Source organism: Manacus candei, unplaced genomic scaffold, assembly GCF_025592945.1.
Source record: "Manacus candei isolate 608988 ecotype Guabito, Panama unplaced genomic scaffold, ASM2559294v1 h1tg000042l, whole genome shotgun sequence".
Lineage (NCBI taxonomy): Eukaryota > Metazoa > Chordata > Aves > Passeriformes > Pipridae > Manacus > Manacus candei.
The window spans coordinates 1,438,457-1,493,344 of record NW_026138090.1 but is presented as its reverse complement, the minus strand read 5'-3'; the positions used below and the strand labels follow the sequence as shown (position 1 = coordinate 1,493,344).

General features: G+C 43.1%; 3 protein-coding genes across 6 annotated transcripts; 1 reads left to right on the top strand and 2 right to left on the bottom strand.

Annotated features, from left to right (window-relative positions):
- Window positions 1–1,658: 1,658 nt before the first annotated feature.
- ATP5F1C (ATP synthase F1 subunit gamma) lies at window positions 1,659–9,412 on the bottom strand. Of its 3 annotated transcripts, XM_051795242.1 has the most exons (10): window positions 9,278–9,412; window positions 8,016–8,050; window positions 6,944–7,075; window positions 6,087–6,291; window positions 5,507–5,650; window positions 5,064–5,128; window positions 4,285–4,440; window positions 3,195–3,291; window positions 2,343–2,380; window positions 1,659–1,796 (listed from the first exon to the last, which is right to left on the bottom strand). In XM_051795242.1, exons 1-9 carry the CDS (start codon window positions 9,319–9,321, stop codon window positions 2,374–2,376), a joined length of 885 nt encoding a protein of 294 aa, XP_051651202.1. In that variant the 5' UTR covers window positions 9,322–9,412; the 3' UTR covers window positions 1,659–1,796; window positions 2,343–2,373. The 3 variants fall into 3 exon arrangements, with proteins under 3 accessions (XP_051651202.1, XP_051651204.1, XP_051651203.1); XM_051795244.1 differs by lacking the exon at window positions 2,343–2,380; XM_051795243.1 differs by lacking the exon at window positions 1,659–1,796 and having other exon boundaries at window positions 2,338–2,380.
- A 25-nt stretch (window positions 9,413–9,437) lies between these two features.
- On the top strand, window positions 9,438–23,439 carry KIN (Kin17 DNA and RNA binding protein). 2 transcript variants are annotated; one of them, XM_051795241.1, is made up of 13 exons: window positions 9,438–9,596; window positions 10,908–11,002; window positions 11,861–11,904; window positions 12,019–12,141; window positions 13,009–13,190; window positions 14,128–14,176; window positions 14,489–14,546; window positions 17,922–18,042; window positions 18,530–18,580; window positions 19,009–19,077; window positions 20,061–20,160; window positions 21,106–21,206; window positions 22,479–23,439. In XM_051795241.1, exons 1-13 carry the CDS (start codon window positions 9,483–9,485, stop codon window positions 22,539–22,541), a joined length of 1,170 nt encoding a protein of 389 aa, XP_051651201.1. In that variant the 5' UTR covers window positions 9,438–9,482; the 3' UTR covers window positions 22,542–23,439. The 2 variants fall into 2 exon arrangements, with proteins under 2 accessions (XP_051651201.1, XP_051651200.1); XM_051795240.1 differs by having other exon boundaries at window positions 17,919–18,042.
- Window positions 23,440–25,090: 1,651 nt separating this feature from the next.
- On the bottom strand, window positions 25,091–52,358 carry ITIH2 (inter-alpha-trypsin inhibitor heavy chain 2). Its single transcript, XM_051795215.1, has 21 exons — window positions 52,152–52,358; window positions 50,511–50,585; window positions 45,451–45,486; window positions 44,573–44,745; window positions 43,787–43,891; window positions 43,302–43,464; window positions 41,560–41,667; window positions 40,659–40,787; window positions 39,865–39,981; window positions 38,483–38,651; window positions 37,136–37,261; window positions 36,661–36,842; window positions 35,382–35,567; window positions 34,236–34,375; window positions 33,725–33,897; window positions 31,173–31,307; window positions 29,399–29,512; window positions 28,118–28,316; window positions 27,516–27,688; window positions 26,377–26,488; window positions 25,091–25,457 (listed from the first exon to the last, which is right to left on the bottom strand). Exons 1-21 carry the CDS (start codon window positions 52,233–52,235, stop codon window positions 25,310–25,312), a joined length of 2,847 nt encoding a protein of 948 aa, XP_051651175.1. The 5' UTR covers window positions 52,236–52,358; the 3' UTR covers window positions 25,091–25,309.
- Between the last annotated feature and the right edge of the window lie 2,530 nt (window positions 52,359–54,888).

The following is a 54,888-nucleotide window of genomic DNA, read 5'->3' as shown; positions in this document are numbered from 1 at the left end:
TGGATGTGTCACCTGCTCCAGGTGACCCTGCTTTGACAGGGGCAGTTGGACTCGATGATCTCCAGATCATCTCCACCCTAAGGATTCTGGTGAAAACCTTTAATTAAATAACCGGACAGCAGGTCGAGGGAGGTGATTCTCCTCCTCTGCTTTGCCCTCTGACCCCACCTGCAGTCCTGCATCCAGTTCTGGGATCCTCAGCACTGGAAGGACATGGACCTGTTGGACTCAGTCCAGAGGAGGCCACAAAGATGCCTCGAGGGCTGGAGCACCTCTGCTATGGAAACAGGCTAGGAGAGCTAGGATTGTTGAGCCTGGAGAAGGAAGGGCTCCAGAGACACTTGAAAGGTGTTTGCAAGGTCACCCGTATGCAGACAGGTATGTAAGAACTACATTTAAGGCCAAGATTGCCTGGGCAGTAGAAACATCAGGTTTGGGAATAGATGTGGCCAAATTGGCAGCAATGAGGAAAAGGTGTTTCTGGGTGAGTTATTTAATTGGGGGGAAGATAAAACAAACTAACAAGATGGGAAAGGATGAATCTATAGTGGCAAAAAGGATCCAGAAACAAAAGTAACAGTAACTGAGTGGTGTGGGAGGTGCAAGGAGGAGCAGCAGAGCTGCTTCTTAATGGCGATTGTGTAGATACAAATAGCACAAGTGCTCAACTGTAACTCAGTAATTGTGTGTAACTAATCAGTGTGCAGGACAAAATTGTAAATAATAGCAGTGTAGTATTAGAAGTAGATTTGTTCACAAATTAACTCTCATTTATTAGACCAGTAGTAGCGTGTTGATCAGTCAGTGAAGAGCCCAGTCTGTTGTGTCAGTCACATCTCACATCTGCAGCCAGAAGAGCAGGAGCTGGACCAGGAACAAACTCCTGAAGCTCATGGTTTGATCAACAGTTCCATGTTCTGAAGGGCATCAGTCGACTGGTGTCCCTTAAGGATCCATCCTGGGACCAGTACCAGCCTCTCTGGGCAACCTGTGCCAGTGCATCATCACTCTCACAGTCAAGAATTTCTTCCCAGTATAAAATCTAACCCTGCCCTCTGTCAATTTAAAGCCATTTCCCCTTGTCCTGTCCCTCCAGGCCCTTGTCCAAAGTCCCTCTCCAGCTTTCTTGGAGCCCCCTTAGGCACTGCAAGAGGCTCTGAGGTCCCCTCAGAGCCTTTTTTTTTCTCCAGGTTGAACAACCCCAAGTCTCTCAGTCTGTCTCCAGAGCAGAGGTGCTCCAATCTTCTGAGATATATATTTCTATACACACACTGACCATGAATATACAGTGTGTATTCCAATTAACCCCTGAAATGATTCACCTAATCAGATCAGTTCATTTTAGAAAATTACCATCTAGAAATAGTAGGAACACAGTATCCAATGAGAGAGACCTGTTCCAACTGTGCAATGCAGAGGTTATTCCAGTCTCCTCCTTCAGCCCACACTACAATGACAAACCAGCACATTCAAACACACGGTGGAGACAGGAAATCTCTTCCACTCTTCCAAAGGAACAGCCAGTTATATGTTCTGCATGCCAGACACATTACAAGATGTAGAGCACAACCTTCTAAAACTGAAGTCTCAGAGCACACCGAAGTCCAACCCAGATATTTAGACACCAAGAGCATTTGCTCCACAGACAACCAAGAGGATCTGTTTCATGGAGTTCGTTTATTGTAAGAATTTACAGGTTTCTGGAGCTTTACCACTTCTTCACAAGTTAACAAAGCAGTCTTGTTAACACAGACACAGGCAGGTTAAGCCACAGGCTCAGAAGAGCTCCTCCTCACCTGTAAGGAAAATTGAAGCAAATTAAAACCCTTTCATTTATTTATTCATGTATTTAAAACTGTTAATCTCCTCCAATTTGAATACTTCAACTCATTAATATGCCTTAACTCTCCCCCAAACTATTTAACAAATATATTTTTCCTTCCATTTTAAATTTTGAATATAATATGTTCATTTTGCTACATAAACCTCTTTAGGAACATCTTACATATGGATATTTTTAAGTCATTGCATAAGGTCAGGGCACTACACAAAAATTCAAACAGTAATTGCTAATGAGTCAAATAATCCAGAAAAAAAACCCCACAGAAAATTATATCAAATGTGGGTTCATGCTACTATGGACATATTTTCCTTAAAATTAGTGAAAATTAAGAACTCTTTATCCAGACAGATTCAAACTAGAAATGTGCAGTTTCTCAGCTCTTCAAGAAGAAAAGTTTCTGACCAAAACCACTGAACTTCGACTTCCTCACTTGACTTCAGATTTTCTGTGTTAATTCTTAATTTTAAGACACAACGAAGTTTCCATGTCATAACTTTACCTCTTGGGTTTGGCTGAACCGCTTTTTCCGATTAATCCCTGGTTATGGTGTTACGAGAAAAAACAGAACAGGCAGGTTAGGAAGCAACTCATGCAAATTCAGGCAAAACTATGCACGGCTTTATGACCACAAATGTATTGTGAGGAGCACAATACAGCATGTAACTGCTACATGATACATATTCCAGACATTCTGCAAACACACAGGATATTGACACACGTATTTCCATACAGAGCACCAACTTTTAACTGTTGCAGTAACACACATGAGCTACATGCAGCTACAAACCCTGGTTTAAACCCACCGGTTTGTAACCCACAGCACACACCTCTACAAAACTTCAGTTTCAGGGAAATAAGCAAAACATTGAACTTAAGTAAAATACACATTTGGAAGCAAAAGACTCCAGAAATTCCCTCCTCCTTCCAAACCCACCCTCCAAACTCTCAGCTTCTGAACACTTGATTTATCCAAAAGCATTTCAGTTGCTCTCCCCCACCCAACACTACTGGGCTGTTTGAGCAGGCAAAGCAGGAAACATTCAGGTAGAACTGAGGAGGGGGGAAATCCACTGAAAGTCAAAAAGGAGGAAAACCCCACCCTGTCCAGACAAGGATGTGTGTTGAGGCTGAAGATCTATTTCACCAGCTTTTTAACTCTTTCTGTTCAGAAAAAACTGCCAAACTTCGCTCTTGTTAGTAGCACTGCGCAAGCTGAAAAGCTTGGGAGCCATGCCATGGAATGCCTTCCCTTTGGTTTCAGGACCTACGTGCCCTAATCCTCCCTATTTTCTGGCACACAAGCACCACATGACTGCAACAGGTCCAATTTCCCATCCACACAGGTACTCACAGAGCAGCAGCACCAGAGATGATCTCAATAAGCTCCTTGGTGATGACGGCTTGACGGGTGCGGTTGAACGTCAAGGTCAGTTTGTCAATCATCTCGGCTAGAAAAAATCAGGAATGGAATTTAAACACATAATAAGTATTCAAACACAGATAAAGAGAAGCTGTATGAACAGAATATCAAATAGTCTTGTAAACCCTTGCAAATGATCAAGGGGCTTAGTGCACTTGACATTTTTCCCCTACAGGTAACACTACCTGTAGACAGCCTAGTAACCTGAGAAGTTGGCTTGAGGCACCAGAGTCAAACATCTGCAGAACAGCTGGCAGACTTGAAAATACCAGGGTATGAGATAGCTCATTGTAACGTAACATAAACATGCATCATTTGCTTTGAAATTAGATTTCACAGTCAATTAACTCCATTGGTATTTCTTTCAAGTTACTGTTGTTCTGCAAAAGGAGACAGATTTTTCTCAATTATTTTTTTTTCCAATTATTTTTAAGCACAGAAGTAACCACCCCTTTCTCTCAAGCTAAGGCAGTCAGCAGAGAGCCATACCTACAGTTCCAGGTAGCCCAATGGCACATCACATCAGCTTCACTCAGCCACCAGTACCCTGCCAAGGAATACTTGTATATTCTCAAGTTGCTGCATGACAGGTGGTAAAGTATTTAACCATTGTTTCCATTTCCTCACCCTTAAATCGGTGCAGTACGAATTACATTGGCTCACAAGCAGCTACAGGTTTATAAAAATTCAGGAAATCCTCAGAGCAGCCACATGAGAGGAGCACAAAGAATATCTGGCCATTACAAGATTAGTTTAGTATTTTATATTCCTATTAAATAATCTGTTATTTCACTTCCAGTTACCCAGGCTTGTTTCTCATGTAACTGACAGCAATCCCTCTTTCCAGGGACTAAATACAGTTCATGCATTCAGAAAAGAATCCAAGTCGAACTGGCTCAAAAAACCAAGACTCAAAATAGAATTAAGAATTATCATTTTGAAAGCAAGGAATTACACAAAAGGAGGGCAGTACTTTCCTGCTGCACTACTGAAGTCCTGGGAAAGCCAGGGAGTGACTTACAGGCATTCTTGCTGGCGTTGTCCATCGCGGTCATCCTGGCGCTCTGCTCACTGGTGGTGGATTCCTTCAGGGAGTAGTAGAGGATGTTTGCTAGTGTGAATTCCTGGTAGTTCCTCAGCACATCAGCATCAATGTCATCGTAGATACTTAGGCTTTCTGCAAATGATGAAAGAGCAGACTCAGAGAAATCCAAGCTACTTCCAGCAAAATAACACACTATCATGGGGAAGACTACGAGGCTGGGCTGTTTCAATACTTAGGGCAGCACAGTGGGATTTTCTCCACATATTACGTGTATTTTCACAATCTCTCTGCTATTTATAATTTTGCTAAGTATTTTATGTGTTTTAATTCTATTTAACATTAGGAAGGTCAGATTCTGGCCAGGATAAAATACATTATTGCCGTATTATTTTTAATCTTCCCATACAACGCTGCAGAAACATTCTGGGGTATTTTTATGGAGTGATGCAAAGTCACTCCAAACTTAGGTTGTTCAGTGCTGAAAATATTGGAACTGACAGAGTTTACATATGCACAATTCTTGCTTGAGACAGAATTTCAAAGCAGAATTCATATGACCTTTCTTTTTAACCTCCCTGTCCTGCAGCACCTTGGTAAGTCAGACTTGGACTGATCTTGGCCAAGATAAAACCATCTGTTAAAAATATGATACGTGCACCAAATTAAGGTGTTTTAATACCATATTCCCATGTTCAGAGCACTTTTTCTGTGATTAATCACTGCACATAACTGGTGGTTTCTAGCTCCCTACTTACCAGAACCAGCAACAGTTTCAAAGGAAAAGATTGGTTTTTCATCGGTCTTGTAGGAGATGACAGACCTGCCCAAAAACAGCATAGTTGGCTTCAATTCAACTAACTCTAAATTGAGTGCTTAAAATCAAACTGGAAGAGACAACTTCTGGTCTTCCAATGCCACAAAATTCTGTGATAGTCCTCATGAAGAGATCTTGGATGCCACATGGATATAATGACACGCTGACTGTAAATATAACAGCACCCACCACACAAGTCAAAAGGGAATTCCAACTACAGCTATTAGAAAAAAAAAAAGGAAACCAACAGTTCATCACACACAACAAAACCAAGAAGTGAAGATGACAAGTCACAGTCAGTTTTCATATCACTTCACTGGGCCAACGTGCTGTTTAAAGCTTTCGACCCAATATTTTTCCAGTGCAGTTTCAGGACAATCTCACCTGAAGCGATTGTAGATGACAGAGCCTTCATCGAACTCATACCCAGAGTTCAACAGCTCTAAAGCAATGGCTGAGGCATCTCCAAAGCTTGGAGGTCTCCGTCCCACTTCTTTGAATGTCAGCAGGAAATAGTTGGCATGTGTCCTGCAACAACAACAGACCTGTGTTGGAACAGGTGTGGATGCTCTAAAGTACAACAAGGCAGCAAGTCTGACTTACTACTGTAAATTAGGAATGTTCAGAACTAAATATTTTCTTGAATTAGGGTCTGAGAGACATTTTGCCATTTTTCAGTTAAATTATGATAGCTTATTAAAACACACACTTGTAACAGTGCCAGTTGCCAGACATTTATTTCAAAAATATAATAGTGCTGTGCAGCAGTTTCACAAATATCCAGATGATCTAAACCCCTTTTAGGATATTTGCAGATTTCTTTTAAAAGAACTTGAATTTAGTACAGTTCCCATAAAGCAATTTCCTGCCAATGCCAACACAGTTTTCTAAGCAGTCTTGAAACTTCTACCACAGAAAAAAATCAAAACCCCAGAATAAACCCTTCTATGGTTTCAGTTTTTACCTCTGAAGCAGACCTCTGATCTTGTCACCTACTCCAACCACCATAACTTCTTTCCCAGCATTTGAGAGGTTGGTAATCTCATTTTTCAAGGTTTTAGCAATGGATGTATGGATAGCACCACACAGGCCTCGGTCAGAGGACACACCAATAAGGAGATGCTTCTTCTTGTCCTCAGGTGCCTTTATTTCTGCTTTCTCATAAAGAGCTAGAAAAAACAAAAAGGATGGTCAAGTTTTTCAAGGGTGCCAAGAAGCAAATAAATCTTAAAAAACACCTCTGCATTATTCTAACTAAAACCAGCTCTAAAGGGGCTGCAAATCTTAGATAGATAAATTTTACCTCCCTCACAATTATTCAAATTTGCACATGATCAGACCAGAGGTGAGCAAGAAACAACTCAAAGCCAGCCCCTTCTCTGACCACATGTCACACAATCAATGTCATCACACAGTGAAGTTCACGGTGCCAGTCCAGTGCCCCAGAACCAAGTGCAGCACAAGAGTTCACAAGAGGGTGTGGCAGTAGCTGTAGGTGCTACGGAGATTTGACACAATTCCATTAACAGACAGATTCAGCCTGGAAGTTCTGAGCTGTGGTGCTTTTATGACTAATAAAAACAACCACGCCACCACACAAAGTTAAAAAAGCAATCGGAAATCATGATGAATTGCAGATTAGAACTCTTAAAATTGAACCACTTTCCATAAACTACTTTATGGAATACTAAAGGTGGCCTAGAGATGAAAATTCTTTTGGAAATAAATTACTGGAAGGTTAAAAAGTCTCAGCATTTTATCACCACCGTGAAAACCTCCTTTTCTGCTCCCACATCCCACAGTGCAAGAGCTTTCTCTCACCCAGAGCTCCTGTTCCATAGATCCTTGCAGGCTTCAGCTCCCTCTCAGCTCGTGCATATTTGGCTGCAGAAACCATCTTCATGGACTTGGTGATTTTCTGGATGTTCTTGATGGACTTCAAACGCCTGGTGACTACAAAGTTAAGAGTGGAAGGTCACGGGCTGTTCTGGGCATAACGACTCAAAAATAAACAATAAAATGCCAGCAACAGCCATCCAAAAATATTTCACCATGTTCCTCAAAGAAGAAAAAAATAAATAAACAAACAGTGCACAAACAAACCTCACCAAAGCCCTCAGTATTTGCAGTGAGAAAGCAGTAAGAGGAGGAATGTGGCTAACACAAATTCATCTTTATAATAGAGATGTTTTTTCCTCTAGATAGAGCATTTATTTAACATTTAGCCCAGCATAAAGTCTATTTACTATCTCTTTGCTTCCACATCTACCTGTTTCACAAACACATCATTTGAGGTATATTGTCATCTTTCCCAGACGACAAGGGGAAGGAACAAACAAAAAGCAGACCCCGTAGTATGAAGACACAGAGTTAATTTCCTTCCCCCTTTAGGCTGTGGCAAAATAAGATTCATAAAAACACTGATGTAAAAAGAAAACAAAACAAGTTATCCTACAGACAAGCACAATTCCAAGGCAATATCCCTGCATAAAAATCTGTGAGCAATGGCTTACGGAAGCCATTATCAAACTAAACCATTCAGCCAACATTTTTTCCCCAAATGCTGCATAAAAGCACAAGGAAATAAGCATAAAAGAAACTAAATTAATTCTCAAAGGTGAGAAAAAATCTGATTTAGCACATGTGATAAAATTATTTTTAAAATATGTTCGAGTAAAACTATGAAATGACATCTAAATTAGTGCCAAAACCACCTTAAGCAATGCCTTTTCTGAAGGACACTTCTTCAGCAGAAGAAGGGCTGGAGGCCACATACCAATGTTATGGTGTATCAGTCAATTTACCCAAGAGAAGCTAATCAAAATTGTATTTTAACACATGATTTTCCTGCAACACTTTCCCTCTCTGAAAAGCAAACAAAACCTGTACTTACTGTCTTTTAGCGTTGCCATATTCCTGACTTGGCCCCTAAAAAGGAATGCAGGAGAAATTAGGGTAATTCACTAGTTCTCCTGCAAACCAACACCTGTCAAGGGCAGGTCCCTTTCACAGAGCTGTAAAGTCAAGATATTCTGTCTCTTAAAAAGCATCTCTGGCTGGGACAAGCCATTCTGACCTGTGGTTTGTATGCACACCTTCCTCCTTCCCCCATCTATACAATTTCATAGAATCACAGAATCAATTAGGTTGGAAAAGACCTCCAAGATCATCAAGCCCAACCTATGACTGAACAACATCAGGTCAAATAGATCACGGCACTGAGTGCCCCGTCCAGTCTTTCCTTAAACACCTCCAGGGATGGAGAGTCCACCACCTCCCCGGGCAGTCCATTCCAAAGTTTAATCACCCTTTCTGTGAAGCAATTCCTCCCAGTGTCCAAACTGAGCCTCCCCTGGTGCAGGTTAAGACTATGTCCTCTCATCCTGTCACTTGTTCCCTGGGAGAAGAGACCAACCCCCACCTGGCTGCACCCTCCTGTCAGGGAGTTGTAAAGAGTGATAAGGTCGCCCCTGAGACTCCTTTATCCAGGTTAAACACCCCCAGTTCCCTCGGCTGCTCCTCATCCGACGGGTGCTCCAGACCCTTCCCCAGCTCCACTGCCCTTCTCTGGACACGCTCCAGCACCTCAATGTCCTTCCCGAACTGGACACAGCCCTCGAGGTGTGGCCTCACTTGTGCCCAGCACAGGAGGAGATTTAATTCATTAATTATCCATCGCCTTGGGTAATGACAGGAGGCAAACGGGGGCATCGGAAGGGCAAATTAAAAAAAAAAAAAAAAAGAAGCAGCTTCCAATAGCGAAACTAGTTTTTCAAAACGACTAAAACGAAGCGGAGGAGGCTGCACCATTTCTTGAGCAGAGCTGGGTCTCCTGCCGTGCACAGACCCGTCCTTTAACTCTTGCCTGTCCCAAATACCCACCCCCGCCGAGCTCCCCCTCGCCCCCCACCCACGCCGGACGGACCCTCCATTCCTGAATCTCATCCTCCATCCCTGCACTCATCTCCCGGTCCCAGCTCTGCCACCCCCACCCAGAGCCCACAGCCCCTCACGGGCTGCCCAGGGCCGCGACCCCGCCGTCCCGGGGCGCCCCACAGCCGAGAGGGCCGTCACCCCCTCGCCCCTCAGAGCCTCCCCGACCAGCGGGACAAGCTCCCCCCTGCCCACCGCGCCCGAACCAGCCCGTCCCGGTACCATTGTGGCTGGAACAGCACGACCGCGGCGCCCCGGGCGAACATGGCGGCGCCTCCACCACAGCCCCGCTGAAGGTCAGCGCGCCCGCACCGCGCCTGCGCCGCCCCGCCGCGATCCGCTTCCAGGGCACCGCCGCCATTTCCGGGGCGGTGGGATCGGGAGAGGGAAAGGCCGAGGGGCCGGGATCGGGGTCGGCGTCAGCGTCATGGGGAAGTCGGATTTCCTCAGCCCCAAGGCGATCGCCAACCGCATCAAGTCCAAGGGGCTGCAGAAGCTGCGCTGGTACTGCCAGATGTGCCAGAAGCAGTGCCGCGATGAGGTAACTGCGGGTGCGCCGCTCCTTCGTGAGTGGCACGGGCGGCTCCGGCTCCTTAATAGGGACCCGCAGTCCCCTTGCGGGGGGCGGTTCTCCTGGGAATACAACAGGGATACCCCTCGGTTGGGGTCCTCCAGCCCTCCTGGCGGCTCTGATCTCATGGAATCACAGGATGGTTTAGGCTGTGAGGGACTTTAAAGATCATCTCGTTCCACTCCTTGCCATGGGCAGGGACACCTTCCACTAGACCAGGTTGCTCCAAGTCCCGTCCAACCTGGCCTTGAACACTTCCAAGGATGGGGCATCCACGGCTCCTCTGGGCAACCTGTACCAGGGCCTCACCACCCTCACAGAGAGGAATTTCTTCCTAATATCCGACCTAACCCCGCCTTCTCTCAGTTTAAAGCCGTTCCCCCTTGTCCTGTCAGTCTCCCTTGTAAATGTCCCTAATGCTGTTGAGGACACTGGGAGAGCTGCAATTGCCGTTGTAGGAGTTCCTGATCCCCTTCAAGGGGGCTGCAATTCCCTCAGGAATTGTGGGGCCTCATGCCCTTCGTGTGGGTTCCCTTGTTTCCCAGTGGAGTGAGGGGGGTACAGGGCTGGCTCAGGTTCCCTTTGGAAATGTCCCCAGTTTCCTTGTGGGTGCTCTGATCCCATCTGTGGAGTGTGATCCTTCTAGGGAGCATCCTGGCTTCCCTTTCTGGGGGCACGGGGAGCCCTGATGCGCTCTGGGGGAGCACTGGAGAGGACCCTTATTCTCCTTTGGGGGACCTCAGTGCCTCTTGTATGGATCACAGTCTCTTGGGGGCAGATTGGTGGGACCTGGTGGGTTCCCAGTTGCTGGTCGTGGGACGATCCTATTGGGATCCCCAGTGGGAGAAGACCTCATCCACTTTGGAGAAAGCCTGTTGGCCCTGACCCATCTTTGAGGATTGCATTTTAGTTTTCCATTCTCCATAAATAGCCTCTGTAATGTGCCATAGGGAAGTAGAGCATCCTGAGGATGTTTAATTCTATCATTCTTCACCTATTTCTGTGCCTCTCTCCCTTTTACTCAGAAATCTCAAATCTTGTTCTCTTCCCATTGACTACAAGCCAAAAAAAAAAGCTTCACTACTTCACAAGCTGATATTTTTGTAAGGGCTTGTCTGGTCAGGAGGAACAACCACCCCACACTAGGCTGAGGCTGAGTTGAGGTGTTTTCTGTGGACCCTTCAAGAAATTTCACTCATAAAAACATTATTTTTAATATTTTCTTCAGCTGTGTTGCAAACTGAGACAAAGACATGCAAAGGATTTATTTTTGCTTTATAGAATGGCTTCAAATGTCATTGCATGTCTGAGTCCCACCAGAGGCAATTGCTGCTGGCTTCTGAAAATCCTCAGCAGTTCATGGATTACTTCTCTGAGTAAGTTTTCTGTATATTCTTACCCAGGTCTTTGTACCTGTGTCAAATCTGCACAGCTACACCTCTAAGGCCAGAAAATGTCCCATTGGAGACACTCTATTGTGATACATTTTAGTGTCAGCTCTTTTTTTAATGGCAATTTGAAAATTTAGAGTATGCCACTTTTGAACTTAGGTAAGAGATTTCCGGGAGCCATGGTATTTAGTCAAATTTGATAGTTTTATCTCGTGTCTGAATCCTGTTTAAAGTTGCTCTGTGTTACAAATATGTCACCTTTGTGCTCCATCTGAGTGACTGCCACACTAAACATGAGCTAAAGGAGCCATAACAGAGAGACAACAAGTCAGGGGTGTGACTGACGTCCCACAGCTTCTCCCAGTCCTTTGTCCAGCTGACCTACATGACAACTGGGATGACTGGAGTTGTCTTCAGCACGAGCCTGAAGTGAGGCTTTGTGCTCCAGCCCTGGAATTAGCAGGGAGATGAGTGATCCATCTGCCCCATCTGCCCTTTGTCCTGCCCTGTGTTCCGTGTCAGTCAGCCTGGGAAGATGCCTGGTAACGAAATACCGGCAATTAGTAGGAAGTGTAGAGATTCCTTTGCTCCATTTTATCCCTTTGGGAAGCTGTTATTCTCTTGGAGATTTCAGGTGTGTGCATGTACCATTTTGTGTTTTTCTGTGCACACATCCTGCATTTAATGCTGCCTTACTGAGGGGAAATGTGGCTAAATTTCATCATGCTCAGATCGAAAGAATAGTCAGGTTTATAATGCAGATGTTTATTTGTTAATGACAGCAGAAAATTGCTTCATATTTGTTAAAGTTTTGCTAAAATCCTTTCTTTTTATCCCCCCAAGGGAGTTCCGAAATGATTTCCTAGAACTGCTCAGGAGGCGATTTGGTAAATATTTTGCTCTTTGTTTTTAATGTCTTTTGTTGGTTCAGTTCAAGGCATTTTGGTTGGTTTGTCCTGGGTTCCACACTTGTATTTAATAACGATAATTCCGTATTTCAGGAACAAAGAGAGTCCACAATAATATTGTGTACAATGAATACATCAGCCATCGAGAACACATCCACATGAATGCCACACAGTGGGAGACACTGACTGACTTCACAAAATGGCTAGGGAGAGAAGGTGAGTGGGGCTGGGAAGTCTTAAAATTATTGGGTAATTGAATTGCTGGTAATTGATCAGTAAATATTTATGTTAGTTCTGTTTCCTTTTTCTTTCTTCCTCTCTGTTCCTGTATATACATTAACAGATTTCCAAATGTTTTTCTTTGCTAACCATGTCGATAAGTACGTCAGTCGTGCGTCTTTCCTTGTTTCATCTGCTGGTCAGCATTTGCTGGAGGTACTGCTAAATTCTGAATCAACTTCCAACATTTGCCATTTAGAAAGAAAACCTAGAACACTCCTTACGACTGCAGAATCCTTCCATATTTGAGGTGACAAGAAGCAAGCAGTCGTTTTCATTGCTGGCCTCATGGAAGGGTTAAAGCTTAAGCTCTGCAGTTCTGTGCTCAGTGGAAGGAAGGGAGATTAAATGGCACTGTGGGGTGACAGAAAGTTTACTTTGGCTCTGGTTGCCCCTGTGCTACAGGATACATCCACGGGTCATGGAGTGTTTGGAAAGTCAGTCTAGCCAGAGTCAGTTACAATAACGCAGCACTGGAACATTTCCTTTAGTATGATGCTATTAGTATGTGTTGTTTATACATGAGAGATTTGTGTTTTCAGTGGGCAGGAAATATTTTCTTCAATAAGGAAAGTATTGTAAAACACTTCATCCCCTTTATGACAACTCTGGCTTATTTCCAAATAGATCTGGGTAGCTGGAGGGCAGAAACACATAGTACAGATAATTCAAAGTCAATTTTTGCAGTCCAGTGAGGGGTATATTGTCTCTGGTAAAGTATCTGCATTGTTATGGTGAACATGGACTGAAATGATCTTGATATTGTAGGAATTAATCTTATTTTATCTTGTGTTGACTTTCTAGGTCTTTGCAAGGTTGATGAGACTCCCAAAGGCTGGTACATTCAGTACATCGACAGGGACCCTGAGACTATTCGTAGGCAACAAGAGCAAGAGAGGAAGAAGAAACAGGACCTTGATGATGAAGAGAAAACTGCTAAGTTCATTGAACAACAAGTTAGAAGAGGTTTGGAGGGGAAAGAACTGGTAAGGAAAATTGCACTGTGTGTGAACCTTCTGCTCAAAACTCCTCATGGTTAAGTTAATGGGGAATTCGGTGCTGCTGGGATCCTTCCTCTGGTATTTCCTTTGCTTCCTAACTTGGAGTTACTTTAGTACTTGTTTTAGTACTAAAGGAGTAATAATTACTGTTCTTCACATGACTAGTGGTTCAGAAGCCACTCTTGAATTTAGGAAGGGAGAGTAAACACTCTGGTAACCAGCATGACGTGTTTTCATTTATGGTATTTCACAAGTTCGAGGGCTGCAGATAACAAGTACCTTGTACACTGGGGAGGTTGAGATAAACAACCAGGGGAATCTGGCATGATCAAATTCACACAGTGAAAAGTTCTATTTTGATAGTGCTGGTGAGGTTATTTGGGAGATGTTTATTTGGCATCATTCCATGACCTCCATACATGTTGTTGCCCAGGGCTGGAACCTCAAATTTGATCCTAGGTATTGATAGGTACATTTAAATCACATTTAATTGTATACAATTATGTGCTTCTTAATTTAAAACTAATTGAAATTTAAATGGTCTGAGCCTCCAGTGCTAAAAATTTGGAAAGATATCAGAATTTCCTGATAACAGATAGTTATCAGTCTATCCAGAAACCAGGCAGATCATGCTGGTTCAGATAGAGGAAACTGCTACAGCAAGGCCACTTTCCTTTCATCCTGGAGGTGAGCAAGTTTAGGCAGCATCTCTGTAGGGGTGTTAATTAGTGAATTTTGCACAGGAGCCTGTAATGGTTTCAATTTATAATCTTTTATGAATCAAGCCAGATTGAATATTACAGTTATTTGTGATAACCTTGCAGTAATCTTTAACACTGAGCTAATCAATGATCACCAGAAATTATATCTGGGCTCAGTTTTCTGTTTGAATCTTGAAATGTATTTTGTATTTTTTTGGTAGGAAATGCCTGTCTATACTGAACTGAACAGAGAAAATGAAGAAGAAAAAGGTAATCACATTTTGATAGATGTAATTTTCTAGAACCTACTGAAGGTGATTTTGTGATTCAAGCGAGATGAGCACTTGAGGCCTGTTTAGTGCCTAATAAAGTGCTTTGAGATCAGTTATAAAGAGGAACTTGGAAATGCAGAGTATTCTTTTGTATAAGTTTTAATTTATTTTAAAAGCTGAACCAAAATACAGATTAGTAAACATTTTCAAATTTATGATCTTTTCTGTTTGCAGATATTAAAAATTGTAACATCCTTCAATGCAGTTATTTTTAAAGATAGAAATAGAGTAATGTCTTTTTATTTTTTAGTTACATTTAATTTAAACAAAGGAGCAAGTACTTCAATCGCAGCATCTTCTAAAACAAGGTGAGAAAAGAATTTAAGGGAACTCTTATTGTTGCAAAGCACTTCCATGACATTGATATTTGTGTGGGCAGGAAGATGTGTCTCATCCTGAAATATTTGGATTCTTATCTCATCCTGCCTTGTTATTCAGAATTGGATAGTAAATGACTTCATGGTTCCTTCTGTATTTAAAATGGGTGAATTGGTGTATCTTAAATGTGTGCTGTGAGGAGCCTTCTTGAATTCATGTGGTTCATGGCAGATGCCTGTAAAGTAAAAGGCAGGTACAGGTTCTTCCAAGGGAGGATGGAAAAGGGATCCAGCCAAAGCACTTGAAGTGATGCTATCTAGTCCCAGCTGCCTTTTATGAATGGGTATTCCTGACTTGTTAATTTTGATTCATAAAAGGTTTAATTGCCTTGTCTAATTGGAGAAAATTCTTCCTCTGGTCATCGTTTAAGCAGCTGAATCTACCTGAAATAAATCTTTCTAAAGCTGTTGAATTTAATTGTCATCATATAACCACAAGCAATGCAGGACAAAAGGGATCAATAATGCAAATAATACTGACTTACAGCAGTGTGTGGAACTGTTGGATGATCATACATCTTTTCGTGTGAGGCAATATTGTAATTAAATGTGTTGCAGGTAAAAGGAAAGCTTTCCTCTCATCACACTCAGCTCTTAGATAAGGTATCTGATGGGATATGTGCCAGGCAGAAAATGAGACAGTAAAGCAGTTCTTTGCAATAATAGATCCAGATTTCAGGCTTTGAGGAAAACTTGTAAATTATCCCTAAGCACTAAATTGTGATTAAGGTGAGTCTGAAACTTAATGCAGACACTCCCTTGAATAGTTTCAGTGAGCTAAAATTTGGCTAAATGTGAAATCACGTATCAAGTAGTCTAATTTACTCATAGCATATGAGAGATACTTGTCTGTAAATTTTGTAATGGTAGTGTGGAAGCAAAATTAGGATAAGCATTTAATGGCAAAGTGGTGATTCAGGCATCACTTCAGAGTCATGTATGGAAGCTGCTTCCCTGTGTCAGTGTACAGGTGTGTTCTGCAGCTGTTGGCTGTTCCTGAGGAGCAGTGGAGGTCAGCTTGATATCCAGTTCCCCTGCATAGTATGCAGGAGGACTTCCCTGCTTCCCACCTTCTGTGCTCACAGCTCAAGCTGTGGAAACCTGGCACTTGTATTTCCTGAGTGTGGTGCAGAAATGGAACCAGAAGATCATAGTTGGTGGGTGGTGGAGTTTGGAGAGCATGAGGATACAGGTAGTTGGGTGGGGTTGGAGCCTTTCTGAGGAGGGAAGTAAGAGGGGAGGCATTTCTTCCCTTGTCCCTGTGGCTGACAAGAAGCTGGGAGTTTCCACTGCCACTGTGGGTACAGCTCCTGATGCCCACTGCCCTTCAGCAGACTGGGAGCCCTGGGCTTTCTTTGTTCCCTCAGTAACTTACCTCGTCAAATCCCTGCTTAACTCATCTGTTGGACAAGTGAGATTAGAAATAATTCTAATTTAAGAACGAGCAGAAGCCACTGTCAAGGTCACTGACTCCTGTCTGCAGTGCTGCAAGTGTACCAGTGTCAGCACACTGAACAGCCTCCACTGTGCACAGTTGGGGTTTCTCCAGCCCTGCAATCCCAGGGGAGGATCTTTCAGAAGCTGTTTGCTCTGATAGTTTGCACCTTGTTTGTAAGTTCCCAGGTAAATGTTCATGATCAGTTCATACCAGGTGCTGTCATGTTGATATGTGCCTTTAAAATTAATACTTCTTTTTCTCTCTGGTGTTTGCTTTCTCAGTGTATTTGCAGAGAAAAGTTTTGGCCTGTCAGCCTTCACTGTGCTGTACAACCAGGCCTGCACACTGCTCATTCCCCTTACCCCCTGAATACCCCTTCCTTGTCCTTGTTCCAGTTTCAGTGGATCTTGAACAGGAGATCTGACTGAATTTGTGCATACAGCCAATGGGACATCACCATGGCTTATTCTAGGCACTGATGCTTGGCAGTCTTGATGCTTTCATTGCATTTGACTCTTTCATGGCTGCTCCACACTAGTAACTGTCACCTGTGCTTGTAGCCAGACCCCTTTCTGCTTTTGTTGTTCTTAGCAGCTCTCAATAGAAAGAAGGCAATCAGAGTGAACTTTTCCAAAGTACCTGAGCTTACATAATGTGCTGTTGAATGCTGTGGTTTTCAAAACATGGTTTTCAAGATAAACCAATCCCATTTGGTGTCAAACTCTTCCTTGAGTCCTCCATATTGTTGACACACCCAAACACCAAAATGTTGTTGGTCTCTTGACTCTTTGTCCCAGGATCCTTAATAAATATGTTAAATAAGATTTGTTTTACTATTTACACCCAGGAATCTCTTAGTTACCTCATAGCTAGATATGTTTGTCTTCTTAAATATAGGCACTGCAGCTGTTAAGTTTTAATTGTATGTTACCCTTTATGAGATGTTATTTTAAGTACTTGCTATTTGGTTTGTAATTTAATGTGCTGTTTCTTCTCAAACTCTGCTATGTTTATCCAGACTTGCTCTGAAATGCAATTTTTCTCTCAAAGTTGCTTCTACTGTGATTTCTGTATCTTCATTCCCACTGGGTATCCTCCCTTGGTAGTGCCTCCAACATTCTCACCACAGGCAGAACATGCAATTTTGTCCTGAGGCCATATTAATATTGCATTACTGTCACCTCACAACAGCCACCTTCTTCTTTCAGCATGAGATAACACCTAATTTTTTTTACTGCATTCAAATGTTTTTTATAAAAATGGCTGAACTCAAGCTGCATGTAGGCAGTTCTCACTTTACCTGGATGTTCCCCGATATGTAACTTTTTGTGCTGGTTGTTCTTTTCTTTCCCAACTTTTAGGCTGTTTGCCTATTTTGAATATGATGGTGAAGGTAACATTTGTTTCTACAGATTCCCGTGTGTTTTCTCCCATTGCCAGATGGGTTCAGTATCTCTGTCTGAAGGGAGTTCTAGACATCTGCCATGTCTCAGAGTTCCTCTGTCCAGGTGGCTTCTCTAAAGCCTCATACTTGTCCTTTCAAATTTGAAAACCTTATTTACAGACTGGCTTTTGTCTTCTCCATTGAACTCAACTTCTCAATCAACTCTTAGCTTGTGCAGTGGTGAACTGATCATTAAGTTGTGTCCATTCTGCTGGACTGCCAGCAGTAACCCTGACTGGACATGGAGTTTGCACCCCAAGGAGATCAGTTCTAGAGGAACTGATCATGCAGGGTCTGGAAGGTGACTGGCACAAATGAAATTAGGCAGATTAGGCCTTTTTGCACAACCAGTTCTTCAAATGTGTCTTGGTAGAGGAAAGATTGTAAGATCTGCTGTGAAAACACCATCTTACTCTTCCAGCAGTGTCCTTGGACAGAATGCACTGCAGATGGTGGAGGGGGCAGTTAAAAGAAAAGAATCAGCTCATAGCTCTAGTCAGCCCAAAGAGAAGAAGAAGAAATCTGCACTGGATGAGATCATGGAGGTAATAACCATGTAGAATCCATGTCTGTGTGTCCCCATGCCTATGGCAGTGTCCACTCTACCAGGGTGTCCCTTTGAAGTGACCTCAGCCCTTCAGTGCATGTGGAATTCAGACTTTCACATCTTACCAGGCAAAATAATTTCATTTCCCCATGAGAATTGGTTTCTGCTGCTCAGCTGTGCCTGTTCCCCAGATGACTGCGGTATTGGAAGTAAAAAAATACAGATTTTGCAAGAGAAGAAAATATCTAGAAACACTTGACCAAAAAAAAATATGGATCACCATCATTTTATCACGGGTTCCTGGCTGTCACGAGATTGATTTTTATGCAGCAAGTACACACTAACTTACCCTAATTTAGGGTTTGGGGATTTTTTTTATAACCCACCTGATGTGGGGCTGGAGAATTGGTTCAGCTTTTGAAATGCGTGGGAAAGCTGCAGTGGAATGAGGAAGTAAATGGTGATTATTTGTTGTTGTTCTGTAGCTTGAAGAGGAGAAGAAGAGAACAGCTCGAAGAGACTACTGGTTGCAGCCTGTAAGGGTCTTAAAAATTATTATGAGAGCAAATACAGTCAATTCTGCATCTCTAAAGCCACTATTGATTTGTGTAGAGATCCAAAAGCAGATTCCAAACTAAAATCACTCTTCTTTTCCCTTTCCTGCTCTTGACCCATTGTGGTCTGTCACTTTATATCCTGAATTCAAGTGTAATTGTAATTGTAAAAAAAAACCCAAAAAAGTCTTGAGAGATGCTACTTTGAGACAATAATTTGAGAATAAAGACAGATTCCTGAAAGCCACATTGTTACTAACCCTGCTTCCTACACTGAGTTAGTCTGGGTTAGGCTGAGTTAGTCTGGGCTTGGACTCAGGCAACTGGAACTTACAATTAGTTTAGACTGTGGAGTTGTTTGTATATTTTGGCATTTAATTTTATTTTTTCTCTCCTTTCAAATGTCTCAGGAAATCATTGTAAAAATTGTAACGAAAAAGCTTGGAGAGAAGTATCACAAGAAGAAGGCAGTTGTTAAGGTGAGATAGTTTGGCTTTTCTGCTGTGACTTTGGAAATTTTGTTTCATTGTGCAGGTTGTTCAGCCTGAAGTCAACACTGTTAGGGGCTGAAATGTCACCTTACCTGTATTAGGACTTATTCTGGGCAGGGAGGGAACCTCTGAATTGGTTTAATGTCATTTTCTCAGAGATTCTTTTTTAAGTGTTGTTTTATCCTGTGTGGTTTGTCCCTATTGACACATCCAACCAAGAGCAGTGCAGTTGGATTTTAGGCTGAAACTAGTCACTTTTGCACTGATATTTAAGCTTTGCAGGATCTCATTTGCATGCAAAATCTCCAGGCTGGTAATCTTACCTTTCTTTTAGCCACTGCCAGTGAAATGATGTGTATTAGGTAGTCCAAGGCTCAACAGTCTCTGGCAAGAGCCCCAAAAGTTACACCTAGATGTGTTTTGAATGATTGACTAGAGGGCACAGAGCTGAAAATTACAGCTTCTTGGGTGGATATCTGGGAGGACTTGTGTGTCCCAATGGCTTGGCTTCCACTGAGCTCTGGATAGGAGAAGTGGAACATGGTTTATGCCAGGCATGGGGATGATCAGTAACATTTTGCCTTATTAAGAGATAGGATCCCAGTGTAGTTTCAAGCCAGCTTAGCCTCCCATGGGGAAAAGAAGCCTCTATTTTACTCTGTATCTTTAAGAGACTAGCTAAAGTAGCTGACCCAAAGTTTGATAATACCTTCAGACAGGGCTTACAGAATTAGTGACCAATTAGACCAGGCATTGATGCTCAAGAGGAGCCCTTTTAATCTGACCTTGACTTCAGGGTGGGGCCAATCAGCAGTTTGTGGAAGCTGGAGACTTTTGGCACAGCCCAGAAGGCCCTGCTGCTGTTGACAATGTAGAATTGCAGACTTGTGATGCCAAGTTTGTTAACTTTGAAATGTAAATTTAGAGAAAAATGTTTTATTTCTCTGACTGGCCTCTGGCTTTCACAACAGGAAGTGATTGACAAATACACGGCGGTCGTGAAGGTGATTGACTCTGGAGACAAACTGAAGCTTGATCAGACACATCTAGAAACTGTAATACCTGCACCAGGTATGGCTGTTTGCTTGTGTTCTCAGCCTAATTATAATTCCCCCACCTGAAAGTACCATAACCTCTCCTGAGAAGACAGGCTGAGAGAGCTGGGGTTGTTCAACCTGGAAAAGAGAAGGCTCTGGGAAGACCTTAGAGGCCCTTCCCGTACTTAAAGGGAGATTATAAGAAAGATGGGAACAAACTTTTTAGCAGGGCCTGTAGCAACAGGACAGTGGCCAAATGGTAATGGCTTTAAACTAAAAGAGAGTAGATTTAGGCTAGGTATAAGGATGAATTTTTTTAAGATGAGGGTGGTGAAACCCTCATCTTAAACCCAGGGAAGCTATGGATGCCCCATCCCTGGAGACATTCAAGGCCAGGTTGGAGGGGGCTCTGAGCAACCTGGTCTCGTTGAAGATGTCTCAGATCATTGCAGAGGGGTTGGAGTAGACAACCTTTAAAGATCACTTCCAGTCTTCGCAGTCCTTTTCTGTCAGAATTGGAGTCTTTTCTGAGAAGACCAGCAGTTCAGTTGAAGAGATGAAAGCATCTCTCTTCAGCTGCCAGGAGGAACATCTGGGAACCCTGCAGAGCCCTTGGTCATGTTTATCCTGTAACTTCCCTCCAAAGTCATGCCTGGAATAACAGGGGATACTTAGCAAAGCTGACCTCGCCTCCTGTCTGGGTCACTGGTGTTTCTTCGGTGGGTACACACTACTGCTTGTGTGGAGCATCTGAGGGCAGCAGTAAGCAGAGCACTGTCAGCATACAGGAAAACAGGGTGTAGGATTTTGGGATTCACACTGAGGTGCCCTTTGGAAATGGGGAGGCTGTGAGACAAAGCTGTGAGACAAAGCTGAAGCTTCCTGAAGCTGCTGGGAGAAACCTCTCTCTCAGCTGTCAGTGGAGTTGGACACAACACATAGAAGAAGTTGTGTAACTCTTTTCCTATTTTTATTTCAGGCAAGAAAGTGATGGTATTAAATGGTGGGTACAGGGGAAATGAAGGCATCTTGGAATCCATCAATGAAAAGAGGTTCTCAGTGACAATAACCATTGACTCTGTAAGTATCAAACACTGCAAGCTCTCATTTGTGTAGATCTTTCCATCTGTACATGGAGAGCTTTTACAAAGAACCATGTTATCCTTAATCCTGTCTTACAGGTGGGATTAATGGTGTGCAAAGTGCTGTGGTCACCCCCCAAATATTCCCAACCAGTAGGAAAACAGCCACATATCCCCCGTCACAGACTAATTCTCTGCTGTTTGCCTTTAAAAAGATGCCAGGATGCTGATTTTAGCAAATTTTGAACTTGAAAGAGACTTGGAAAATATTTTGTATGTTTATTTTGAACATGGCTGTTGTACTATTTTGTGGGAAGGTAAAAAATGTGAAATAAGCAAGGAGGAGGTGAATCTTGTCCTGCCTTTTCCAACCTGAACACGGGGCTTTATGTGCTGAGTTGTTGTCTTGTTCATGGTTAGCAATTATGTTTGGGTTTTTTGTTTCAGGCTTATTTGTTTGTTTGGGGTTTTTTATGTATCACTTTTCTCTGAGCTAAAATCAGGCCATGTGATCATGTCTGTGTGGCTCCTTCTTTGTTCCCCTCTGCAAAACAAATGTTTAAACTCATTGATAAAGCAGAGAGGCTCAAAAAGTCAAACTTCTTAGACATGCCTTTGCAAGAGGGAGACCCTGTTAGATCCCATTCAAAGAAGGGCTGCAGAAACTCAGCCCAGATTGGATTCTGGAGAATTTGCTTGGGAAAAGACTGTGCAGATGCCTCAATGATAGAAGGAGCTTTGACTGGACCTAAGGATCGTGTTAATGTTGGTCTCAGAAAGCAAAGGTTATTTTTCTGTAGCTCTGACACTTGTAGGTGTTGATGTTTCCTCTTCCTTCATGAACTCTGAAATGTAGATTAAAAATGGGTGAAACTACTCCTGGAAACCAGTGAAGTCTGTGAAGATTTTCTCACTGATTGTAGGGAGAACAGTTTTTTAGGTTTCTTTATATATGAGTTTGTATTCAAAATTAAATCTTTTACTACTTATAAATTCATAGCAGTGAATTAACTCAAAACAGCTGATAATGTTTGCCCCAAAATTGCAAGGACTTTAACTGACACAAAAACTGTCCTGAAAGTGAAAGGATTTCTGGGACAGTGTCAAGGCCCTGTCACATCCTCTGGTCAGGTTGAAAATAATGGAACAGGGAATATTGTGTCATGAACAGACCCCCTTTAGCTCTCTTACTATAAATTCTCCATTGAGAATTCAAGAATCAAATACTTTTATATTGTGACCTTATTTCTTCTACTCTGTCATTCTCCAGGGACCTTTAAAAGGACGCCGGGTCGAAGATATCCAGTATGAAGATGTTTCCAAGCTCGCCTGAGGTGCTAATCATGGATCAGAGAAGATTTTGGTTCCCAAAACCATCTTTCTGACAACTTTCAGGCAGACACAAGACTCTACCATGTCAGGGTTTTAATTGTGTGTGTATTTATATTGTATATAGAAATTAACAGAAGCAAACTTGATCTATTTAAAGATAGCTATGGATTTGTTACATAAAATGTTTGTGGAAATACTATCAGTGGAGATTTTTCATCTGATTCTATATCAAAGTTATAATATTTACTTCAATTTCCTGTTGTAAAATATAGGAGAGAGCTGCAAGCTGGAGTATTTTATTTACTGAAGTCTGTGAGCAGGTCCAGAAGAGAGAATTAGCTACAGGTAGGCAGAGTGTGTTGGAGCCAGTGGACTTTAAACAACACCCTTCTCAATCCACAGCCAAAACGGAGCTCTGGCTGTAGGAACAAGGGAAGGGATTGGGAGAATAGCAGGAAGGTACCAGTGCTGCAAGAGATTATTCCCTGGATGCTGCGAGAATGGTCTGGTTTATTAAATGCTGTCACCAGTTTATTTTTGATTAGCACACAGGTGGTAGTGGAATGCAAGTCATTGCTCCAACATGTTTGTCAGGGTTCCTGATAATATTAATATGCAGTTTATCTCCATATGGACTCTGTATGGAGTTACTCCATGGATGTTACCTGTGGGGTTTCTAGGATGCCAGGTAAAGCATGTGCATGTAGGAGCTGATGGTTGCTCTCCTGGTTTTCCAGAGCCTTTTCCTTTGTTCATGCTTCTATTGTTGCTCTGCTACATGAGTAACATTATTTGTGCTAAATGATACAACATTACTTGTTTTATTTTTTTAAAAAGTCACATTTTATACAGTGTTTAATTTCTAAGGCACTTCAGGAATAAACATAAACCTTTTCTTAGGCCAGTGTCTTTCTTATCAGCCTTTCAAATGTGTGAGGCAGCTCTTGGTTTAAATCCACCAAGGAGCACAGCAAAGTGCATGGTCGGTGCACCACATTATTTGGGTGAAAAAAGATGCAGGTTGTCCTGAACAAAATAAAACCCATCACCTGAAGGTCCAGTCTGAAGGTTGTGTGACTCTGGAACCTCTTCCCTTTCCTTGCCTCGGAAGGTCACTGTCTTGTTGATTTGTGGTTTCCAGGGGACCCTACAGGAAGCTGGAAGTCTCTAGAGGTTTAATGAAACAGCTGCTGTCTGAAGTAGCCCAAACCAACCTCACACAGGACATCAGGTGGCTTTTCAGGGTTCCTGGGCATGAAGAATGGAGAGTTATGAGAACTGGAGGCAGAAAATACACTTGTTTGTAAATTCAGGCTCTTTGTACAACCTGTGTGAACAGCTCTGCCCTTTCTCAAAAGACAGGTACTGAGGGAGAGGAGATGTGTAGGAGAATGATGAACAGAAGAGCTTCTGTATCACTGAAAATAATTACACTTGACATTCTGGAACCTGACAAATTAGAGTGAATATAGTAGACAAGTCATAAATTGTGTGGAGAAGATCAGAGAATGGTTACTCACTGTGTTCACATACAGGCTAGGAAACGGTGGAGTTACTGATTTGGGGATTTAAAAACACACTCAGGGGTTTTTCCTCTCCTCACCTAGAGCCTTGTTAAACTGGGGCACTGGCTGCTAGGGGATGTTGGAGAGGCCAAAGATGATGGATGAGTTCAAAGAAGTGATAAATGGTTTGCAAGAAGTTGCTGACAGTTCTGAGAGTAACTTTGAAGAGACTTTAAAACCATATTGATCCTCTCACTCCTGACACAGCTGCAACAAAGATCCCATGCCAGCTTAGAGAGCCTAAGTGAAGGAAACCAAAGTTCAGAAGGGCAAGGAGGCTGCTTGAGTCCCTTTCCTGGATTAGGGCTGCTGAAAAGGATATGGCCAATGTTTTTTTTCTAAGGTTACCAGAAAAGAAGAGTTTTAAATCCAGCTCTCAGTACACAGACAGGCATATTTGTTCCACTACTGATCTCATTCATTGCTAAATGCTCCTGAAGAACAAGCAATCCTCTGGCAGTGAAGCCCACCAGAAGGAAAACTTTTAGTATTGATGATTATTTTTATAGTCTGAACATTTTTTGCTTTCATGGATTTGTATCTGTGCATTTCTGGTCTTGAAATTCTCACAAAAAACAGGCTGGAGGCTGTCTAACTGGTCTAAATAATTTTTCTGCAATATAGCAGCATCAGTTTTTTCAAGGGCATCCTTCACCACTGGTTAACTCATCCTTAAATCCAGGAGCCTCCTCATGATACCCATTCCAGAACCCATGTTCCTTTTCTTTCAAATTTCCTTTACTTCATGCACCTCCTTTTTGCCCAGTCTAGCATGGTATGAACTTATATTTTCCCAGCAGTCTGAAAACACAAAGGTATATTAAACCTGCTTAAATTAAAGTATTAAATAACTATTAAACCTGGTTGAGTGTTACCTACACTCCAGGAGCCACAACACTGTTACAGCTCCACTATGAAATGGATTTTACGGAACACTTGAAATTTTTAGTGGAGTTTACAACCCATTAAGTCATACAACACCTCCTACAACCCAGCATGTCACTTTATTACAGATTTCATTTCTTAGCAGAAAAGGGAGTTACAGGGCTTTGAAACACTGAGCAGTTACAAAGCAAACAGTGGTGGAGTCGCCTCCAGTCGATGTGGCATGACAGGCTGACAGCTGCTGTTCAGAGGAGTTGTTTGGGCATGAAGGAGCAGATAAGACTTTTTTTTGTGCTAAACTGGCTTTGTGGTGGAGCATTCAGGGTCTCTTCATGAAGCTGTAGAGGTGGGGGACGAGGTAATCTCTGTAGTGGCCGTCTATGAACCCTTTCCCGCTGTTGTGCACAAACCAGCACGGCACGTCGGTCCCAAGCACACGGTCTGTCCTGTAGTCCTTCTGCACACCCCTGGGAGGGAGAGGACACCCAAAATGAGAGTCACAGCATGGCAAGGAGACAAGAAGACATTGATAATCCTGCTCAGTCATGGCACTGTTCAGCCTAAGTGGTGAACTGTGTGTCTTCCACCAGCAAAAAGTGGAAACAACCACAGAAGGCAATTAATTTTACAGTTCTATGACCTCGTGGGCCTTGTGGGGATTCCAGGCACTTACACACAGACAGACTGTCCAAAGTCAGGTGCTGGGCAGCTCTAAGGACAGAATAGTTCATGCTCAAATCTTGTGTTCAGTTTTGGACCCCTCACTCCAAGAAAGACATTTTGTTGCTGGAGCATGTCCAGAGAAGGGCAATGGAGCTGGGGAAGGGTCTGGAGCACAGATCCTGTGAGGAGCAGCTGAGAGAGGTGGGGGGGGGCTCAACCAGGAGAACAGGAGGCTCGAGGGGACCCTCCTGATCTCTACAACTCCCTGACAGGAGGGCGGAGCCAGGTGGGGATCAGGCTCTTCTCCCAGGTAATAAGCAATAGGACAAGAGGAAATGGTCTCAAACTGCACCAGGGGAGGTTTAGACCAGCTATTAGGAAAAATTTCTTCACTGAAAGCGTTGTCAATCATTGGAACAGGCTGCACAGGGAAGTGTTCAAAAAAAACATGTAGCTGTGGTGCTTAGAGACATGATTTTAGTGGCAGACCTGTGTTGGGTTAACAGTTGGACTTGATGATCTTAGAGGGCTTTTCCAATCTTAATGATTCTGTGAAATACGAAAGAACCAACTTGTTTCAAGTGTTTTAACAACTGCTAAACCCAGATTATTAGCAGAGAGAAAACAGGGATTTTCCCCCCAAGATCCTTGAGACTCAATAAGCCTGCAGACTGGCATCCTTAAAAAGCAGATTTAGAGAGCAATAAAGCACGTGATTCCTACCTGGTGACAGTGAACTTGTTGCCCTTCACTTCCATAATGGCTTGTGGTTTCTCTGGAGGTTGCCCAGGTGTTTGGTGGTGGATGGACACTTCTGGTTCAGAGGCAAACTGACCTGATCAGAGAGAGGTTTAAAACTCTTTGTGCATCCTGATCTTTTAAGGCTTTAGGACCTTTTTAATTTGAGATCTTTGAGGCTCCATGTCAGCTACTGCTGGGCCTTTTTGGAAAATCAGACTAGTTCCAGCAGGAAAACCCCTCATGGATCACAGAGCACTGTGTCTCCAGTGCTATGGGATCACCCACACCAGGAGAATAAAGAGCTCTGCTGCTAAGCCAACTGCTTTCTTGTTCTAAGAAAGCAGACTGGAGCTGCAAAAACTATTTGGGAAAACAATCTCCTCTGTTCCTCAGGATTCCCACACTTTAAAAGGAGCCTTGAGTGGGTCCATGGCTTATAGGGCTGATTTTCCCAATGAACTGAGCCTATGCTTTTGTTTTATGCCACTGCCAGAAAGGGCTGTCATTCAGGGGAGAGCTGAATTACAGGTGTTTGCACAGAAATCTTCTCAGAAGGAAGGTTTGAGGGGTTTGTTTAGGTCTTTTTATTTTCAGCTCACAGCAGTTTAGCCAGATGGGGAAAGCCCTGTCACAGTGTCACCAAGTCTAGTTAAGTCTGTTCTGAAAACATCCTCTCCACTTGGGACAAAGAATAATCTCCTGGTCCCTGATGTTCTACAGTGTCCTTGGGCATTTCAGGACATTGAAATTTTCCCCATTCTCTTCTTGAATAATTTTCACATCTTCCCCATTGGGATACAGACACCAACAAATTAACGGCATGAAGATGTACCAGGAGAGGTTTTTGTGCTAAGGTTTTTGGATATTAGGAAAAGGTTCTTCGTGCAGAGGGTGGCTGGGCACCAGAATAAGCTTCTCAAGGAAGGGGTATGGCACCAAGCCTGCATTTGGACAATGCTGTCAGGCACATGGTGTGATTCTTGGGTTTGTCCTGTGCAAGAGTTGGACTCAGTTATCCTTGTGGGTCCCTTCCAACCCAGGATTTTGAAATCCACTCAAAGACCTAGAAAAACCCCTTCCTAGTGCACTGCTGCTCCCATTAGCTGACCCCCAGCCCTTACCTATCAGCCCATGGGCTGAAGAAGAGAACTGGTTTTCAGGGGGAATGTAGATTCCCAGGAAATCAACATTCACTGGGTGTTTCTTCCACACACGGTGCAGCAGAACCATGAAGGACATCTCCTGCCCCACAGTGATGGTAACGTTGCTTTCCTTCTTCACAGAAACGAGAAGCCTGGTAGAGAGGAACCAAAGGACAGGCTCAGTTCAGCTGCTCAAACAAAGGCTCTCAGACCCCTTGAGATGCTCTCAGGTATCCAGAACACCCACAGAGGTGGCAGATATGCCAGAGAATCCATCAGAGCCTTTAGACTGGTACCCAGAGGTCTGGCAGGACAGTGCCTAATAAGACAGACACTTCATGCCAGTGTTTAAGCAACCAAATCTTGCCCTACAAATTTAAGCTCCTACTACAATGAATGGAGATTTTGGAGGTGATCCCATCACCTAAACAGTGTTGTAGGGTGTCTAACATGTCCAACACTGTTAATCTGCAGGTGAAGGTCTCCTGGTGTTGTGAGTCATGTCATGGCAGGAACCCTGAAGGTATCTCAAATAGCATTATGTGCTTGTGTGAGCAGGTAAAAACTGCTGCTCAACTTACTGTTTCCTAAGGATGTGCCCCGTGTCAGACCAGGTCAGTGTGATGGCATGAGATCCATCTTTCAGCGTTATAGTTTCTGTGGTGATCTCCACTTTCAGTCCTTTGTTTTTGAAATAAAAACCAATTTTGCCAAAGTATGTGTTGAGTTTCTTATTCTCCATTTTCTTGGCCCCGACGAGCTGCCCATTGACCACAACTCCTGTCAACAGAAGAGAAGGAATCTTGAATCTTGGAGCACTGCCTAGAGACCTGGAGTTCTGATCTCAAGAGGAAGCACCACGGGATCAACAGAAACAGGAACTCCTCTGACTCCGTGTTTTTCTCATTTTGCCAGCTAAGAGAAGAGAATTATTTATTAAACCGCCTCCTGATGCTACTGTTCACGCCTTAGCAAAATAATCTGCTGGGAATTGCTGTTAGGTCTTGCTGGGAGTATGAGCTGATTCATAAACCCTTCAGTCCCTCACTCTATGAAAAGCATGGAGCAGAAAGGGCAGTGGAGGAATGGTACCAAAATCTAGCCTAGCTTCACCGGCCCCCAAATACTCATTGCTTTTCATATAGGACAAGAGCAAACAGGTTAAAGTTGTGCCAGGAAAGGTTTAAATTGGATATTAGAAAAAATTTCTTCACTGAAAGGGTGGTCAGGTATTGGAATAGGTTTCCTAGGGAAATGTTGGAGTCACCATCCCTGGAAATGTTCAAAAAAACATGTGCATGTGGCACTTGGGAACATGGTTCAGCGATGAACATGACAGTGCTGGGTTAATGGTTAGACTCAATGATCTTTATGGTCTTTTCCAAACTAAATGATTCTATGATCTTGGCTCCTTTCCCAGTGTTTGGCCATCCTCACTCCTACTCTGAATTTCACCTGTTGCAGCTCATTTCTGTAGCCTCTTATCCTTTAGCTGTGCATCTTGGAGATGTGCCATGCTCCACCTTCTCCTTAGGTGGTTGAGAACAGCAACAAGACTCCCCGTGGCTCTTCTTTTCACAAGCTTTATCAAATTCAGCTGTCTCAGCCTCTCCCTCTGTGCCCTCCACTCCAGCCACGTAATCACCTTGGTTGGCACCACTTAATTTGATCCAGTTTGTTAACATCTTTCTTGTACTGCAAAGCTCAAACTCCAGATATGGAAGAAAATAACCAGAGCCTCTGACCACAGTCCTGTCAGCACAGCCCCCCCCTGTAGACAATTCCCCTGCTCCCTCAGAATATCTTTCAGACCCCAGACAAGAAATCTGTGCGGTAAAATAAAACATGTTTTACTCCCTTACCGGTACCAGGATCAGAAACCAAGCTTAGGATCTTCCCAGGCTCTGAGTCGATATTGAAGCAGATGTTCCTTTGGCTCTTGGGCAGGTGGATGATAAAATGTGGGTCGTTGTCAACTGAAACACAGAAAGCAGACAAGTGTGAGAAGCAGGTCAGCACCTGGCCAGGGCAGGGACACAGAGGCTGAGACACTTTGCTCAGGGGATTTTGAAGCACTTTTTGGGATTCCTCACAGGAGGACAAAGGACCTTTCCACTCCTAAAGTAGCTAAGGAAGGTCTCAGATGCTCCTCACAAAAGCCCCTCAGACATTTCCTCCTCATATATTTTCCCTATTTAAGGGAAGGCTCAACCTGGAGTTTTAGAAGCAGAATTTTATTTCTCCATGATGGAAACCAGCCTCCAGGTGGGACCAAGGACCCAGTTAGACACCAGACAGGCACATATCTTTGAGGTCTAGGTCCAGGATAGGTCCTAGGGCACAAAAAGCAGGTTTTGGGTGACAGCTCTGCTCAAAACTAATATCCAGCCTCCCCTTGACCAGCCTGTTTCCAGAAATGACATACTCCCAGGACATCCATTTCTCAAATTAAGAAGCTCTTAGACATGTTACAAGTCCACATCATCATTTTGATGCTGGGTAAAGATACACCCTGCCTACCTACATCTCCCTGTCACCACTCAGACGCACAGTGAAACAGGCCAGTTTCCTTTGATTTGCTGGTTTTCCTCGTCTTTTGGAAGTATTTAACTCTTCCTAGTGGACTAAACAGATCCCAGACCCTTGACCAGGAATGTCTTCACAGGAAGCCGTGGAGTAGGTACCCTCTAAGGAGCTTTTGAATGTCTTGAATATCTTGAATATATAGAGTCTCTTGAATAAAGCCCTTAAACATTTTTCCTTATTCTCACCAACTGCTTGATCTTCCTCAACTTGATGCCAAGGCCTGTTCTGATCAACATTTCAAGGAACAAAAAGAACTCCCAGTGCAAAATGCTCGTATAAGTTGGACAGGTAATGTTGCCTTACTCATCTTCTTTTCCAAGCACTTTCTTCACTATCTAAACTCTCAGTTTAACCCTTGAGCTGTGCTGAGAAGGAGTTTGAGAGCTCTTTGTTTGATCACCACGTAAATACACATGTTTCACACAGAGTTATTGCAGTTACACCGTGTTTATAGGCAGTGGTTCTCACAGCTGGCTTGTTTAAGTAGGCACTAAACTGTGGCAAAGGCCCAAGAATTAACAGGATCCATCAGTCATCAGTGCACTCGGAGATTTTTATCTAACACAGAACATTCATCTGTCATTTACAGCAGCAGTAACTTTACAATAGCTTTCATCTGTCATTTTACAATGGCAGTAACTGTGCACTGGCTTTGCTACTGCAGAGAAGCTGAAGTTAAGCTGAGGGAGCAGCCCCAGCCTCAGGGAAGCACACAGCAGCACATGGGGTCACTGAGATGCTTTAGACACTATTAGGATCCAAAATAGTTTCATCCTTGCAACTTACAGTGTATTTTTTACAGGTTCATCAATTCAAAGCCAAAATTGCTGCATATTTTATAGAGAAAGAGCTTGATTTTATAAAGAAAAAGCTTGGTTTGGAAGAGACCTGAAAGACCTGCCTGCCAGGGGCAGAAATGCCTTCCACTAGACCAGGTTGCTCAAATCACTGTCCAATCTGGCCTGGAACACTTTCAGTGATGGTGATGAGTTGTTAGGTGATGGGTGTTGCTGTCTGGTGTTTCTTTGAGGAGAAATATTGTATATTTACCTTGGTTGATGCTCAGAGAGGACACAGGAGGACTCCTTTGCTCAGGCATGTAGCTGACTGGCACAGCTGTGACATTGGCCCAGGCTGGGATACCTTTGTTGTTATTAGGTGCATTTGGAGTTAATCCTAGAGTACCTGTCAGATGACAGCCATAATTAGGGTTCTGTAAGTGCTGACATATTAATAGTGTAATTTTTAGAACATTGCAGTAGATCAGAGCCTGATGTCTTTATATCAATGTAAAGCAGGTTTCCACACCATTTACAACAGACAGATTTGTGTAATGAAGCCAAGATGGACTTACTCCAGTATCTCCACCAGTGGATTATGACTTACCAGGGCAGCTGAACAAACCATAAGCTATCGGTGAAAAATGGAGCCTGACTTTTTAATCCTTATTTATGTGAGCAGCCCTCCCTTTATCAAAGCCCTCAGTGCAAGGGCCTAAGTGTTTTGCCAAATAAAAAGCTGACTTTTAAAAATTTAGCATGTGGTAAAAGCTTTGCTGGCTTGGGGCCTGAGTTTGACAAAAAGTAGGACTCTTCCTGCATGCCCTGGGATGTCCCACATACATAAAGGTTGCAAAGAAGTGTAAGGATTTAATATAACATCCTTTCTACTTCCCTTCTACTTGAACTCTATCTCCCTTTGCCATGATGGAAGCAGGAGAAAGTGTCCCGTCTCTCCCACTTAGTTCATAAAGCAACATGATCTTAAATGATCAATTTGTTTTGACACCTTGGCTGATATTGACTGCTGTGAAGAGGAATAAGGGGAAACAAGAGCCGAGGGACAACAGAAGGACAAAAAAGTGCACAGCTGAATCTTCTATATCTCTGTCAGCATCTTCTTCCTTGTATCCCTAATCCTCTGATCCCTCAGACCAGAGGCTGCTTTTACACAGGCAGTTACGTGTGAAGTCAATCCAGATGGGACAGGAACGAAAAACTGGACAAAAAACTTCTGAGTTCCCAGGTCATATTAATTTCACAGACTCTTATGTGTGGAGAAGCTGTCCCATTGACAGTCCAGTTTTGCAACAAGTCTGTCTTGTCAATCCTTTGAAAAGTGAGAGATTTCACTGTAAAACACAGTCTCTGTCCGTGAAGGTACACAGTGCTGCTCTGGTTGGAGTTGTATAACGACAGACAGTAAATTCTATTTCAGATTACCCATTCCATGCCTTACACACGTCAGCTTTTTGGTACAACCCATGTGTTGCACAATCCTTAGCACAGATTTACTTTGATATTATTTTTACAAGCTCTACCCTCTGCTAAGGTTCAAGAGTCTTGTCCCACTGCCCCTGAAATCCATGGATACCTCGACCCTGCTTTCAGTGCTGTGAAGTTTTGACTGTTCCATTAAACACAGAGACATGAGATCTCCTATCAAAATCACTTAAATCCTCTGTATCATCTAAATCAAGAAAATTATGCTCTGAATTAGTCAGCTGGTGCCGTGTATAATGAGTTGATTACATGTGAATGCAATACATGCTATTTCTGGGCTGGACTGTTTGGTGGCTGTCAGCTGGAGTAGGCAGTATAAGTAACACTTAATTTCTCTTTTGGTCTCAGCTGTAGACAAGAACAGTAAATGAATCTAAATATAACAATTGACAGACATAAGAACCCCATGTAATTGAGCCAGAACATTTTTATAGTTATCCAGAAGCACGGGAGCTGAGCATGCAGGACATGTGCTCGGAATTTCAGTGACAATCCCGTCCAGTGTGAAATGCCAGATGGATGATGCTGTCTGTTGGTGTAATGTGGGTTATTTCCTTCCTTCAAACCAACTATGAATTCTCACATTTATGAATAGGTTTTCAATCAACAGAATCAGTTGTTCAAGGGGTTAATCTCCTACTCTCAGTGGTTCTGTAACACTGGTGGTGTTTTCCTGACAACCACAGCTGTGCTTTTCCAAATCACTGACTGATGAAGGTGCAAAACAGCTGCTGTTGAATTTCATTGGAAGCACATGGCTGTGCAGGGATGACTCTGGATGCACTGGACATCCAGGGATGTCAAGAGCCACTGCTGTGAGATTGACTCTGGTGTATAATACTAGAACAAGCCAGCTCCACATCATTTGGCTGGATGTAAGGTTGCTGTAAATAACAAGGTCTTTGGAACATGTATTGAAATAATGGATTTAAATCCAGAAGTTTAATTAATGAGGGACTCAGTTGTTACAGCAACTCAGTTTAAAAGTGGTGATAAAATATGGTTAAGTCAATTCTACAGCTTCAGGGCAGGGAACTAGAGGTGTGTGTCCCAGTGAGAAGATGTTCAATCTGTGAAATTGTGCACTTATTGGAAAAATCATCACTGCACAGTCAGTCCTCACTGAAGCCAATGGCTCTGAGGAGCACCTGTGTAGCAAGATGCTCTCAAAGTGGCTGAAGATTTGGTCAGCTTTCACTGAAAATACAGATTATCCTTTAAGTGGAAACACCTGGTGTGAACAATGAACACAGCTGTTCTTCCAATGCCAGAACAAAGCCAAAATGAGTAACACAGTAATGTGCAGAGTGAGACACTGACCTGAGCAGCAGCCCTTCCTGGGGTCCTTGGGTTGGTCTGCCAGCATTATCTCATCCTTTTCGGCGTTCTCTATCAGCATGGCTGTGAAGGGGGTGACGATATGATGGTCCAGAGACATCTGTAGGATGGATTTGGTGATGTTCCTCTTCAAAGCTGCAGTGGGGGCTGCGTTTCTGGGTGGGAAAAGAAGCAGAAGGCTTGGTTAGCAGCTCCAGAGGGCAGCTGCTATGGCAATTCCACCATGGAGTGGTCATAGAGCCAAACTGGGAGGTGTTGTGAGAGGGAAAGGCTGAGGGCCTGTGTGAATGCACTCTCCATAAGGAGACTGGTTTTGGCTTCTGTGGGCTTTGGCTTGGGCTCAAAGAAGCCCAGTCCATCTGCTGGTCTCAGTAGGAGACTTGTTTTTGCTTCAGAGGGGATTGATACTAAACTGCTTCGTGGCTTTCACTCAGGCTCTGTAATCAATTCCTCAGCCCCACAGCCAGGTCTGTCTGACCACACCTCTCCTCACCTCTCTGCCATCATCTGGTTGACAGTCAGATAGGCCCACAGCTTCCTGGTGAACTCAGGATCGGCGTATCTGTCTTTCTTCATGAACCCATCCAGTTCCTCAACATCTTTCAGTGTTTCCATGACCAGCTCTGCGTTTGCCTATGCAGCCAATGAGAGATAAAGGTAAGGGCAGGTGAGCCAGGAGAATGAGGTGCTTTTGAACTCCCCTCTTAGCATGGTTGGGGTTAAGGACCCATTCTGGTTCTGCCCATGGACGCTTCTAGGTGAGAAAGTCCCAGAGCCAGTTTGCTTGGCTACCATGGGGAGGGAAGATGTAACAGTCTTCTGTTAAAGACACTTTTGTGACAGTGGATTAAGTAGTTTAGGAAGCTGTTAACAGTATCCAAAGAGGGTACTACCACATGCCAAAAGTAGGGGCTCTTAACAGAGCTTTGTAATCCTCCCCTCAGGCTTTTTCACATCTAATTCCACTGAAGAACAGGAACCAAACTCTACTTTCTCCCACAGACCCTTGGACTGCACTGTGTTTTGGCAGGAAAGAATGTTGAAGATGCTTGATTTTTTTTTCCCTGCAACTAACAAATGACAACTCCTAAGCTCTATATGAGTGCAGATATTTCAGCTCCTCTTCAAAAAGAAGAATCTGGATATAGTAGAATACCCACTCCATCCCAGTCCACCGGGAAGAGCAGCCCTGAAAACATGGGGAAAGTCTCATCCAGGCAGAACACCAAAGGGCAGTGCTAAGACTTCAGACATTTGTAGATCCATCAGCTTGAACTCCCCAATAGTGGGAGGTTCAGGCATGAAAGGAGCTGCCTTAGGGGATCTTCCCTACATCTTTACAAAGCATGAAGGAAAATCCATAGTCTTAGTCTGGTTTGAATCTTGATGGTACAAAAATCAGAAGGAAGTTCCTCTGGCAGGCTACAGGGTGCAGGTCCTGACTATTCCTGGCTGTACCTGAAGCTTTTGTGAAACACTGTTGGACAAACCCCCCATGAGTTTTCTCACACTCCCACTCAAAACCTAAGTGGAAAAACCCACTCCACTGGCAATAACCTTCAGCAGGGAGCCTGTACACATGAGTGAGTGAACCACCCCAAATTCTCCGAGCAGGTATCCCAGGGACACCTTCACTCACTGCAGTTGCTGTGACGACGCTCTCCAAGTGCTGCAGGTTTTCTGAGTCCACCTTCCCAGCTACTACAATCTCTGAGCCACCAAAGTAGTTGTGGAAGCTGCTCTGGGTGACATCTGACACTGACTCCTGGGGGTAGTTGAACTGAATCTTCTTCAGGAGTGGGGTGGAGACCTGGTTGTAGAAATTCTGAGATGGAAGGAGACAGAGGAGTGAGTTTGTTGTACCTAAAGTGACCCTCCCACACGTGCCACTCTTACTGAAAGGACAGCAGGTGACAAAACCTGTAGCCCTAATGAGCAAGAGGGACTCTCCTTGTCTCAGAGTTTGCAGACTTCTTCATACTTACACCTTAGTACACTTGTAAGGGGGTACAGCAAGAATATCTGGTCCAAGTCTTGTGAAAGTCTAAGGATGATCAGAAGCTCATGGGCTGTGCTTTTCCTAGACCTAAACGGCTTGAGCACAGGTGTGCATGGGCCTGAATCCACTCTCAGGTTGGTCAGCTCTCAGGTAAGACACACAGCTGCTTCCCATCTAATTCTTGTCAAAATATAGACTTATATCTCCTTTTTACTCACTTCTGTGCTGTGGACTGTGTACCCCTTTCTGACCCTGTTGTACCTGGCTGATGTGAACTGGGATGTGTGCACATTTGGGCTTAGCACATGGGACCAGAGAGAGAAAAGAGGTACCCATGCAGTGCTGTGCGTGGGGGCTGTCTCATAGACAGGATATGTGTTCTCAGGGCTGTTCTGTTTGGCAGAACACCAGGTAGTGTGTCCTGGCACACCTGTGTGGGAAGGAAGTATGAGAAGCCTGTATACATGGTGAAATCACTGGATAGTAACAGTATAAGGATGTCAGAGTTTGGTCAGCAGCAGTTGTTGCTCACAGACTTGGAGTCAGAGCCTCCTTGAATTGAGCTTTTTCTTACACTGGCAAGGTCTGGATTGTCATTTTGTGTTTATATCCAGGCCTTTTATTAGTGCTGAAATGGCCTAAAGTAAAATTCAGGCCTTCATTTTAATTCAGAAAAATATTTTTTTTAATAGTTAAAGCTGTTTTATAAAATATTAATCCTACAAAGGGAAGTAAAGGATGTACTATAGATACTACAATAACCGTAGCTAGGAGCACTTAAGCTGAAATACAATTCACATCTTGCAGGACTCTCCAGGAGAAATTATGCTTTTTGTGACTCTCTTTTCAGTGAAATTACCCAGCTCCACAGCTGTGAACAGGACAGGGGAATTTCAGAGGCAGTGGGTCAGAAACACACCTTCATTTGGGCAGAAGTCTCCTGATTTCCAAAAATCCTCTGGGCCATGCCACGGTTGTCGGTTGCGATTCTCTGCAGGAAATCGTAATCCACATCAAACCCAATCCCGAGGCAGAAGAGAGAGAATTCATCCTTTATGCTCTGCTTCACATTCTTCTGGATCGTCGTCAGCTTCAGCTCACCTTGGAGACACAGAGAGGGGAATCCCTGAGCAAGAGAGGAGTCTCCTTCAAGGTGAGCACATTCGTGCTCTTCCAGTGTCTCTGGCTCTCTCTTAATATTAGGGAAATCTAGACAACAATGCCAAATTTCCATTTTGCAGTGCCTGCAGCAACATTTGAGCTTCTCCTGGATGGAGATCAACAAATTGTTTTCACCGAAGACAATTTGTTTGGACTCTTTTTTTTTGGTACCTGATGCATTTTCTCAGGCAAATCCCACCAGCCTTTCTTCCCACCCAAAGCAGGATCCTTACCTACTGTCGGGTCTCCATCAGACACCAAAACGATCATGGAGACTGAGTTAGGGTCCAACATGCCTAAATTTTGGGCTTCATTCAGGATGAAAGTGGCTCGGAGAAGAGCTTCGTTGATATTTGTGCCTGTCAAAGACAGAGTGAAGAAAACGAGTTTGATTCTTATTGAGTCCAGATCAGTTCTAAGATTATAGTGGAATTAACACGGACAAGACCTGAGATCAAGGCAGCAAAACCCCTCCTCTGTGATGCTTATGGTACACCTGCCTGCATTCTGGCTCCCTGTATCATCCCAGGCTGTCATCTTCATGTGGGCCCTCCCATTCCCCCTCACTAATTCCAGGGGGAATGTTTGAGGCGTTGGAAAGTATTTGCTGTGGGGAGAGTTAGTGGGTTTGCAGGCAGGTGATTGAATGACAGCATGAAGAAACTTTCTTTTCTGGCCATCAGCCCATTCCTTGGACGAGAAGAGGTGTATGTTTGCTGAGTTTATCTAAAGGTTTGATTTGTGGCACGGAAGGGGCAGAGGAAGAAATCAGTGTGAGGGTAACAGGAATCTGATGGCTGAACAGTCAGAGAATAGGTATTTTCTTTGTCAAGAAAGAAAAAAATCAGTGAATCCAGAGATGACAATAAAATGCTGCATTAAAACTGGCTTTTCTGGATGGGAGCAGGTGTCTAAGCTTACCTCTTGATTCTTATGGGGTAACAAAGTCAGACAGCATGGTTTTCTGTTCCCAACACAGATGTGATTTTGGACAAGTCTGTAACTTCATGTTGCCAGTGAAAACTTCCAACTACTCCTGTTTGTTACCAAACTGAGGTGCACTTCAGTTGGGCTACTGATCCCACCATTTTGGGGGGAGAAGCCCTAATTCCCACATGACCATTCTCAGGTGCTTCTGTGGTTTCTAACATATCAATCGCCCTTTGTTTCTTTGCTGCCACATGGATCTCCATCAGTCAGGGTCTAGTCTACAATTTAGAGCCAGTGGGGAACCTGGAGTTGGGCTACTTATGATGGCATCCTACAAAGGCATGGGATGGACTTGACCTTTCAAAGAACTTTGGGATCTATGAGGGTGGAGGTAGGACCTAATGACTAAAGGCAGCTGTTCTACGGTCTGTGGTCTATCTGTCCTACCTCTTTCAGTAAAAGGAAATGCCATCCCATCCCCTAGCACAATAAAATGCAATTCTTGCTCTCATTTAATCCCAAGGCATGCTTTTCCTACCTTGGGAATCAGACTTTTTGTTAGGAATACTCTACCAATCTGAAGGCTGCCTGAGGTACCCATTCCTGTGATCTCTAACTTCCACGAGCACCTTGCAATCAAAACCCCATACCCCCATTGGGATGGATTGTCTGGATGTACTTCTTGGCATCTTCAACCTGCGCCGGGGTGGCTGAGACCAGATTGTCTCTCCAGCATCGGACGTTGTGGTTGAAGTCGATGAGGGAGAACTGGTCAGCAGCACGGAGCTCACTCAGGATTGCCTTCATGGCCTCGATGGTCTGAGGAGAAATTTGAGAGAAGGTAAGTTTGCATTTCCTGTTGCTAAAAGCATCTTCTTAACTCGTGACTGCAGGCAAAGGGTTGCCTCTGAGAAATAGCCATGTGAGCACTGAAATCCAAAATGGAATTTGCTGTCCAAATATCTCCCTTTTTTTTACACTTCTTGCATAAAGTTGGACTTTCCACCAAAGAAACACAGGAAAAATGCAACTAGGAAGATTAGGCTCATGTGACTCAACCCAGCCTTGCTAAACTTCTGGTACCCCTGAGTGAAGTGAGAGGGAACAGCGCTGGAGGTTCAGGAGAGAACAACTGCTCAGATCAGCTCAGGAGTTTTAGCTCTGTCTGCAATGCAGTTGTTTCAGGCTGGGTAACATCTTTTTGAAGATGTGTATCCCAGTTTTGCAGCACTGATTTCCCCATGGAAGCAATCTGCCAAGACTCACTATCATGCTCCAAAGCAAATTCAAATATACTTGAATCATCCCCGGCTGATGTTTGTCTAGTCAGTCCTTAAAACCCTTCAGTGACACAAGATATGCAATCTCCTGAACTCCTCTTTCAGAACTACAGGGTTTTTCCTAATATATAATATAAATCTCTCCTGCTGTAGATCCATCTGATTCCATCTTATTCTACCCTGGGTGGGCATGATTGTCAGTTGATGATTTTCCCTTTTAGAACAATTGTTTGCATGTTTGGAGGCTGATTATGTCTCTCCAAGTATTTCCTTTTGCAGATGAAAGGTTCTTATTTTTCATATTTCTTTCCCCCTCTATGGGTTATGTTGTCTAAAGAATTCTTACTGTTCTTCAGAGGGCTGTCAACAATTTGTCCACATTTTGAAAGCAGGGATGTAGTACCCCCACTGAGACTTTCCCAAGATTCAATAGGGAAGATTAGAGAAAAAGGGGTCAGAACCTTTGCAAAATGTTTTGTGATGTCAATTAAAATTTTAATTTGGAGCTAAAATCTGAATTATGATGGCACCACCTCTTCCTTGCAACATAGAAGGTGTATTACAAATAAAAAGTAAAATTGTGGAGTCTTTGATTCACCAAATATGCTCCAGATTCACTGAGATTTTCAGTGGAGTAAAGAATAAAGAATTAAACTGGTGTTTTGTGTGCCAGTGTGTTACAGGATTGCACGGTAAAGCACATGGGAAAAGTTGGCAGGAGGCTCATTTTGCAATAGAGGTCAAACACTTACTTGTTTCATTTTCAGTCCCCACATCGAGCCACTGACATCTATAACAAATAAAATGTTTTTGGGCAGTGGATCAAGATTTTCTGGAGCAAAGAAGTGAATGAAATATCCATTAAAAATCTGCAAAATAAAATAAAAATATCACAGTGAAGTGAGCTATAGAAAAGATTTCAGGAAACTCAAGACAGCAAGAGAGTAGAAAATTCTTATTTTCTTAAAGAGCCAATTATTTTTCCCTATTTTCTTTTACCATTCTTCTTTATTGGCCAATTCTAACTTTCAGCTCTGCAAGTCTCTGCAGCCTTACACCATTTATACTCCACAGTCTTTACTTTTCATGAATTAAAGTCTGATTCTCAGACTACTGCCATGCACTAGCACAGGGAGAAATGAAAAACATTTTAAAAAAAAGACTGTTCTGCCTGTAATAATTCAACCTCATAACTCAGCTTCATGTTAACATAAAAATAGTGATGTTCTGGTTGTCTCCTTGTGATGTATTGGTACAACATCCAATGACTCTGATTCAACATTAAATCACCAGAGTGCTGTTAGGTATAAAGACACTGGATTTTGGACATGACAGGAGTCTGCTCCTGACTATATGTAAGCCCATGTCTTAGTCATAAATTAAATAAATCCATTCTACCCACTTAAAATCTCTCTGTTCTTTTAATTGGATACAGAGCTTGTTCTCGTGCTTATTCTCCTGAAGGATGAAGTTTAGCACAATTTGCTTAATGACAGCAATTCTTGTACTCCCAGATCTCTCTCCCCAGTGGAACAGCAACACTCACTTCCAGTTCCCCACCCGTGGTCTCTCTGTTCACGTCGTATTGCACCACAAAGTTTCCGTCCACTGCTGTGGAGGAGCACGTGGGGCATTTTCGTTGTTGGGCCATCGTTGGCTTGAAGGAAACATGAGCCTTGAAATGAGAAGAGATCATCAGTCAATCAGGTGATGTGTGAAAGGTGGACGGTCGAAAACGCAAAGAGTCCAGCTCTTCATGGAACACCTGAATTTCGCTGAACGCTTTTCTGTTTTCGTTATTTGCACTCTCAGCTTAAGTGGAAAATGGACTCCAAAGAAAAACAGCACCAAGGTTTGCCTGGACATGTTGATTCAGTAGTAGCAATTATGATGCAAATAACATGACCAGTCTAGAGCAGCAAATATTTCAATTAGAGCTGTGCAAACCATTTCTAGTAAGTAACGCATCGACTTATTTAACATTTTCCTGGTTGAAACTATCAGTCATTTTATCAATATTTTTAATAGATTTTAACTGTTTTTAATAGATTTTTTTTCCCCCAAAAAACACAGGAGCTCTTTTGTCTGTAAATTGAGCACTAGGAAACATTTTAATTAGTCATGTGTTTTAGTCACACAGACTTTATGTTTTTTTTCCCTCTGTTTTAACTGGATAACTTGAAATTTCCTGAGAAGGTAAGACATAATACAGCCCCATAGTACCTCTGAAATAATTTGCTAAACTGGGAATGTGGGTGAAAGAGACATAAATTTGAGCCTGTATACCAAGAAACAATACTGCCTGGAAGATAATTATGGAAGTAAAGACAGACTTTTGCCATATTTTTGCACGCTCCCAGCAGGTACAAAAAAAAAATGCTGGCACCGCATAGGGCCAGGTGGAAAAAGTGAAGCTTTCATACTATTTCCAGTCTGTGACTGGTTACCTTTTTCTCTCCCTTGGAGATGGTGGTGATTCCATCAAAATGATCTCCAAGTGAGTTGGGAACGTGGACATAGCGAAGTCCCTGCGGCTCAATAATGCGAACGTCCACCTAAAGGCAGGAAGGGAGGACATTCAGCACGGAGCAGTGCCAGTGTGGAACCAGGATCTTGGGAACTCTCCACAGACAAACTCCAGCAAGGGGGTGGGTTCCCCTTGAGAATGTCCCAGTAGGGCCAACCCCATTCATGGCGGGGATCCACACAGTTCTTAAAATTGACCATGGAGGAAAGGTAAAATGAAAGTGTCCAAAGAACAGAAAGAATCTGGGTGAAAAGGCACAAAGGAAACACAGAGTGGCTCTGCCTCAGTGCTACTTTGGGTTAGGAAGCTAGTAGGAACTCTCTGTGATGAGTTCTCTCCCCATCTACTCATGCTATTGACAGTACAGAGAGTACTTTTTCTTTTGTTTGGATGGCCAAGGTGATTTCGAAAATAGATTTTTTTATCCTGTCAGCCTGAGATAAGGCCTTTTTTCTGGTTGTGTTTCTGAATAGTTAATCAGAAAACCAGGAGGCAGAACACATCCTTTCCAGGACGACTAACTCAAGCCTTTGGACAGCTTGAAGCAGATCACAGCCTGCACCAAGGAAATGTGAGCAGCAAACTTTCGTATACAGTTTGTGCTGAAACCATGGAAAGCTGAAGAAAACATTTATGAAATGGGAACAAAGAACGGTCAGATGGAAATGTCCAACAAGCCCTGCATCCTGTGTCTGTTGGTGGAGGACAGAGGAGACCTCTGGATGAGTGTAAGAAAGAGGGTAAGATTAAGACCGAGTAAGAATAAGTAACAATACTGCACATAGTTCTGGTGTTCCCAACACAAGAAGGACATGGAACTGCTGGAGCAAGTCCAGAGGAGGGCCATGAAGTTGATAATGAGACTGGAGCACCTGCCCTACGAAGACAGGCTGAAAAAGTTGGGGCTGTTCAGCCTGCAGAAGAGAAAGTTTTGTGGAGACCTCACAACAACCTTCCAGTATCTGAAGGGGCTACAGGGAAGTGGAAGAAGGATTCCCCATCAGGAACTGTAGTGGCAGGACAAGGAGTAATGGGTTCAAACTGAAAGAGGGGAAATTTAGGTTAGTTATACAAAAGAAATTCTTTACTGTGGGGGTGGTGAGATACTGGAATGTGTTGCCCAGGGATGCTGTGGATGCCCCATCCCTGGGAGTGTTCAAGGCCAGATTGGATGGGGCTTTGGGCAACCTGGTCTAGTGAGGAGCAAATGTGTCCTGCCTCCTCTCCTACTAGCACAGTTGGGCATCTCCTGAATCATGACTGACTCACATTAGAACCACTTGCAAACAAGCTTTGATATATATATGTGCTTGTGTGAATTTGCCTTGACTGAAGGAAAACAAACAATATTGATATTTATCTGGAACTGTGCTTTTCACAATAATCCCAGCTTCATGAGACGGTGTCCTATGAGAGCTGATGATCTCTGAAAGACTGTCCCTCTATGACCAGAAGATGATTTCTCTTAGAGTCATAGAATCATAGAATCGGGTTGGAAGGGACCTTAAAGATCATTTAGTTCCAACCCCCCTGCCACGGGGAGGGACATCTCCCTGATCTACAGATGAAGTGTCCTGCTATGGGGCTCATAGGAGCCATGGCTGCTTTCTCAGCAAGGGTTCATCTGTGGGGTTCTGCCTCCACACAGCAGCTCTGCTTTACCTCCATGTGCTTGGCCAGGCGTCCTGGCTTCACAGAGATGAGGTGCTCGTAGGAGCTCAGTCTCCTTCGAATCATTTCGTGGTAGTGAAGCTGGAACTGGATCTTCATTCCCGGGGGCACATTCACTTCGGTTTGGAAGTTTTCCATATCCAAGGCATTGCTCCTGAAAAGTCAGCTGTGGGGTTATTTTGAGGAAATACAAGGAGAAAGAAAGCTTCTCTGCATTTTGGTTTAGATTGATGCATTTGCTGAGTCTGATTCTAACTGTGGCCTATATCAGGGAGCTGCAGTGGTCTCTTAGCAAGGTATGATTTAGCAAGATGGAAGCAGACAGTTTAATTCCATGACAATTAAATATCAGAGCTGCTCCAAGTAAGAATTTTCCTTCCTGGGATTCCCTCTCATCTATCTCCTCCTGGGATGGGTCACCTCACTTCTCCTGTTAACAAGTCCAGTGCAAAATCCATATGCCAAAGTGTTTATACCTGACTATTCCAGCAGCTTTGCCTTTGGCTTTTGCTTGGGAGTACATTCTTCTGGCTTCAGATTTTTCTCGAATATGGCTGGTAAATGTTATCCCATTGATATCCCTAGGAGAGAGAAGCACAGTCAGATTGAAAAAAAACAACTTTACAATCGACTGTTTCTTCACTTCACATCAGTGAAATCTAAGCTGGTGGGAAATGAAATAAGAAGGTTCTTATTTAACCTCAAAGTAATGAAATCTGATTTTCACTAGATCTCTATCTTTTTCCCTACCTGTTTTTTTTTTATTTCAGAGCACCATTGTGCTCTGAGGATGACCTGTTCTCCTCCACCTGCTTCACACTTTCCCCATGCTTTGGGCAGGGCAGGAAGTTACTGGTGCCATGGCTGGTTTGGAACATGGATCAGGACACGTCTCTGACCAGCAAGCTGGCTGCTGCCTCTCTGAATTAATAATGAACCAGGATAGTTTCTGTTCAGTGAAGGCTCTAATTTGGGAGTCTCTCATTTGATCTGATGCCAACTTGCACAAGACATGTGGAAGCTTATTCCATTTGAGACTTCGTGTCCAATTTTATTGATATTGCCCAACGGTCCAACAACTACTGGGGAGGAAGAGCTGGACAGACAAACAGACTGATGACATGGGTCTTTTTTCTTTGAGAAGGCCTGCTAATATTACAATGAACCAGTAAAATAGTGAGGTGTTTTGCTTTTGCAAATACTTCCTTCCCGCCCCACTGAACACTGCCAGGGCACAAGGGTGATACCTGCCCACTACTTACATAGTAAAGTTGTCAATAAAAGCTCCTTTGGGGACTTGCACATCAAACACTATGGGCTGGGGCCGTTTTGCATTATTCACCATTTTGGCTTGGATCATCGTGTTGGCCAGCCGAGATGTTATGGTGGATTGAACTTTGTAGCTGTACAGACCTATCTTGTCGTCGTCCTCCACCTGCAATTGACAAAATTACTCTATTAATTTAGGACATCAATAGAAAAAATGCCCTTGAGGGCAATATCAACCTTTTTTTACTATAGTCTCAGTACCTATTTTTTAATTGCTGTTAAAAATGGCAGCTAGGTGGGACATGAGTTCAAGTTCCAGATATCTCCATATTTTACCTGGCAATTTTGGCAGGATACTCATGTGAATATAGTTCATTATAACACTTCAGCTGAAAGAGGGAATGTTTTCCTTGCTTTTCACCATGCAACCAGTCCTTGGAATCACTCTATTGATGCAATGCAGCATGGAAAGCTATGCAGTAATCCTCAACATCATATATTGAGAAGGAGAGAGCTCACATTTTCAACAAAAGTCCTAAACAAAGGATACCTGAAGCATTGGTTACTGACCTAGTGTTGTAAATGGTTAAATCACAGCACTGGGAGACCAGTATTAAACTGGTCTATTAAGACATTGTCTAATCACTTTTGATGCTTATTTCTTCATATTTACCATACCCTTCTCCCTCCAAGAGCAGATGTATCAACAGCATTGTGCAAACAGTGCTCTGTTTAAAGAAAATAGGTTAATACCCAACTGGCAGTAAAAACAAGGAACTGAACAAACAGAAGGATTGATTTCCAAAAAAATGGTTAACTAGAAAATCACTTTGTTCCGTATTATTTCCCGCAGAGGAAGAAAAACACTCACCAGATCTCCAACGTACCCCCAGTCAGATGTGCTTCTCTGGAAAAGGAAAAGATGGAGGAGGTATTTTAGCAAAGCTGAGAACACAGACTGGCTGTTTCAAAACAGGGATCAGAGTGTCTAAAAGCTGTTTTCTAAGAATATGAATTGCGGAATCACAGAGAATCACGGAATCATTAAGGCTGAAAGACCTCTGAGATAAGCGAGTCCAACCATTAACCGAACACTCCCAGGCCCAGCAACAAACCATGTCTCCAAGCACCACGTCTGCACACTTTTTTGAATACTTCCAGAGACAGTGATTCCACCACTTCCATGGGAAGCTTGTTCCAGTGCTTGACAACCCTTTCAGTGAAGAAGTTTTCTTTAATATCCAATCTAATCCTCCACTGGTGCAACTCGAAGCCATTTCCTCTTGTCCTGTCACTTATTACCCGGGAGAAGGGACTGACCCCCATCTGGCTACAAGCTCCTGTCAGGGAGTTGTAGAGAGTGAGAAGGTCCTTCCCGAGCCTCCTTTTCTCCAGGCTGAGCCCCCCCAACTGCCTCAGCTGCTCCTCATCCGACTTGTGCTTCAGACCCTTCCCCAGTTTCACTGCCCTTCTCTGGACATGAATGAGAATTGTTTTGAGTTCTCTGATTTAGTGTCAATATTCCTTTTGTCTTATTTTATGCATTTATACATGAAATGTTGGAACACGCAATCTCCCAGCTGTGACTCAGAGCCTCTCAAAACCAGGACATCTCTCTTCCTCAGTCTTTTATTTTATTTTTTTTTTTTAATAGAAAACATAGAACAAAAACGTTCTTCCTGAAAGCAAAATATGCTGGCAGAAAGTCATGCTCTGACACCTGATCTATTAACAGAAAAATTCTTCTTTTTTTTTTTTTTTTATTTTTAGGAAAAGTGGAAAAACCTCAAACTCTAGATAATTTTAACTCATTTTCACTTATATTACAGAATATTTATGTATTATACACAACGTGTATGTATTACAAAACTTTTTGTATAATTGATATTACATTTATATTCTTGTCCATATGAAAGTTAGTTATGTATGCACTGCTTAGAAGATCTGAAATTGCCCATTAATGGTTGTGTTCTTTCCCCCTGCCTAATGAACCCTTCCGTTTGGAAATTTCTATGAAGAGGTGGTGACATCTTGTGGCCATTTGAATAATTCTGTTTAATTCCCTAAAAAAACTCCCACGAACAATCCTGGGGTGGGATTTGGCTCACCAAGTTCTAGGGGGAGATGCAATTGCTTGATGTAGAGATCTACGTTGGTGTTTTCATCACAATTAGGCAAGCTCAGCTTTTCAAGGTCAGTGGTGTGATATCCCTCATCTGAAAATAAATGCTCTGGTTTGGTTGAATGAGTCCTACCCCAAACCATGCTGGCTGTAGGGATTAGAGGAGTGGGCACCCAGTGCTGCTGGCAGTGCCCAAGGACACTATCCTGGCTGTCATCTTGAGATCCAGCAGATCATGAGGCTCCTGTAGGTTTTCCATGGTATCTGATGCCCAGAAAGGTGTCTTGGACACAGATCCATACCTGCAGGCAACAGAGCTGAGCCATTCAGCTCCACAGATTGCAACAAAAATTTAGGGAGACTAGTTCAGATGTCTATGGCTAAATTATAAAAACACACCAAAATATACAGATCTCAACTAAAGTTTCAGTAGCACCCGAATCCAAGAGGACACAAAACCACAGCAGATGCTCATGGAAATGGCATTAGTCACATGGTGCACATAAAGCTTGACCTACAGTTATTAAGTTCACCTGATGCTAATTAATATAGTGTTTGTAGAGAAATCTTGTGTTGTATAAGAGATGATGATGTCATAATAAGATCATTTTAAGGAGAAGATTTTAAGGATCCTTTAAAGCCAGATAGAGAGACATGACTTTCACCTGCCTGAGAACAAATGCAGGTTTTTATTTTCTAGCTATACAAGCTCTACCTGAACCATTCAGACTGGGATTTCAAGATCTGGAAGTTTATGGCTCTCAGAACCCTCTGCAAAGCCCAATGGACTGATCCTTGCTCAGTCCATCCTAACACCCCATAAATTTCCCTGTACAGTGTGATGGACCTTCACATCTGATAAAGAACCAGACCATGAAGAGTGACTGCTCATGGTATGTATTTCCCCACACATACTATTGGCATAGGGAGCATCACCAGTTGGAATACAAATTAAGATTAAACCAACCTTCACTGAAACAAATTTAATTTTGAAAAGATAAAGGTTAAGACCTTAGCACAGAGAGGATTTTATTTATTGGGGTACCTTTCTAGTTCTTAGCTTAGGATTCCTGACCCGCTTTAGGAACGATGCTTAAAGCTTTCAATATGTCCAGGTTTCCTTCCTGATTGATTTTTATGGGTGGAAGAGAAGAGGGAGGTGCTGATGGGGACAGGAGTTTATCCCTTGCACACATGGTGACTCCCACAGCTGTTGTTAGAGGCCAGACATGGGGTGGGCCAACCACACCCCTTAGGATCTCAGAGGCTGCAGAGGCCAGCCACTCCAACAGGTCAGGAGGACAGAGCTGTACCCTACATCTTCAGATTCCTGAATCCTAGAATCGTAGAAACACAGAGTCACAGAATAATGTGGGTTGGAAGGGAGGGACACCTTTCACTAGACCAGGTTGCCCCAAGCCCCATCCAACCTTGCCTTGAAGATACCAACCCCTCAAATCTGAGTGCTGATGTTGTTGCTGAGAACATGGGCCTCTGTGGCACATGAAATTCGTGCTACTTCTGGTGTGAGGATTCATGGCTGATCATTTAAACCACATCCAGACCTGCTGATGATGGCACTGGACAAAAAGAGGATCTTGTGCCATATCTAGTGTGTCTCAAATTGCTAATTAGGATGGAGACAACAAGTTCCTCAGGAACTGTCTGAAGGATCTGGTCTGACAGATACCAGGCCCTGTCTTCAGGTACTGGGAGCTGTCTTCTCCTGACACCTGTGCAGGTTTATGGGTATTTAGCCCCTCACACTGATCTTTGTTCAAATCACTGTGCATGAATATTCCAGCTACCTGGTAAAATAAGGAAAGCAGATTCAGAGATATTCTGCTACATTAGACAGAAATTAACTTAAGAAACTAAAAGGAAGATGAGATCTGGAAGTGTTCAAGGTCAGGCTGGCTGGGACTCCAAGCAGTCTGGTATAGTGGAAGATGTCCCTGCCTATGGCAGAGGACTTGGAACTAGATGGTTTTTGAGGCCCCTTCCAACCTAAACCATTCTGTGATTCCAACCTCTCTCTCCATTTTTCCTTCCTGTGATGGTTCTCTTGGGGAGGAAACCAGGCAGGCAGAGCACTGAGGAAATAGATGTGATTTCACCTGATTCTCAACAGCCAGATATCAGGACCAACACAGGGGAAGAACATCCTGCCTCACAGTCTAGACACAAGCTCCATTATCTATCTCTAAAACAGAGATAACACCTCTGCACCACCACACAGAGGTTCACAAGGTCACCTGCATCCAGCCCATGGGACACTCTGCTGCTGTGGTCACGAGGACCATCCACATACCTGAGACACAGCATTTTTGGAATTACTCAGGAACAAATATTTTTCGCCAGAATACCTGATCTAGACCTAAAAACTAATTCTGTCTGTTTAGAGATAATCAATAGGGTCTGCAGAGGAGCTCTCTTGTCCTGTTGCCCATGGGCTAGTGACTTTGCTGAGTCTACCTCATCATAGAAAAACATAATTATGAAACAAAAATTTGGGAGACAACCTTCTTCTAGTGATAAACAGTAAATAACTGTGTGCTTGCTGCTGGTCAAGAGCTGATGTCTTGAGATATTTTTTGCATAGTTCAATTTAATCTCATTGATTGTATTTTATTGTGACTCAACTAATATAAAGGTTCTTAGTTCTATATGGGAATGTAAGCAATAACTGTTGTAATAAAACCACTAGTAGAATTGCAAATTACTGCATGCATATGTCTATACCTGTGTGTATCTGGAATTTTTGGGAAAAGAGGCAACATAATACATATGGCATTAATACAGACATGTTGGGAAGAGATGACGCCCTGAAGAAGTGCAGCTAGAGATGATTTCTCCTTGGATCATGATTAAATTACTTAAATACTGGCCTGGCAAATGTGAGTGGGCTTGACTCATATGCATGTTAAAGTCTGCCACTTTCTGCCACTGTAATTGGGGTCTTCAGGTGTCAATAAGTTCCATTTACACTCTGTGTGAAGCTCCTTTGGAAAAGCCTCAGCATAAAGAAGAATCAGGTTTGCCTGTGTGTAACTTCAAAGATTCTGGGAAATCCAACTTCACTCAAGAGGATCTTTTGTTTTCCCTATATTGAACAAGCTAAAGAAAGGCAGCACCAGAGCTTGGTGGAGGACAAGGTCCACTCTGATCATCATTTCTTTCATGCAATGTAATAAAAGTCAATACCTTCAAACAACTGATTTCATGATTATTTCATTAATTTCTACTGCGTAAAACACAGGAAAAGTCCTGCAATGCTGTTTCAAATGTTTCTGTTTCCCAAGCTGACAGACTATAACAATCTGCATCCCATCAGTGGTCTGGAAACAAATTTTCTTTCCTGGTCTCAGTCTCCACCAGCTCATCACCCAGGTGACACTATGTTGCACTGGAGCACAGTGTCACATTTTTTACCAGAGTTAAATGAACTTACTACCTGCAGGACTGAAAGGTTTCAGTCCACGCTGCCAGTGTCTGAAGTCCTCCTCTGTTTTCTCATGGAAAAGCCTCACCAGTATCAATGGGATTTTCACCACACATGAAGTTAGACAAGCATCTCCATTGCTTATCATCCAAACTATGTTCCTTAGGAACAGGTATGAAACAAAGCCTTGCTGTGCTTAAAGAATAGTAGCAGTTCCAATAAGAAATATGGAAGTCTCAATGCCTATAAGGACCTGCTGGTCCCACCTGATTGCACACTCACAACCCTTGACATGGAACAAGCCTCCTGGAAGGAGCTCCCAGGTATTCTTGATTCTCTTTTCTGGAAGCATTTCTGAGTACTGTACCTGGTACCTGCCATTTCTCGTCTTGGAGCTTGAAGGAAATCCATCAATTTCTAGGTCGATCAAGTTTTCCACTTCCTAAAGGAAAAAGAGGAAGAAAGAAAAAGTTGTTGCTGCAGCCTTGGTGTTTGACTTATCACTTGATTTATTATTGATTAGCTCTTTAGTAGAGTTCCAAAGGGAATTAACCTCCCCTTGGTGCAAGTGAGGAGCAGATGCACAAACCATCTCAGACAAAATCCTTCAACCTCACACATTCAATTTCCCTCAGAGGCCAACCAGCTCTATAAATTCTGATGAGATCATGACCTTTACCATCGTTTTATGGCCTTTCCTTCTAAAACAAGGAGTAACATTTAACATGAAATGACCATAAAGAGCAAGAGGCAGATGATTATCGTTAGGATGGGTCTAGCCATGGTGACTTACAGCATTTCAGACTCTGATCTAGCTTAAATCAACAAGGTCAGAGGACTTCTGAGAATTTCTGCTCAGACCAGTAGAAATTGTCTCTGGTTTTACACTAATACACCTAAGAGCTAAACTTATTCTGTTGACAGCAAAAGAACATCAGGTCTTTTCCAAATGCAAAGCTATTCTGATTCAATTAGAAGTGTAGGTCTTACACCACAGCAATACTCTTAATTAAATTTTGTTGTGAGTTTAATTTATGGCAATAAAGTAAGTTCCAGTACATGAGTTCCTTTCCAGCTTACATGATGATATACACACAAAGGTTTCCACAAAATTAACTTAAATTATCTAAGCACATTGACGTTAAACTGATATGGCATCTATGGTTAGAAAGGACTGCAGGTCTGGAATATTTTTCCTCAGAATTAAAAACTCCAAAAAAAAAATTGTTGCTGTGTCATGAAAAGTGCTGTAAGAAGAAAGAAAAATAATATATCGCAGCTCAGTAGGGATTTTTATTAGTCCTGCAAAGGAAAAGAAAGCTTCACATCATCCCTGCTGACTTCACAGAAATAATGTAACACAGCAACGTGGAAACTGGTGTAGATACCCAAATCTAAGTTCACTTGAGTCCAGGGGTTTAGGTTTGGACTCAGTTTTGGAGACAAAGCTAATAACTACTTCTGTTCATCATTGTATTAACCCAATTAAGCTCTTCTATAAACTATCTCATCCCTCTGCTGAGGAATGTACAGTCAACAGGGTCTTCATATTTGAATTACTGTTAACAAAAACTCGATTCCATATGAACCTTTGCTGAAGTTCATAGTGGTCCATACAGGACACCCTGTCCCCAAAGCTGTCTAGGTGTTTTTTTCTGTTTATTCCATGGAAACAGGATATAAAATATGCTGAAGGTCTGATTATAGAAGTGCAGTTGCATGTTTAAAGGTTAAAACCACCAGAAAAGGTAACATTGGAGTAAAAATACAAAACCCGCTTGAAAAGAAAGTTGGAGTTGTGCTCATACACTTCAGTAATATTAAAAAAGCAACACTATGAATGACAGGCGAAAATCAATTATCAGAACAATCCCAGTTACAGATAAAAGTAGAGGAGAATCCATGAGGCACAAGCAGAGAGGCGAAGCAGTGACTTCTGCTCCCACTGCAGCTTCCATCTGGACTTCAGCAAGGAAGGGAGATCTAGGCCCTGCCTTTGAATACTCACATCTGGGATTTCATCGATGACAAGATCAAAGCTTCCTACTCCAGAAACGAGGAACAAAACCAGGAAGCAGATCAGATCCTTCATTTTCCTCCAGCTTGTCTCCTAAGAACGGCCCGCGCAGGTACCAGACACAAGTCCTTCCCTTCTCTGAGACAAGTTCAAGGAAACAGCTCAAGTTATGCAGTATTTTGAACAAAGTTCTGACTTTGTTTAGGCCATAGGTAAATATTTGCCTTGCAACACAAGTCCGAGCAGTGGTGCCTGAGCAAGGGTTATCCAAATAGTGTCTTCAGTCGCCCCTGCCCTCGATAACAGCTCCGGCCTGGATAGGCTCACTCCTTGCTTTTGTAGCTTCCCGTGATGTTTGACTAACTTCCTGCTAGGCACAGACCTTGGGGCATCCAAAACTTCAAAAGATCTCAGCAAGGAGTCTCTCTTGGCTTGTTTGTTTGTAGTAAGCGAGGTGCAGACTGGTTCTCAGCACGATGGAGGCAGCAACGCTGTGCTTCTCCAGGGGTCCTCCCACCCAGCCAACCCACAGGGGTTGGCAGGGACCTTTGGGTTGGATCCTGACCCACACAAACACCCTTTTTTTTTCCATTCTGCTGTGAAAGCATCGTGGCTGCTGATGGAACAGTTCTAGTTTTTCAAAATTAGCATGTGAAAACATCTGATGATATTTTCAGATGCACGTTGTACCCTGGGCATGCCAAAGCCCCTGGATGCTTTTGAAACTGGTTTTTGGCCTCTCTGGCTCTTTGGGTGCTTCAAGAGATGGAACAAAATAAGACAGCAAAGCAAAGGGGGGAAAGAAGGGAGGAAGCAGGCTTCTGGCAAGAGGACATGGCTGTCTCTTCCATTCTTCCAGGAAAAAAGGATATTTGCAGTCATCTGAGCAACTTCAAAGGAAAAGACTGAATTACTGTGTGAACCCAGGGACAAAACAGCAGACAAAATTTTATTATTTTATATTTATGATAGCTCCATATACTGTTTCACAGATGTTATGATGGAAGAGGTATTGAATAATTAGTCCTTATTTGCTCTCTCCCACAATTTATTTGAGCAATCCTGGAGCTTGAACTTGGAGACAACATAGCTCCAGTTTTGCCAGGAAACTTAGGAGCCTGTAGGCTGAATTCAAACTAGCACACAGCCTTTGAATGACACTCATTTTAGAACCATAGAATCAATTAGGTTGTAAAAGACCCCTAAGGTCATTGAGTCCAACCATCAACCCAGCACTGCCAGGGCCACCACTAAACTCTGTCCCCAGCTGCCACATCTACATATTTTTTAGTTACCTTCAGGGAGGTTCCTGGGCAGCCTGTTACAGTGCTTGACCCCACTTTTGGTGAAGAAATTTTCCATATTATTCAGCCTAAACCTCCTCTGGTGCAACTTGGAGCCATTTCCTCTCATCCTGTCACTTTTTACTCGGGAGAAGAGATAGATCTCCACCTGGCTCCACTCTCCTGTCAGGGAGTTGTAGAAACTGAGAAGGTCCTCCCTAAACCTCCTTTTCTCCAGGCTGAGCCCCCCCAGCCCCCTCAGCTACTCCTCATCAGACTTGTGCTCCAGACCCTTTCCCAGCTCCATTCGCTTCTCTGGACTTGCTCCAGCACCTCAATGACTTTTTTGTCATGAGGGGCCCAAAACTTAACACAAGATTCAAGCTGCAGCTTCACCACTGCCAAGCACAGGGAGACAATCCCTCGTCCTGCTGGCTACACTATTTGTGACACAATCCACCTTAAAACTAGCTCAGGAAAACCCTCTATGAGTGCCATGGGAGCTTTGGCTATGAAAGGGCTTCTCCAGGGCTGCAGGAGCAGCAGGAGGGAGCACCCAGTCTTTGCTATGTTGATGGCATCTAGTATGGCTTGAATTTTGTGTGTAAGCTGAGTTCTGTTCACACATATGTCCTTAGTTTAGAGTGACCAGTCTTTTCTCATCAGAAACTTGAAGCTGTTCTGGAGTTATCTGGGCCCCTGGACGGGGAAGGAAAGCACTGATGCTCTGAAGAGATGAAAAAGTCCCTTTAGAACAAAATTTGTTTCAAAAATTGATTTTGTAATCCTTTATTTCAGTCCTCCACAACCACTGTGTATGGCTTGATTTTTTTTCCTGTAAAAATTCCAAGACTGGAAAATCAGTGTGACCACTAGATGGCACGAACTGCTCAAATATATTGTTCAAAAGAGTCCAAAAAGATGAAATTTCCCAAGACGGTACAGAAAATATAAGAACTGAGGATGCTCAGAGCCTTTACCATTAGTTTCTGTGAACCTCCTCAGAATTTCATGGGGAGAACAGGAGCTCAGTAGGATGTTTTGTGCTATGTGTCCATTGGGTTCTTTCATGAACTGTCTGCCCATGACTGGGATTCCTCTGGGATTTTTCATGCACTGTCCTCCCTGAACCACCTGGAGTTACTGATGGGCATTTCTGTCCTTCATAATAATTAAATTGTGTTAACTTGCCTTGCACCCAAGGAGAAATGTCACCATTTCTGTGTCTTATGAGATAGCCGGCTTCGCTTTCCCATCTTAAACTTCATATCTGGAAATTTCCACTGATCCAGGTAAGAACAGGCAGTACCTGCAAGGCAACACACTTTTCCAGGGTGCTGCTGCCCTGACATTCATCCCACCACACACCAGTCAGTGTGAGAAATGGTATATGGACATACAGAAAAGGGTTTCTTGTTGTTTCAACTTTCTTCTCTTTGTACTGC

Excerpts from the sequence above, each read along its gene's own strand:
- ATP5F1C (XM_051795242.1), bottom strand. The coding sequence starts at position 9,321 with ATGTTCGCCCGGGGCGCCGCGGTCGTGCTGTTCCAGCCACAATG. Across the intron at positions 6,292-6,943 it reads CTATGGAACAGGAGCTCTGG|CTCTTTATGAGAAAGCAGAA; the intron begins GTGAGAGAAAGC and ends TGTTTTTTCTAG. Across the intron at positions 3,292-4,284 it reads CAACGCCAGCAAGAATGCCT|CCGAGATGATTGACAAACTG; the intron begins GTAAGTCACTCC and ends GATTTTTTCTAG.
- KIN (XM_051795240.1), top strand. The coding sequence starts at position 9,483 with ATGGGGAAGTCGGATTTCCTCAGCCCCAAGGCGATCGCCAACCGCATC. Across the intron at positions 13,191-14,127 it reads GTTTGGAGGGGAAAGAACTG|GAAATGCCTGTCTATACTGA; the intron begins GTAAGGAAAATT and ends TTTTTTTGGTAG. Across the intron at positions 18,581-19,008 it reads GAGACTACTGGTTGCAGCCT|GAAATCATTGTAAAAATTGT; the intron begins GTAAGGGTCTTA and ends CAAATGTCTCAG.
- ITIH2 (XM_051795215.1), bottom strand. The coding sequence starts at position 52,235 with ATGAAGGATCTGATCTGCTTCCTGGTTTTGTTCCTCGTTTCTGGAGTA. Across the intron at positions 39,982-40,658 it reads CCACGGGTGGGGAACTGGAA|ATTTTTAATGGATATTTCAT; the intron begins GTGAGTGTTGCT and ends TTTATTTTGCAG. Across the intron at positions 38,652-39,864 it reads GGGGACTGAAAATGAAACAA|ACCATCGAGGCCATGAAGGC; the intron begins GTAAGTGTTTGA and ends ATTTCTCCTCAG.